Source organism: Haliotis rubra, unplaced genomic scaffold, assembly GCF_003918875.1.
Source record: "Haliotis rubra isolate DU_JTF1 unplaced genomic scaffold, ASM391887v1 Scf1144, whole genome shotgun sequence".
NCBI classification, from domain to species: domain Eukaryota; kingdom Metazoa; phylum Mollusca; class Gastropoda; order Lepetellida; family Haliotidae; genus Haliotis; species Haliotis rubra.
The window spans coordinates 1-61,742 of NW_025765053.1; the positions used below are offsets into that span (position 1 = coordinate 1).

General features: G+C 39.0%; 1 protein-coding gene and 2 long non-coding RNA genes across 3 annotated transcripts; 1 reads left to right on the forward strand and 2 right to left on the reverse strand.

Moving 5' to 3' along the window:
* Positions 1-844: 844 nt before the first annotated feature.
* Positions 845-16,258, forward strand: LOC124253735. Its single transcript, XR_006892273.1, has 3 exons — positions 845-857; positions 11,956-11,962; positions 16,169-16,258. It is a non-coding gene; the product is annotated as an uncharacterized LOC124253735 (long non-coding RNA).
* LOC124253741 lies at positions 4,798-17,329 on the reverse strand. Its single transcript, XR_006892274.1, has 3 exons — positions 17,246-17,329; positions 5,105-5,107; positions 4,798-4,811 (listed from the first exon to the last, which is right to left on the reverse strand). It is a non-coding gene; the product is annotated as an uncharacterized LOC124253741 (long non-coding RNA).
* Positions 17,330-46,527: 29,198 nt separating this feature from the next.
* LOC124253722 lies at positions 46,528-48,827 on the reverse strand. The gene is made up of 2 exons (XM_046687539.1): positions 47,791-48,827; positions 46,528-46,780 (listed from the first exon to the last, which is right to left on the reverse strand). The coding sequence occupies exons 1-2, from the start codon at positions 48,825-48,827 to the stop codon at positions 46,528-46,530; spliced, it is 1,290 nt and encodes a 429-aa protein (XP_046543495.1).
* Positions 48,828-61,742: the final 12,915 nt, after the last annotated feature.

Sequence of the window (61,742 nt, forward strand, 5' to 3'; positions counted from 1 at the left end):
AACTAAAATCATATCTACAGTCCCGTGGATACCCAGTTCTTCTTGTGGAAGATGGAATAAAGAAAGCAATAAACATAGACAGAAGGACACTGTTGAAAGTTCGTGATAAACAAATAAATAACACTGTCAATCTGGCCTATGTTTCAACGCACAACCCCAAGAATCCGGAACTTTTTCATATCATAAGACAAAATGTTCCAATTTTAAATGCTGATATGAAAATGAATCGAATTATGGCTCATGTAACAATGATAAAGAGTAAACGCCAAAGCCGTAACTTAAAACACATATTGACACGTGCCACATTCGACTCATGTATTAAACCTACAGAATTCAGTGTCTCAAAATGTAAACGGGGAAATTGTGGAACTTGTGAATATATACTTGAAACTTCATGTATAAAGTTCAAAAACAGGAAACAATTATTTCATGTACGCTCTAACATGGACTGCTCCGCAAAACATATTATTTATGTTATTATATGCCAAGGGTGTCATGAAGAATACATTGGACAAACGGAGTGCTTGAGGCACAGAATGCGCGTCCATAAACAACAGATTAAGGACCCCAAAACAAGGTGCATCCCCTTAAGCGCTCACATTGACAATTGCGCAGCAGGAAAGGAAATAAAATTTAAAATATTCCCTTTCTATAAAATGAATACTGCTGACGCCATGCAGCGTAAAGCTAAAGAAAACTTTTTCATCAAAGAATTGTGTCCATCGTTAAATAGGTAACGCAATGTGTCTGAATTATACTTGTTTTCATTGTGCTACTAGTACTGTCAATATAAAGCCGCCAATGTGACGTCATGGCAACGCCGCGTCACAACATTTAATATACAGTTGCATTGTGACGTCATGACAAATTGACGTCATAACATAATCCGTTTAACTGTAATCACTTCTCCCTGAAGATAAAAGTGAAACATGTTGGAGAAGATCCGTGTTGTGTAATTATTTCAGAAACTTCTTCTTAGAAAGAAAGTGATGAGAATACCGAGCGTACAGTAGTACATATATAAGAAGAAGTTTCTGAAATAATTACACAACACGGATCTTCTCCAACATGTTTCACTTTTATCTTCAGGGAGAAGTGATTACAGTTAAACGGATTATGTTATGACGTCAATTTGTCATGACGTCACAATGCAACTGTATACAAATGTTATGATTACCCTACTGCCCTACAACTGGCTTACAATCTTAGTGCGTGTTATTGTTTGTCTAGAGCAGCTTGTACTTATGCGTCAGCACTACCCTTATCATTTATTCCAATGTGGTTTGGAAGCCAACAGGTAATATCCTTATCAGCTACTGACATTTTATAGGCGCCGATCTGAAATCTCGCCTAAAATATAAAAAAAATAATCAAAAAAAAAAATAAAATCAGTCGTTCAGACTTTCGATCACTTATTGCTACACGAATGGCAAACTGTCATAAAATATACTAAATGGGTTGTTCTCGGAATATTTAATACACTGCAAAGCTAAACAAAATGGCTATAGTGAAAATGGAACTTCAATCGTTAAGACTAAGTAGCTGGTGCGTCCCTCCTTCATTATCGTATCGAACATGACAATGGTGCATTGAAATATATTCTGATAAATGCAAAGTGGGATAATAGCTACACGAGTTTTGAACAGAGTAATGAAGGAAGAACAAGCAATCTGTCAGGGGGCATAATATAATGTATGTAATACGTGGCTTACCCCCGCGCTTGCTGAATGCTCTGGCACCGTGGTTTGCGACTCCAGATGACGAAACAGATGACGAGTAGGTGTAACACTGACCGCCATGGAGCACGATAGCGACACACAGCTCGTCCTGTGAACAAACTGATCCACATTTCAGGAAACTTTGAGTCTGTCTGAAACTGGATGGGGTCTCTGCAGTTTGGAAGTTATCCAGAAAGGTTATTCTGTCATACAGATGGTACCGAACCTTTGTCGTCTTTACAATCAGAACCGGAGTAAATGACAGGAAAATAAGAGCTAATTTCATCATGCTATGTGGTGGAAAATAGGTTTCAGCAAATGTGCATGGATATGAGTACACAAGAGCAGTTACTGACTGCGCAGTTTGACATCGATCAATAAAGACACATCAATTATACAAGCTTTCTGCCAACAACTTTATAAAAATACCAATGCATACGTTTGTGAACCTTGTAGTTAGCATGGATTCTGTTAAGTTGGGGCAGCATTGTAGCCTAATACGTTTGTTCGTCACGCTGGGTACAATGCATGGAGCCAATATGATTATTTGTAATTATTTGTATGTGTATATGAGTGTATATTGTGCACACGTATATCTACATGGATTTTATAAATTATGTTTGCTATAATAGGTTTTATCTTCTTGTTTCTTTGAAGGTGAACAGGTCTAGATGACAGGTTCAGATGAAGGTTTATCAACATCATATTATGGGTATTTCTAAAACAATACTTCTGTAAATATTGAAGCTGGGTTTACACGATCCCTTCAGATGTTAGCATTTTTGACAATCTAGCCATAAATTAAAATAGCATATTTGCTGCAGTTAAAAACAAGTAGTACGTTTAAATGTATTATAACTGTACAGTACTTTAACCCCTTCGAGGGTACAGCCACTAGCTACATCAGCTGTTAATTTAAACTACTAATCATGAAACATTTATCTATTTACAAAGCATTTATCAAAATGTATTTAATAATTCTATTTCCTTTAAAAATTCAATGTTTAAATGAAAATTAACAGTACTAAAACGATTTGTAACAGTTGTTACATTGAAATACTTATCCCTTGTGATGGAAAAATCAATACAGTCAAGCAGGACTTGCTTAAACCGTGATTCTCTCATCACAAGGGTTGCAAAACGGAGGATCCTAACCTTTTAATAAGCATTCATGTGTATATCGCGTATAACCAATGCACATCGTCGCATAACGACCTCCTCAAAATTGGACTGATAATCCAAGTAGGTGTAACCGATAGTTGGTTTAATTTGATGTAATTTACTTATACCTACTTGGGTGTCCCACTTCTTTTGCATCACATCATGGATGTAAGATGTAATCAGAGCTTTATAATCAGAGAATGGCATAAGAACTTGTGTCACAAATTTGATGAGTGCTGCCTTAGCGGGTTTTATTTCATGTAATTTATTTATACCTACTTGGGTGTTCCACTTCTTCTGCATCAGATCACGGATGTAGGTTCTAATGCTAGCTTTGTAATCAGAGTATGGGATAAGAAGTGGTGTCACAGATTTGTGTAGTGCTGCCTTGGCAGCAAGATCGGCCATTGTGTTACCAGAGATTCCAACATGACTGGGTAACCAACAAAAAACGATGTCCCATTGGCCAGTAGCAAGCTCATTATACAATTTATTTATTTCTATTAAAAGTGGATCTTTACAAGATAAGATGTTCATAGCCTGAAGGCACGAAAGAGAGTCAGAAAAGATTATGTATTGTTTATATTTACGGTGTTTATTGATATATTTAAGAGCTGCATATGGCGAGAGCTTCTGTTGTAAAAAATGAGCTGTGATCTGGTAATCGAGAATAATTGTTCTGGATCCAATGACAGTGGCAGAAGCCATTGCGCCACGATCCTTGAATCCATCTGAAAATAAGGATTTGTATGTAATATAATTTACTTTTGATTGATTACATTCTTCTTTATATTGTTTCTGATTTTTTACATGTTGTCAGTTTTAGGTCAACCTCTGGCCTTACGAATTGCCAAGGAGAAGAAAGCAAACGGGAAGGTGATATATTTTCTAGCTCAATGCCAGCAGCAGAAAGGAAAGGTTTGACTCTTAGTCCCAGAGGCGGAACAAGAGAAGACTTTTTGTTATACAGACCCTCATAAAGAGGATTGAAAACACAGTTAAATGCAGGGTTGGACAGGGTTGGACTCGTTAGAATATAGTTTTGTTACATACTATAAGGATAATTTAATACGACGTTGGTTAAGAGATGGTTCATCTGCCTCAATGTAAAGACTGTCAACAGTAGAAGTTCTGAAAGATCCAAGACAAAGTATGTGATGTTTGCTTTAGTTGGGAGTAATCTCTTGGCGTCAAGGTATGAGATATTTTGTTCACACTTTGGTTTCATTATTTGTGACTACTTTTGCCACACTGGGCAGGATTTAGAGGAAGCACCATGAGGGCAATGACACTTTGCACACTTAAATTCTTTGTCGCAGTCGTAATCGTGTGATTTCGTGACTATCACCACATCGATAACAGGTCACAGATCCGCGACAGGAATTCATGCCAAATTTCTGGCATTTGTAGCATCGGAGTAGACTGGGAACATATGCTTTCACTCCGATATTGGAATAACCTGCTTTGACTGATTGCTGAAGTGATGTTCACGCAAAAGTAAAGAGATAGGTGTTAGTTTTTGTGATTACGCCATCTTTTGTAATTGTGAAACGTTTAATAGCTGTCATACTCTGATCTTGTAGCTCTGCTGCAATTTCCTCCTCTGACATGTCGGACAGACAACGGGTCCTGTGATGTATGATGCGTCGACACGTGTTTAATGTTCTGTGCACGGACACAGTAACGTCAATATTTGCAAATGTTCGGATTGACAAAAGATTGAGTGATTGCTGTCTCCATGCACATTCCACTAGAAGCGAGCCACAACGGAGACGGGTTAAGTTTTTTACATCCTCACAAATCCCAGATACAGCTTTGGAAATAGCAAAAGGATTGAGTTTTATCGGGAGATAATCCAATGATTCTATCACCAGGAAACGAGCCGAGGAATCATCATTTGTGGACATATTTCTTTGATCAACAGTTTCACGTCTTCGTTTCTTTTCATTTTGATTTGCACCAGGCATTTGTAGTGTGATGATGAAAGCAAAAAAGTTTCAGCACCTCTGCTCCCACCCACCACGGAGTGTCAACAAGGACAATGTCATGTAGCACCGGATCTCCGAGATGCTGACACCAGGGACACAGGGGTGTAATACTCCAATCTGACACAAAAGGCAGTATTTGTAGACCTGATTAAATGTCAGGGCGGTTCTGCCCATGGCACGAAATAGGATACATACTGAATTTGGAGGTCAACATCACTAGATTGGCCCATGAGACACCGCCTTCTGGCATAGGAGTCTAGGCAATTTAATATATCAATAGTTTGTATATTACAAATAGAAATGACCAAGACCCAATAATAGGTTAAATATGCAAAAATAGTCACCATGCACAAGACCTGGCGAGACCAGCCGATTGATAGAATCGGGCCAAATTCTAGCACCCGTCCAGGCGCAGTTAGGGCCAAAGTGGTGTGTTGAGCAAGGGGAACGCGGTTCCAGGCTCCTATTGTATTCAACCACCAGACTCTCTTCTTCCACCGACACAGGGGCGCAACCCACGGCAAACAGGTTGCCTAATTCGGTCTTACGACCAGCAATGGGGTGCTGGCATGTGGACCACTATGTCCCCGGGTCCACACGGGGGATGAAGAGCTCTTAGCGTTACACAGCACCCACCACGGGGAGGTGGAGATCTTTGAGTGAGATGAAATGTGTAGTCACATCGGGGTGTTGTGGGTGCTCTTCAAGGGTGCCATTCAGATCTAAGATAAAGGAATAGAATATTAAATAATATTGTTCATAAATAACAGGACTTGACGTTTTTAACATTTCACTTATGGTGTCATCAATGCCCTGGGCTTTATTTGTTTTAAGGCTGCTAGTTACACCTCTACTGATTAAAGCATTGAATAGATCATCTGCAGCATACTGAGAAGAACTTTCATCAAATTGTCCATAATCAGATTCCCAATCTGGAATATCAAGCTGATAAAGGATAGCTTCATCACTTCATTTGGCAAAAAGAGTTTAAAATAGTCAAACGAAGTTTGATTTGAATTTATTGTTTCTGCAGAATATAGTTGTGACAAAGCTTTAAATTTACGCCAAAATAGCCTGGAGTCATTCAATGCCTCATTCAAACCTCGTATTCGCTTTTGTTCCAAATTGCTCTTGACCTCTGTACAAGCTGAGTTATACACCTTCCTGACTGCCAAATAAGCCCTAAGTGATGCTTTGTCTTTGTGCTTGCATAGCCTATTCTAGAAATTGGGTCTTGCTCTTTGAACGAGTGACACGTATTATCAAACCAATCATGCTTCATACATTCAGCTGACCTCAACGAGATTTCTCATTTGTCAATATCAGATACATCGACCATTACAACTTCATTAAATTCATCTTCAGCCCAAAAGGTTACCATCAATATCTTCATCTTCATTGCTCCTTGAATATTTCACAAAGCTGTTCTTTCCAGTGGTATACTGTGTTATATACATTTCATCTTTTAGTAATCGTACTGAAAAGGTAAAGGGTAAGTCGTGAGATTCTGTCTGCGTAGTGATAACGATGAGGATGTATGATTCAAAACAGTTGTCTAACCAATAATATCGTCTTCTACACTGCACCCACAAGGATTTAAAATGAGAGTGTTAAACGTTCTATTTCTTATTGCTTAAACATTTAATCCATGCAATCATGTCGCTACCCATTGAAAACAGATACATAACCTTGACCCAAATGCTAGAAAAACTAGAAATATAAAAAAATGGACTACTCTGTTAATATTCACACTTCATACAGGAGGATTTGCTTCTGCATGGATAAACAAGGGGTAGGAAACAAAGTCATATTCCTATTACCTAAGAGTGTTTCCAATAGAACAGGAGCGCCAACTTAAAATAGTTGAACGCCTGTTGAATGTATATATGTGAACGGTAGGCGTAATGGTGGTGAAAATGAATATTATGTTCTTTTTGCTATGTGATTTTGATTTGAGTTGACAGCGCTACATTCCACTAAATTTTACTAATTGTTCATCCAAACAAAACTTCGTTCTTCTTGTATCAACGTTAAACAGGACCTGTTGTGTAACATTACTTTTTCGTTCACCATGCCCTTTTAAAAAGAAAGCTCGCCACTCACATATATTGACATTTCATGTTCACGGCAGAAACATGAACACTTTTGAAAGGCAGCAGCAGATTTGCTTAAATATACTCCATAAATGGTCTTTCAAAAATGGATTCAAATTTTCAAAGTTAAGCAAACTGTACCATTTTTGTAGAAAATATTAACATTCTAAAGATTGATATTAAGTTTAGAATGGCACTATATATTATTAAAGTTGTTACTGGAGCCAAATTCTTAGGTATAATCTTTTATCAACATCTAACCTTTTAACTTCACATTAAATATTTAAACAACAAATGTTTGAACGCCCTAGTTTTGTTAAAGGTTGTTTCAAATTCGAAGTGTGTGTGTGTGTGTGTGTGTGTGTGTGTGTGTGTGTGTGTGTGTGTGTGTGTGTGTGTGTGTGTGTGTGTGTGTGTGTGTGTGTGTGTGTGTGTGTGTGTGTGTGTGTGTGTGTGTGTGTGTGTGTGTGTGTGTGTGTGTGTCAGAAAACCCTCCCCCAACTATACCGATCACTGATTCGCTGTAAACTGGATTATGGCTCCATCATCCCTAGTAGAGCCTGTAAAAATAATTGATAATTATTGGATTACAGGTCATTGGCTCCCTCCCTCTGCACGCATTCTGCGTCCTGCTGTTGATTTTGTTGAGAGTTACATAGACAGATTCTTTAATACAAATGCATAAAATCGGTGATTTACAATGTGATTAGGTTGTCTGACAAAACATCCACTTGCACAGTTTGAGATCGATTGGGTCATTGGAGATATTTACAAAAAACCGGGTCCACATGCATTTCATGCCAAACTATAAGGGTGGACAACGTGTATGTCCACCATGAGCATTGATGCATGCTTGACACCTGCGTCTCATAGAGCCAATCAAACGTCGCAAGAAGTCTTGTGGAATGGCATTTGATATCTCAGGAAGCACATGGCGGAGTTCCTGAAGCATAACTGGGGGATTTGGCCAACGCCTCAGTCTCCTCTTCTCTCCGTTGAAGATTTAGGCAGATTTCTTCCTCAGTTAACATAGAGGCATCTTTGATCAAACAAATTATGTAATGATGTTTGCATATGATGCATATGGCTATGTTATTTGAGGCCTAGTCAGTGAAAAATATCTCATGCGGGGCAGCCGGCCAGATGGCAGCTGGCTGGGACTGAATGAATTTATTCCAATTCTGTTTCGTCTTTTTCAGTTTGTGTGTTCTGCCAATGACAACATCACTCATTGATTTAACCCACTCTGAAAGACATTCCACAGGTTCTTCTTTTTTGGGGGCCATTTTTTGTGTGTGTGGGGTTCGGGTGGGGAAGGGGTGACAACCATTATTGGCATGAGTATATTTGATCCCTTGTTTGCAGGGGCATACGGAAAGTTATTCAAAAGATATATTTGAGTTATGTTGTAATGTGATAATATGCAGCAAGTAATGTCAATAAAATGACATCGTCCCTATGTTTTTCTTCCTTCCTGTAATCTGTCAACGTCCGGCGAAACCTGACGGTTGTGCGTTACAGAGACACTATCCTGCAGCCACACACCCCTATCAGCCATTGACGTCCAACATGAGTTGTTGCAGCAGGACAACGCCAGGCAGCATACTGCACGTGTCACAATGGACTTTCTTGTCGCTAAACATGTAAACATGCTCATGAGGCCGTCTCGTTGCCCGGATCTTTAATCCAATAGTGAACCTTTGGGATTAACTTGATCGCCATCTCCATCAGCGTCAGCCCCAAACTCTCAAGCAGTTAGCCGCACGTGTGCAGGAGGAATGGCAATTGTACAACGTCTAATCGAGTCTACATAAATCTTTGAATGTATGCACGTGGTGGGCACAACAGGTACTGGCACTTCTTTGAAGGTTGCCAAAACTTGTGAATGGTTTATCTAAATTATCCACTTGGTTGTGTAGACATTTCCTTTTCCTAAACTGATGTAATAATGCAAGTGCTAAAGTGTATTTCTTGACGGGTTACACATGTTTCTGGATTATGCGTTTCGTTTCTGAATAGTATAGGTAGGAAAAAACGCTTTCTAAAGGGATATGAGTGTTCTCTCTTATTCATAAAAATAATTATACTGAGATCATTGAGAAAAGTGGCGACGCAAGCTCTCCTCCATCACACATATAGCTGTATAATATACCCAGAGATTAGGGATAGCATTAAAACAACCAATTAAAGAATAGATTTACGGTCGGCAGTGTCATCTGTAATGGTATTGCCATAACTAATGTCGTTCATTTATTACACTCCTTGACACTCCTAAGCAAAAGGTGAAACAGCCATGGTAACGATAATTTGACATACGATTCATTGTTTAAATATTTATACTACGATTAGAATATAAGTTCGTTTTCATTTTAGCATGTTTTGAGATAGGAAGACGTTTGAACACCTAAAGAGCAAGATATCAAGAGAGGTTGACTGGTCATGTTTTTGTTGACATTTAACTTAAGCTTTCATTACTTTATAAGTTTGATTTGATAATTTTCGGCGGGGAATTATGTCACCTTAGTGACAATGCTTGTTTACAGTTTATTTGATGCTGGTAAACCAGTAACAGTCATACATTATTGCCTTTGTAAACTATGGAAACATTTTTGCACAATGTACAGGCATAATACCATATACCCTTCTAAAGATAACATGTGGATCTTATGTAAGCTTTTATCAGAAAACTTAGCACTACTTATCAAAACATCATCCTTAGATGACACAAGTCTACCAAAACTATCCTTCCACGGCTTACCAATATATATGTATGGTGGAACACATTCAATCTTATGCATCTTTCAAACACTGACAATTAAATGGTATTCATCTTCAACTTCTGATATGCCTTTGCTATAGCAATATAAACAGAGTCTATTACAGTACAGTGTATTAGGCCTCCTTGTTACAGTTGGAGGTTGGAAGTTATTATATCTGACTGGCTTATTTAGATATATATTTTCTATAAACATGTGTATAATACTGTAGAATATATCTAAACAAAAATATCTTTCAATTTGCACAGGTGTCATAAAGTGACAGTATGTTGTAACAATCATACAATTTTGCTTTGTAAAGTGTCTGACATTTTTGCACAGTGTATAGTCATATTATAGCTAAGAAATAACCTATGGATCTTAATGTGTAGAATATTGGCTGAAATGTATGCATTTCTAATTTTACGAGCCTTCATCAGAAACTTAGCAATGACATGCCTCTGCTATGACAATATAAACAAAGTCTATTACAGTACAGTGTATTATTATACCTCCCTGTTTCAATTGCAAGTTTGAAGTTATTACAGCTGAACTGGCTTAAAACATGTTTGTAATACCATGGAATGTCTAAGGACAGATACCTTTCACCTTGCAACATTGTCTTAAATTGACAGTATGTCTGACATTTGATCAAAAGTGAAACAGTATGAGCCAATCTTGGTTTAAACAATCAGACACTCTCTGCTTAAAAAGCGAGATAAACATGTTACATTCCCTATGTCTTGACGTATCCATAAAATACCAAAACCAAATTGAAATAAAATATCTCTGATATGCGATGCCCATGTAATTCTTCCTACATCATCAAGTGTCTTAAGCATGCAATAGGCTTGATAAGGTATTTTATTGGTATCTATCATAATCAATTTACACCAATATTTAACCGGTTTTATCATCTAATTATACTGAAATCACCGGATCAAAGTTCATTGAATTGTTCTTTCGTGTGGTGATAGGAATTTCGGAAGCATAACTGCCGCCGTTAAAAGTCCCGTTGGAATGAGGGAGGGAGGGAGTAAATCTTGCATTATCAGTCCATCAGCACAGTAAACGGTTAAAATTGACATTCAAAATTGAAGTTTCCCCTACCATTTATGCGTCTTACCAAAAGGTATAAATTTCAGCAGAAAATTAAATGGAAAGAAACGGTTGTAAATGGTTGAAAGTGTAAAAATATTCAAACAGAAGGTGTTTGAAAGTTAGTGGGCTGCGACAAAGAATGCATTGAGAGACCATTGGTTTTTGGTCAGTGTATAAAAAGAACAATGGCTTCCGAAGAGTAGATTTCATTGTGCAGTCGGTCTTGCAGTTTGTGGCGTGCATCCAACAATACCATTTCGCAGTGATAAAGTATTATCAACAGCTGCAGCTGACATTCTTATTTTTTTATCCCATCTTTGTACATACGTCGTGTATATTGATGTTTCATTGATTTCATTGAAGGTCCGGGATAGAATATTGATCTTCAGTAACCCATGCTTGTCGTAAGAGGCGACTAACGGGATCGGGTGGTCAGGCTGGCTGACTTGGTAGACGCATAGCATCGGTTCCCAATTGTGCAGATCGATGTTCATGTTGTTGATCACTGGATTGTCTGGTTCAGACTTGAATATTTACAGACCGCCGCCATATAGCTGTATTTGTGCTGAATGCTGCGTAAAAGTAAACCCACTCACTCACTCATTGAGGCTTCTGGATATGACAAGAAGTTTGTATCAGCCCTTTTCAGTTTGGATATTTCCAAACAAAATTCAGGCTGTAGTGTCTGCCACGGTGGCACTTCAAGCAGCTTGGCCGCTATATAGCTTGAATATTGCTGAGCGCGGCGTAAACCAAAACTCACTCACTCAAGCAGTTTGAAATCAGCACTTGCAGAAAATTTCCATGCTGAATGCGGACTCGAAGTGGAGCAAGTAGGTTAGATTTCTTATCATACAAGGTGTGATAAGGAGGGTTAAATTGCTTTAGAGGCAGGGTTGGAGGGATTGTAACATATAGCATTGTCGGGTTTATCCAACTGATCTCTTTAGAAGTAGAAGCGACAAACCCTTTCCACATCCATATTTGGCTCAATGGTTTTATAGCTGTAAATTATATTATGATGCGAAGTTTCGGTAGATATTCTTACTCAGTTGTCAAGTGTAAGAGGGTAGCTTGACCCCTTCCCACTTTGAATTAGAAACTACTTTCAATAGGTCGAGTGCATTTAGCCATTTAGCTTTAAGGTATTTAATTTGCCACAGAAAGGTTAAATGAGAACCGAAAATATGATCCAAGAACATGGTGTCCTTTACAACGTTGATGGGAGTGTCAATTAAAATAGTTCAGGGTCTTTATGCGGTTACTATTTACGGCGGAAATGTATAAAAAATATTTAGAATAATTGAACCCGTTTTCAAGTGACCATTTGTTGTGACTGGCTCTCTATTGCGTGAGACTAAACAGTAACCATAATCTTCTATTGAGAAAAAAACATTAACCGACAAAACCCTTTCCACATTCATAAGAAATCTATTTTAAACAGAAATAGAACGATGTATTTGTCCTGAGACTAGGTATACACATATGTGTGTAACTCTATCTTGTGTACCAAATGTCTCATTGCCAGAATTGCATTTCATCTCTTTCCTATTTCCATTATCCCAGAGATGGCCCCCATCAAGGATGGATCACATTAGACGTATTCATTGCGTCAAAACGTTATTCACACCAGTAATGGTTCCCTGAAAAATACAGTTTGATTATTTACAAGGAACAAAGAATGATGACATTTTTTGAGAGATCTTCATGGACCAGACCAGCGACAGTGTCAAGATACATAAATCAATATTTCAGATGTTGGCAATCTACAGCCTGTTTTAATATTGTATTCTTTTTTAGTTGAACTGTTTTAGATTTAATTGTTAGTTTTAAATGTATTTCTGTCATAATCTAGTTGTTTTATTGTCCGTCGTCGACTCCTTCGTCGACAGGTTTTCTTTTCCAAATTTACTTGCGATTCTTATTTCTTATGTATAACTTTGAAAGTAACGTAATGACCTTTTCACGAAGGGGCAAGGAAAAGCCCACAAACGTTGTGTATTGAATAAAGAAGAAGTTGACATCCATAGTATTTTGTCTTATACTTGAATACCAACTGCTATATGACGACATCACCATTCTCGCCAACAACCAAACGGACTTCACTAAACGCAAGCTCACCGAAGCCATTCACATCAAACGCCATAAGCCCACCATCAACCGTGACCAAGATAATTAATTCCATCAGCTTATGATCCACTCCTCCACCAAGCCCAATCTATTGTATAAACATCTCATTCATTGTAACTACTCCTGTATTTATACATCTCTGGCTTCTATTCACTATCCTTTTTGTACTCACTGGCTTCATCAGCTTACTGCTTAGCAAATTATGGCAATTATGTTGTTTCCTTTGTCAATTATGTTGTTTCATTGTTATATACAGTATATATATGCAGCTCCTACACTTCATGTATCACTCGTGCTTGACAACGGTACAAGAATCTGTATCGAAACGTCGCACTCACGAAATAAAGAAGTTGTTACCCATAAAAACTTGTTCTTTATTGCTATATGCCTCTCAAGAACCTCACCTTTGAAAGTCACGATATGGCTGAAATATTGCCAGCGTGACTGTAAATATTAACTCATGTCGATCTGAAATGACAGTCGAAAAGGAGAATCTTATTGCCTAACAGTATCAATTGTTATGAGCCCACCCAGTTCATCTGCCATTCTTGCTGCTACATGGTCCTGCCGTGACTTTTCAGCATAGCAACGCTATGTCACATGAATGCAGTTTTGACGCGCAATTAAAACGGACTTTAGACCACACGCATTAGAAGTTAGGCCACCATACCAGGAACCAATAGTATATACCCCAATTCTTAAGTTGATGATGAAATATATATCATATAACAGTATTTATAAACTTTGTAAAGAATATGTTTCCCAGATCTGCTCACCACGTTGTGATCACTATTTGATTGTAATTCGTGAATGGAACTCCGCATATTTGTATGAACCTTTCCACTTACACATATACTTCGAAATGCTCTTGGAATAGAATATTATATAATATATATATTTTTTAAATAAGGCAATAACATGACATTTTAAACATTTCACTTTTGGTGTCATTAATGCCCTGGGCATTATTTGGTTTAAGGTTGTTACTTCCAGCAAAAATTACACCTCTACTGATTTGAGCATTGAGTAGATTTGCTTTGCTCTTTGAACGACTTTCAGGTATCATCATGTGACTGATTATGTGTTGTAACAATATGATTCATTCATACAGCTAACGCTTAAAATGTTGAATTAAATATATTGTACGTGAAAAATTATTAAATATGAGGTTGGAGTGCACAACTCTATGAGGAAATGGATGTCTACCTTTTGATGATGGCGATAGTTTATTTTGATATTAAAAATATTTATCTCTTGATGGCTAGTAAGTCCCTTGATAGGTGCACCGTACATCAGTATAGGTTGAACTGTAGACTCGTATAGTCTATGTCCATGCATCATACCCCATGTCGTCACATTGATTTAAGCATAGCCATGTCTCGGCGCGCACTCTTAATGACCCGTGAAGATCCGGGTTAGCATGACTCTTCAGTGACCCATTCTTGTCGTAAGAGGCAACAAACGGGATCGGGTGGTCGGGCTGGCTGGCTTGTTGACACATTTCATCGGTTCCCAATTGCGCAGATCGATGCTCGTGCTGTTGATCACACGATATATGTTGACATCAGTATAGTCCAGTGCTTCGTTATCACATGAAGAGCATTATTTCTGAAGTGAACTGTCTTGGTTTCTTCTAGTTGATAGACCCCCACTTAAAGCACCAGTTAGTAACGACATCCAACATTTGTTGCAGGCTTTCATCCAACTAGGCGTCTGCAAAGAGCGGGATAGAGATAATCATGTCATCAATTAAAACACCATTGTATATCTTCTGCACAAGGCAAATACTGAGGGAGACATTAAACATCCTTGCTTCACACTTTTCGGTGTAGGAAAGAAAGGGGTCAACATGTTATTAACACGAACTGCACACATGGGGTCCTCATAAAGTGATTGAATCGTTTCGAACATCTTCCCATCAACCCACAATTTCTAAGTGTTAACCAGACACAGGATCTGTCCACATTGTCAAAAGTTTTTAAAAGTCAATACAACAAGCGTAGTTTTGTTGTTCGGAGTCAAGTCTATTTTGATTATCGAGTAGAGACTAAACATATGATCAAAGCAGCTTCTTTTCTTTCGAAACCCATGTTGCTTTTCAACATCAGATGTCTCCAGCCATGACGTTAGACGTTGATTCAGGATATCTCAGTACTTTGAGGGTATATAGAGCAGTGATATGGGTCTGTATGAACATGGGATTCGAACGTTTGTGTCACCTTTTGCTGTAGCTTTGATACATGTTATACTGGTCCTCCATGTATCAGGAATAACACCTTCCTCAAAATATACTTTATATAGGCTGAACAAAATACATACACACTGGTGATTCTTTAGAACCTCAACCGAGATCTTGTCTAACCCAGGGGCTTTCCTCAACTTGGCTCTGCGCACCGCACTGACAAGTTCCTCTCGTGATATAGGTTCGTTCAGCGCACAATCTTCACCCAGTGAGTCTTCCAGGTCCTCTATGACTTGCTTTCTGTAGTCTGCATCTAGATGTGACTTGTTATCAGAGTAGTTGCTTTCAAAGTCAGTCTTCCACTGTATGAGAACAAAATGGGGAGCTGTACGAATACAGCCGTCCTCCTGAATAACTTCCATTGGCGTGACTATTTTCCAAAGGTCACTGTCAGCATTCTGTAACTTTTCCAACAGATTGAGCTGTTTGCTCTACTGATATTGTCCGTTCTTCCTTCTCCGAAGTTTGCCGAACGTCATTTTCCAATAACAGCAAATCTCCTTCAAACGTCTCTACTCTGAGCACTACCACTACAACGTAGCCATTCACGTTCACTGCTAGATACTTGCATTCATTTCTGTTGAATGAGTTTATTCCTTGTAATGGGGCCACCGGCCCATTTTACATTTTCAAGACTTACAAGTAAATATGTACATGCGAGCACCAGAATGTACCAAAATGATGAAGTATTGGAGATATTGTCGTACGCAATATCATCACTGTCAATTCATTATCAAAATAAAAGGAAGTTCTGTCTCTTCTTTTGGGCTAGGAAGATAAATTCGGCCCAGCTTTTTGTAGTTAATGGATTAGTTGAAGAAAATAACTGGACACACTTTCAAGCTGAAGGGTAACTGAAGGGTAAAGCTATCTGCCTAAGTTCGTTGTAAAATGGACATATAAAACAAAATTGAAATTCAGTTTCTACTTCTGGTATAATACAAAATGGACACAATCTCTCCTTTCTTGGGATGTTAAGCTTTCTACCATCTGATATCATAAGATAATGACCCGAGCAACGAAATTGTGATAATGAAATCCTATCAACTTGAATATCTAACTCTGTCAAATATTTTTAACAGTATAATCAGTAGAATATTCATCCATTGCTGTTGTAGCTCTTCATTCCAGTAGGGTTTACAAAATCTTTGTTTGGTTTTGTCATGGGTTTTCCGTACCTGCAATGTATCGTCCATGTCACTATATAGCAAGTTCACTAATTCACCATAAGCACTATTCACATCATATTATCCAAACAACCGTTTTTTAATTCGTTCAAAGTAGTGTTCAAAACCCCATATGCTTCAGCATCATTTATGAAATCACTGGGACGCTGGTATACGTTGTACATCCTTGGAGCTTTCATCCACAGACTGGGGCTCTTGGGTGGGGGCTTTGGGGAAGAGACCTAACAGGTCTAGAGTGTAGACTATTTAAGAAATACAGTTCGCTGTACCACCATGTATAGTGTAATAAAACCCACTTTCGCCCTGAACTATTATAGTTAAAGTACGAGGTTGCTTGGGTCCGAGTGCTTTAACGTTGTAATAGTTCAGGGCAAAAGTGTGCTTTATTACACTATACATGGTGGTAGAGCAAACTGTATTTCTTTTCTAAGATGCCAAATATATTACTTTCTAAGGATAATTACGATTAATTTAAGGCAGAAAACAAACGACGGTGTCGGTGACCTAAATTAAGAATCTTCGCACAGGGCTAATTTACGCGCTGTTCTATTGATTTGTCATTAACGTAAACCATATGGGGCAATATGAAGGTCACATTTCTACTACCAACGTAAGTTTAGATCAGTACATCCAGATGAAGCTGAGTAGTAAAGCGACATTCCACGATTGCATTGTGGGAATATAAACATTGCGAACGTTACCGTGTCGCTGAAAACTTGTGAGTCGAATTGACACATGTTAACTGTCGTAAAACATAAACGTAATGTTTCCACAAGTGATGTTAGTTGCGTGAAGCAACTACAAACCAAGAAACGGGATGCAACAGAGTACTTTACTGTAGGAGGCCGTACGAGGCGATGACACCTGACATGCATCGTGACGTAATGTAAAATGGTTCGATTACGAGGGGGCACACTAGAACGGCGCAGTAACGGGATAACGTCATTTAATTGATAATGTTTTTCTTCCCGATTCTTCTAACCGCTAGGCATCTTAGAAGATAGAATGATTGGACAGTCTTTCGGTACTTAAACATAATTAACGACACAACGCCCATTTAAACTTGCATCTGTAAAGCATTATTATCACAGCTTTTACCATTCAAAATGCAGAAGTTCACATCCACCAAAACGTCAATCAGACAGGTACAAGGTCGACAATCTGTATATAGTCTACACTGTCACCTACGTGAGCGTTAAAGTCTCCACAGATCTGGAAGGTGTAGACCTGCTGGAGTAGGATGTGGCAGATGTCCTCGGGTCACGCACATGGAAGGGCTGAGGTAACCCATAACCAGAAACACGTTAAAGTCATTAGATCTATGGGAGAACATATCATTTGTAGATTCACCACCATAGTACAGTTAAAATGTTGTAAAATCGAATTACGGATAAAAACACCAACACCACCAGGTTTCTGTTCGTCATTTTAAGATTGCCACTCATCCATGCATATCCCTCAAGTTTGAGAGAATCATCTCCTTTAAGAAACGTCTCACCTACCACAATAATTTCAAAGTCGCCTTGGGATACAGTAAATTTTCGAAAGAATTATATTTGTCGAGTTTGGACCTTCCTCGACAGTTCCAGCAGCATTCCCTCCATAGATCCTAGCGTCTAATGGGGGTTATTTTAGTTCCTCAAAGATGGAAGTCACCTTGAACACCTTCTTCACATGCTCCGTGCTTGCCAGTTGTACTGTTACTAGCCTGATTTCCCCTCGGTCGTCCGGTCTTCCTACACAGCACACAGCGTGGATATCATGCAGTGTTAGTTCATCACAGAACAAAGAGACCCTGTACACAGTCACGTTGTTGTTATTTTCTACGTCATCTGATTTTTGAAGATTTAAGATGACAATTAAAGTATTTATGTGGTCACGTTTTAGCGCTTGGCTGAAGATTTTCTTAAGATCGGCACATTCTATAGATAACCTCATCATTGTGTGTTCATGGCCTCACACTTTTGATCTAGGTCTACACGGACAACATTCGTTTCTTCTTCAACAGAAACGTTCTGTGATTTTGAGAATGAGAATGCTCAGTGCCATTCATCCGTTTTGTAAGTTGCGATTTCATTCCACGCAATTCTGTTATCAAAGTCGTAACTGCATCTGACATTTTGTGCATACTTGTAGCAACATCTGTTTGATCGTCTTCAGATGTGCAGTTACTAATGTCCGCTGTGGACTTACTCAGTGCACTTAAAGAGGCTTCATTGTTGTTGGTGAGTTGAACGACGGGGTCGGACGCCATTACTGTTGACGCAGTCACTCGCCTCTTCCAAATCTTCTCTCGGCTTCTTGCAAGATATTTCAGCATTTCCCCCACTTTTCCCATTCAAAGACTGTTTGACTAATCTTTAACAACTTTCAAGTAGTTTGAATAAGTTTCTTCCATAATACTTGCAAAAATATCAACCTTCAGTGGAGAGGGAATTTCATCAGTTGTTGCCTGTGCAATATCAATGTATGTCTGTCTGTCCACACTAAACTAAACATTTTTTTCAAATCATTCCAATCCTGCTTTTGACTATGTTTTAACCCTCTATCTAAGGATTTTTAAAACATCGTTAATACTACTTCTACGATTAAGAACACAATCTGACAGTTCTGCTGTTAAAATTGACCTGTAGAGCTTGTGCTCAGATGTAATCCAAGTCAACATCAGCAGCAACCAAGGAAACACAATGTTGCCAGAATATCAAGACATGGATGCTCAAAAACAGACTCAAGCACAACGACGACAAGCACAACGACTCTGTTCCTTTCAACTGAGAAATGTAGGAGCAATAAGAAATTGTCTGACCAAAAAATCAACGTTAATCCTTGTTTTGTCTCTTGTACAGTCTAGATTAGACTATTGTAACAGCCTACTTGCCAGGGCTCCGCAAGTGCTAGTTTCAAAACTACAACGGACCCAGATTACTTGTGCAAGAGTAGTTCCTCCATGTCGAAAGCCATATCATACCTGTGCTTCAGGACTTGCACTGGCTACCGTTCCGTTTCTCTAAATTATCCATACTGAGGATCACTGAAAATGCCGTCTGCTAGCAAGTGAGAGAATTGCTATGAGTCCTGTACACCACATGTAAGTGTGTAACTGGTGCTGCTCTTGACTATCTCTGTGAACGCCTTCAGCTGCACACACCAGCAAGATCTCTCAGATCCGCTTCACATAATCCCTTATGTGTACCCGGAGTCAGGACCTTAAGGTATGGACAAACATCCATGTGTTCTATGCAGCCACGGAATGGAACAGCCTTCCTCACAATCCTAGAACTGCACAATCATATTCATCATTCCGATTATATCTAAAATCTATCTGTCCCAAAACGCCTACCCTACATATTGAATGGTATCAAACGAATGTAGTTAAATCCTGTGATGTGTGGCTTTAAATTTGATCCGCTTCGAGTATGCATTATGAGTGCAGAAATGCCCAGCAAATGGACTATTTATTATTCATCCATCCGTCCGTCTGTCCGTTCATTTGGTCGTCCATCCGTTTGTTCATGTTACATCTGTGATCTGCTGGAAAAGCAGTGAGACACCCAGACAAGTGTAAATACAGTACAACCAGAAATTATTGAGAATTTAAAGATTGTAATTTTTTTTCACTCATTACTCACGTATTATATGTCAATATTAGCAGAACATTACTCCAGATTCAAAGACAGGTGAACAGTTAGTATTTTGTCAAGTCACCATGGGCAGCAATGCAGGTTTCAATGCGGCGGGGCATACTACTGATCGAAAAAGTTAGAAAGTCGTGGTCCATGCTGTTCCAATATCGGGCCACCTCTTCTTTCATTTGAGCAATATTTGTCAGATTTTTCTTATTGACACTTTCCTTCATAAGTCCCCAAACATTTTCTGTTGGATTTAGGTCAGGGCTATAGCTTGGCCAATCTAATAATGTCATAATTTGGGTCCGAAACCAGGCCTGTGAATGCTTTGAACGATGTTTTGGGTCCTTGTCCTGCTGGAAAATCCAAAAATGTCCATAGAACACGTGAGCAGATGGAAGTAAATGTCCCTCGAGAATATCTGTGTACTGCTCACAGTTCGTATTCCCTTCAAATACACAGAGAGGCGTTGCCTCTAACACAGATATGCCACCCCACACGTTAAATTTCGGACTGTACTTTGAGCGCAGATACAAAGGTTTTTCAGTTTGTTTGGTCCAGACTTTCCGTGCATTAGGAAACAGCCACACAGAACTTTCATCTGAGAAAATCACATTGTCCCAGTTAAAATTTCTATGCTGTAAGCACCAGTTCAACCTTCGCTCCTTTTGTTCAGGTTTCATGATCGGTGATGGAATTCCTGGACGTTTCTGCCAACCCATTGCATGCAGCTCAGTTCTAATTGTCTCCTTACAGACAGCCACAGTTCCTCTATCAATCATATCCAGCCTTAGGTTTTCTAAATTCCTTCGTTTGTTTTTAGAAACAAGAATACCAAGCCGCCTGCTGTCACCGACAGTCAATTTTCTTGGCCTACCTGCGCCTCCCTGGTGCTCAATGCCATATTTATTTGCAATATTTTTCAAAACACGATAAACGGTGGACACAGGGATGCCTGTTCTACTTGAAATCACTTTAGCTGATCTGATGTCCTTGTTATAATACGCTAAAATCAACTTCCGTTTCTCTAAATTATCCATACTGAGGATCACTGAAAATGTCGTCTGCTAGCAAGTAAACAAAGGGGGATAACTCTTCACAAACTAATGAAAAGGAATACCGGAGTTGTCTCTCTTTAATGAAACCAAGCACTTGGTAGCTGGTCGAGGTTGTTTACACTAGAAATCCAGTTAATCATATTCCTAAAATTCTCAATAATGTCTGGTCATACTATAAGTAATGAATAGAAACAACTGAGGGTTACACCTAGGTCTTCGTTTTGGCTACTGGAGATACCCACTTGAGTATTTACGGAAGGTGAAAATCTTTCGTTTTGAATCCCTTGTCATGAAAAGGTTATAGTCAAGCATGTCCTGAATTATTGCAAAAATACAACATGTATATTTGCTTGACTGTAATCGGTAAATACATGGCTCACTTTTCCGATTGATGTCTCAGCCTTGTCATACATGAAACATGTGTATGAATCCATTGACAACTGACATATCGATGCATAGAAAACCCTTCTTCTCGAAAGAAGTATGTGTAACAACGTATGACACTTTTCAATTGAAATACATGCAGTTAAAGTCTGTTCAAGGTTTACATGTCCTCCCCCCAGTTGGTATTGTGTAAGATCATCACCGAGAAAAGTATACGATCGTACAGCAGACGTATGCGCTTTTAATGGGAACAACATGAAAAACATGCACACAGTATACAAATTAATTCGTAACATTAAGCTAAAATTACAACGGAGAATACTGATATATAGGCAAATCATTACAGGCTTCATAAACATATACACTCAGTTCAATCCTTGGATGATGACTGTGTGATATGTAAAACATAATCACTATTCCAGTGGTTTCTAGTATATGTACTAGTGTATGTAACTCACCATCTCTCCCCTTACATACACCTGATTCAATGAAACTAACTGATTTCATTCTCGTAACACGCAAGAACAAATGTACAGAGTGATTCTAACGCTATTGATTCAAAGGTACTTCACACAGTATTGCCTCTGCATCACGGCAAGATGTATCATCAAGACAAAATCCTTTCTTTTCCCCCAGCTGAACACAACTCTTTTTAGCGGGCTGGTCCGGACACCACGAGTTGTTTTTGATATCACTGCCATCCAACCACATATAACCTTTGGGGCTTTTTTCGCCACCAACGTAAACGTTTGACTTGCTTCCTGAAATAAATTTAAATCAGTTTAAATTCCCCGTTACGGATAAATCAAATCAAGAAAAATAAAATGAATAACAAATCTTACAACTTTAGGGACAACTGTACAGACAAATGTTTGGGTATAGATTCTTACAAGCTAATATGTTTATAACCAAGTGATCAGAAGTATCTGTACATAGTTTGTTATGACAAACATCAGATTAATGTAATTCCAGGTGAGGCGTAAGAACGGCAACTAGCGTAGGCCATGAAGTAAATGAAGGAAACACTGGCATAAAATGTGAAAACAGCCGACTGGAGATTTGGGTTGGGGTGCTGGTGGTGGTGGTGGTGTTTCCTGTGCAATACATACACCAAAAAGCATACAAAGTAAAGGAGAGTGATATTATACTTGTTCTAGATTAAGACAGAAGGATCTGTTGCCCTATGCGATAAAGACGTGTCTATACCCGAAGGTCATATTCTTCGTCGTTGACTCACCATCCTCTAGAGTTCTAATCAAACAGTTGAGAGTTTAGTCATCTAAATTCGCAAGATTACTTTTCTATCAGTTGATTAATGGTTGTCGTTCACATTATACATTTGATATTTTTTATAGAGGCCATCGACAGTAAATGCAGTCTGAGGTAACTCCAATAAAAATAAATATATATCCAAGAGAGGTGCATCAATCGAATTAAAACATGCAATTGATATATAATCCATAACCTTTTTGATTCAGATAGATCACCGCTGCTTGATGTTTCTGCGTTGTTTCAAGTTGGGCAGGGCGGGCATCCATGAACAGTTCGGAGCATCTGTTGGCGCTGAAGGCACCATAAGGATTCGCAACTAGCTTCATACACAGGTTGGCTTCTTTGTTATGATGAAAGTCAGGTGGACACGATTTGGCTGAAAGGCACAATATCAAATGCAGTTTTGGTTCTTATCTATTATAATAGGAAAAGCTTTGACAACACACTGCTGCTGTTAAATACCATTAACGTATATCCTGTGCAAATATTTTGTTCAACTTTCTATTCTGTATAAGTTTGAAATTTTGGAGAGAAAATAATCTTAAATTGCTTTCGTTTTCGTAATTCAGCAACGATAGCGCGGCGGGCGAACTGGCTAAGGCACCAGGCTAGTGATCCAGCGAGCATGAGGTGCCGGATTCGAGACCACCTGTGACCGGGTGTAAAAACCTTGGATTCAACTTTGTGTGCAGACTCTTTTAGTGTTGTCACAACCCATGGTGTACAGTACACAACCCTGTGCACTTAAAAAAACCCACGAATCCGTTGGTATATGACCAGATGGTGGCCACATGAATACTGCAAACACCTTGTTGTGGGTACAGCAACGTGCAGTGAACTTGGACAAAGTCCTGTGACTACGTGTCCCAGTCCATCCAGCTGTGAATGGGTACCTCGTTAGAATGAGAAAGCCACAATAACTCGGTGCGCCTAGTGGCTGCAAGATTTGTATACTCCCCAGGGAGTTGAGATTGATAATACAATTTGCCGTTGAGATTGACATCCAATGATCGAGGGGAAAATACCAGCGCCTTGAGCATGCACTAGTTTCCTGGATATGTGCGCTATATAAATATGCTATAATAATAAAATAATACACATGTTTGAATACACAATACAAAATATTCACAGGGTGTTTGACAAACCTCGTGTCATCTTACTGCTCTTCCAATGATATAATTTACAGAGAGCAGAAAGGGGCAAGAAAGGGATGTTGGGGGTGCAAGGATCAACTTCTTGTGCAGAAAATGATTTTGGAAGAGGCAAAAACATATCACCGCAACCTCTCCATGTGCTGGATTGACTACAAAAAGACATAGGACTCTGTCCCTCACGAATGGATTCTGAAGTCTCTTCATTGTATTGACCTCCCTGAGCAACTACTTGATTTACTCAAGTCTTTAATGAGTTGCTTGAGATGTACTCGCAAGGGCAGGTGCAGACTTCGGAATCTATACCAATCAGAAGGGGAATATTTCAGGGGGATTCCTTTAGTCCTTTGCTTTTTTGTTTGTCTTTAAATCCTTTGAGCTTTCTGCTCAATAAAGAGGAGGGTTACCATCCCGGACCTCCTCAGCACAGATCCCCAACACTTCTTACTCATCTCCTTTACATGGATGATATCGAGCTCCTTGCCAAAGGAGATACCAATTTGAAAGAGCAGGTTCTCCTTGTCGAGTCCTTTTCGAATGATATTGGCATGACATTTGGACTCGACAAATGTAATACTCTTCATTTGAAACGTGGCAAGGTAACTAATGATGGATCGGTCAAGTTACAAGGGGGAGGAGTTATTGAGCATCTTGTGGAAGATCAGGCCTACACCTATCTTGGAATGCAAGTTCGAGACAAGCTCCAGGATGCCCAGATTCAAGACAAACTTCGGGCCGAGTATAAATCTCGTTTAAAGAAAATCTGGAGCTCAGAGCTAAATGCTCGAAACAAGGTCAAAGCCACCAATACATTTGCTGTGCCAGTCCTTTCCTATTCCTTTTGAGTAGTTGATTGGACAAAACAAGACATCCAGAGTCTTGACCGTCTGACCAGAAGGATCATGTCTGATAACAGAGCCCACCACCCTCGTTCCTCTCTTAACCGTTTATACATGCCAATCAATTCTTGAGGTCGGGGTTTGATTAATGTGGAGGCTCTTCATGATAGAATTTTATTGTGTACTTTTGCACATATTTATTTATCAGATGATCCTCTGGTGATGCATGTGAAGACTCATGATGAAAGCAAGGAATTCCACAGCTAATTTAAGCGTGCCAAGGTTGTTGGACAGAATCTGAAATTTGAGGTAGATTTTGTTGATGGCGATGTACTGCTTGACGGTACAGTGATGGGAGTAAACCAGGTGAAGTTCTTCACCAAGTCTGCCCAGAGTCGGTCTTTTGTGGAGAAGCTTTCTGAGAAGCCATTGCATCGTGTGTACATGCAGTGTGTTGAACAGAATAGCAATCCCACCGACTCCTTCGCCTGGATGAAGTCGGCTGGTCTAAAATGTGAAACTGAGGGCTTCCTTTTTGCTGCTCAGGACGAGTCACTTCCCACTCGCAATCGCCTAAATGTGATTCTTAAAGAAAACCTCAATATGAAATGTCGACTTTGCAATGAATTCACAGAGACTGTCCAACACCTTGTCAGTGGATGCCCTTCTTTGGCACAAACAGCATATCTTAAACGACATGATGGCATGGCCCGTTGCTTTTATTACCGTCTCCGACATGCCTGTGGCTTTGACTCCGAGGTCCATCCATGGTACGACCCTGAACATGTCCAATGCGACATGGAAAATGATGCTTTCAAACTTCTCTGGAATAGGCCCATATACAGCCTCAGAAGAATTCCTGCCAACAAACCTGATCTTGTCCTTTTTGATAAAGCCAATGAATTTATTTATGTCATTGAATTTTCTGTCCCTTTTGACAGGAATGTGATTGACAAAATTAAGGAAAAGCATGATAAATATGCGGACCTCGCCTTTGAAATGTCTCGCTTGCATCCTAAGTACACTGTCGTCAGGCTCCCCATTGTTCTTGGTGCCCTTGGTTTGGTACCTCCTGATCTCTTGGTGCAGATCAGGAGAGTGCCCGGGTTCTCCAGCGGGAGTACAGCCCTTCTGACACTCTGGGTAATGCAGAAGGCTGCAGTGTTGGGGAGCCTTCATATTCTCCGGAAAGTTCTTGGTGGGTTCGACTAGGCAGCGTTTCCTTGGAGAAGTCCCATTCGCCGTCTGGGCTGCGTGTAGAGGGGGCAAGGGCCCTGAGCTGATGATGAGCCTTACCAGCCTGACTGTGCCAGGGTCACCCGAACCCTCTTTGCTGCATATAATCTTTAATCTGTAACATATAATTAACGATACAGCATATGTTATATTTGGGATTACACTTTCTCAGGAAAGTACAGATTCTTGTACGATTTGGGTTGAGTCTCACCCGGGATATGAACCCACACTCTTCGTAGTCGCCAACACGCAACGCATGCTATCTAACCCACTCTTCTAAGTGCAAATTGGCTGTGAATACACGATGCCATTCAGAAAGTGGTCAAATGTAACATGTGGGATGATTTGGGATAGCACTGATCTTGACTACATGATCTATAACTTATAATGATATTATCATTTGCTGTCATTTTGCCAGTGTAAACAACTTTTGAGGAAAACCCAGGGTGCAAATACGAACACACATTTAGCTAAAACACATCGACATTTATTGTGTTTGATTTTATATACGTATACAATATCCCTTCATCTTGAAGGTTTAGATCTGTGAGAGCAATACGTTGATGCCTATCAAGATTGATTAGCATGAAGCTTATCACATATTTCCATGCTCCATTTTTGCTGCCACGTGATTTTGATGTATTGACAAATATCAGGTTTTAGGTCATTGTGTGAAAAATACCACGTGACAATGACTTCTCAGGTATAGATTTAATTGCGCAATCGGCCTTGCAAGTTTGTCACGTGTAGCCAAGCAATACTATTTCAAAATTCCATCTAAAACCGGATGTTCAATTGTATAGTTGTTGATCAACTGTAGGCAGGATAAAAATTATTTGAAAATATGTTAAGTCTGCTTCTCTTGGAAAGTTGGATATATTGCAAAGTGAATAGTATACTCCTTGCCTTTGCTGTAAAAAAAAAACATCCACATGTTAATCATAGTGATAAGTATCATCATGAGTAATAGCTGGTGCTGACATTCTCCATTCTTTGATCCATCTTTGTATATACTTCTGTGATAAACATAATAATGTTCAATTTCCAGGAGGCTTTTTTGATATGACAAGGGGTTTGTATCAGCCATTTATAATTTGGTTATTTCCAAATCAACTTCAGGTTGTAGTGCCTGCCTCGGTGACACTTCAGGCAGTTTGAAATCAACAACTGCAGAAGACATCTATGCTGAATGCGGAGCAATTGAGGTAGGTTTCTTATCACACAGGGTCTGATAAGATGGCAATTAATCTTAGTAAAAAAACAGTTATTCTTTTTAGAAATGGTGGGCCATTATGGGAATATGAACAGTGGTTCAATAATGGTAATCCTAATGAACTGTATCCTTTTATAAATATCTAGGACTTGTACTTACGCCAAAGCTTGTATGGAGTAAAGCACAAAGCTGTCTGGTATCTCAAGCTATCAAGGCAATATTTTCTGTAAATAGCTTTCAAAAAAAGATGGGAAGAGTAAATTGTAAAGACTTGTTTAAGGTTTTTTACTGTATGGTTTCACCTATTTTGTGTTATGGGTCTGAGATTTGGGGTACTAACTTTTGTAGCATCATTGAGTCTGTTCAGGTAAAATTTGTAAATTTTTCTTGAAAGTTGGTACATCTACCTGTAATAACATGGCTCTTGGTGATCGTGGCAGACTTCCACTACAAATTACTGATGTGACTAAAGTAATTAAATACTGGTGTCACCTATTGTATATGCCTTATCATAGACTGCCAAAACATTGTTATATTATGCTCAAGTCCTTAGATGATGTTGGCCGCACTACTTGGGCAACTTGTGTCAGAAACATTTAATTTAAGTATGGTTTTGGCTATGCATGGATCAGTCATATCCTTGTTTAAGCAGAGACTTTCGGATAATCTTAGACAATGTTGGTTCACTTCAAATCAAAATTCTAATAAATGTTTTTATTACTCCCAGTTTAAGACATTTATAAATGTGGACAGATATTTAACTTCTGATATTCCTTTACATCTCAGATCTGCACTCTCTAAATTTAGATGTGGTAATTTTAATTTAGCTGTTGAAACTGGAAGATACAATAAAATTAATTACAATTAGAGATTATATTTATTTTGTACATTGATGACAAAAATGTTATTGAAGATGAATTTCATGTACTCCTTAAGTGTTAACGTTTTTTTTGATTTAAGCTTTAGATATATTCAGAAATATTTGACTGATTTTGATCCAAATGCTAATTTTATTAACATTATGAAAACTCATAATGACTGTATCATAAGAGATGTAAGTATTTTTCTGTATCATGTACTATGAGCGCATTAGAAATCTTTCTCTTATACAGCATGTGCACTAAACTATATATATCATATGCAAATGACTGTATGATTGGCCTGTGACCTTTTACTGAATAAACTTGACTGTCTGTCAAGGTCTGATAAGGATGGTTAAAATTGCCTGAAAGGCAGGGTTAGAGATGATTTAAATTGACTTTAGTAACACATATCCGTCTGATCACAAGACAAGGTTAATTAACTTCAATATAAAGGGGTTCAACTTCTAAGTCTAAGACATAATCTACGACCTTGACTTGGTATGAACAGTGTCAAGCTCGTGAATGCCTCATTTGCGAGCTGAGCCTTATATGAAACAGCCTTAATCAAGTTCAGGCCCAAGTTGATGTTCTGTAGAGATAAAGCAGAGTTTGTTAAACAACGTTGAGCTCGGAGAGTCGTCATCATCATCATAATCATCACCATCATCATCGTCGTCATCATCAAAATCTTTATTACGTATGAAGGCCACAGACCCATATATATATATTAATATACATATTCTATACAGGTATGAAAAGAGGAAACACTTTCTACCTGCGTAGATTATCTTACACCCCCAGTGAAAAATATCAGGAACATATATGTAACATATGTATAGCTGTACTGGATTTTATTTTTAATCCCTTTTCTCTTATTTTGTAAGCATAATAGATAAAACGAGCTACATTGTTTATGTCTTCAGTTTTGTTTTGTTCAATGATTATCATATTAACTTGCACATTCTTAGGCAAAAATCTACCCTGAGGTTCTGTATGAGCTGGACATTTCAACAAAAAGTGATATTCAGCTTCTAAATCTACGTTACATAAAGGACAATTTCTTTGAGATACATGAATATTTTGCATCTTCCTACGTTATTCTTTAAACGTAAGACACCAGCTCTGAATTTGACCAATACTTTTCGGAATTCATATTCCAAGTTTGAAGACCGATACCCCTCAGACTCAAGAAGACTCTTATATTTTGCATATAACGTATAACGGGAACTGTTTCCAAGAGTAGATGTCCAATTGTGGCAAAACAAGCGTTGATCAAACGTTCTTTGAAAATGTGCATAAAAGCGCACGGATCACCGACAGCTGGTGAAAACCAGACAAATCCAAAACGGTGTGAACAAAGTACATAACGGATCTCAGACGCCCATGCGTGCTACCCAGCAGTATGTAGGTAATATAACATATTATATGCCTTTTTCGGAATTCGTCCATCATGCATTGTCGTTAACTTAGGCCAATATTTCATCGTACGAACGTAGGAATTAAGATAAACTGGAAACCGTCCACATTCTCCATATACTATTGCATTTGGTGTCTGTGGACCAACATTTAGAAATATTTTACATGCTTGTAAGTAATCTTTTAACCCCCAAACGTCTGACCCGAACAAATGTATTGACTGAATTTGGCTGTCAAATATTTAAAAATATACTTCCATAGGTATTGGTCCTTATTTCCTAATTTTATAGTTAATTCCATTAGAGCCTTCTTGCTACGAATTGCAAGTTCTGAGACCGCTTGTCTAAGACTACAATTACACGTGAATGCAAAACCTAGATATTTGTAGCTGTTTACCGTTTCAATGTTTCTTCCATTATACAGCCAGTTTTTCTTAACCGCTAATTCCCCACCTCTCCTAAAAACAAGAACTTACATTTATCTAAATTCATAGTTAATCCCCACTTACCTGCATACGATTTTAAAGTGTCTAGCTGGCACTGAAAACCACCAAGAGTATCTTACACAAGAATTACATCATCCGCAAATAACAACATTAGAATTTCAAGTACATCTGGAAACAATTGGACTCCATGTTTACCATATTTTCTTTATTTCTACCGAAAGTTCATTTATAAACAATGAGAATAACATTGGACTCAACATACAACCCTGCCGTAAACCAAATGGACATTTACAATGTTCCGTAAACTGGGATTGTACTCTGACACACGATTTCACTGTTTTATATATGCTCATAAGAGCTTGTAACATTCTACCGTTGAGTGAGAGTAGTTTCCAGAGTTTATCTCTATTTACAAAATCAAAAGCTTTTTGTACAATCAATAAACCAACTTTTATCTTTTTCCTTCTTCTACATATAGTTTTCTCGATAATAGATAGCATACAATGTGAAAGTATTGTCAACAACTGAATAGCCCTTCCGAAAACCAGCTTGAGTTTCAGAAACTTTATCCATAAAATTTGGCCATTTTGTTTGACTTTCATTGAAAACAAAAGTTATATTTTCCCGAGTGAGCTGAGTAAAGATATCCCTCGGAAATTATCGGGAACATTTACATCACCCTTTTGTGCAAAGGAACTATAATTGCTTTACTCCACACTTGTGGAAAACAACCATTTAAATATATTTTATTGAACATTATTTTAGATTCGCTTGTTTTAATCATTTCTATAAGAACGTTATAAAAAACCTGGAGATGCTGTATACCCTTGTCAATTTCTTCTTCCGTTATAATGGATTCAAGGATATCCTTATCAACTTCACTCATTTCGACAGATATAGCTCTCCTATTGAAAACTTCATAAAAATGATTGTACCATCTTTCTTTAGTTATACCATTCGTATATGATCTTAGCTTAGAAATCTTTCTCTGCTCCCACCAAAATACAGAGGAATTGTTCCTTGCTAGATATAAGTTATTTGTTTTGTGGTATTGGTATTTACGTTTCGACTGTCTACATAAACCTGTATGTTATTTCTAAGCCTACAACATTGAGTTTTACACACTGAAGTTCTGTTTCGTCTAAATATACGTACAATGCGTTTAGCTTTATTTGCCTTATGACACTCTGATCCATAAAAGGTGAATACTTTCGGAATAACAGGCACTCTCTTTTGCATACAGTTTGCAGCATCAAGTAAAAAATCTACATCCTTCTCTGATACCTATATCTGATATATTTTCATTAAAAATGCTCGTGTGATCATCATTCCATCTATACTTGAATGTACTTGCACTCGCGTCTTTAGTTACCAGTTTGTCACCTGGACCAGGGAATCTAAGGATCAAAGACATGTGTTTACTCTCTATTCTATCTCCTACATCGAAGTTCGAGAAATATTTAAATAGTCCAGGTGATGATATAACGTAATCAATTAGACTACAACCCTGTTCGGATTTATAAGTAAACATTCCTCCAGTATCTCCTTCCATTTAAGATATACAAGTTAAAAAGGGAACTCAAATTTTACAGAAATTTCACCAATCTATTTACACACGTATCATTTGTAAATCTAGCATTTACAGGAACCGATTCATCCTCAAGACAAAAGTCATTCAAGTTTTCACTATGCATATCTGGAGGCTGATTTCAAGACCCTAAACGAGCATTTAAATCTCCACACAGAAGTATATAACACTCTGTAAGATAATTTGAATTATCTGATAACCACAGTTCTAACAGAGTAGCTCTTCCTGTGACTTTAGAGTCAGAAGATCTCTCTAGGGGAGCGTATGCTACTAGAAATAAAACATCACGATCTGTGTCTATAAGTTGCTTATCTAATCGGTTGCAAACTGTGTTATCAATATCAATAGGAACCCTCGGACAGAATGTTAGAAATGTTTTTCTTATAAATACTTAAATACCTCCCGAAAGCCTGCCATATTTAGTTAGTTTTATGGCAGTACAGAAATAAACTTCAAAGTTACACTGTTCAGGTATGTCAATACACTTATCAACAAATGTCCTTGAATGGATGACAGTGTTTGGCAGCTTGACTCCTGAGGAGGGAGTTTCTAGGACTTCAGTCCTGTCCCACATCGAAACAGATGCCTCTGTTCACCCAGCAGAAAATGGGTACCTGGTGGGTACTATTAACCTTCTATTATTATTACTATTAAACTTCCAGCGCCTAAAAGACAGTTTGGGTTATCCGGGTAAAAATGCTGCGCTGTTTGTGCGCATAGATCATGCCCCTTTGTGGTGTTGAGTTAAGTACCCTCATTATATGGTTTACAGAGTAAAGAAAATATGCAGCAGAGACAGTTCGGGTAATCCTGGCACAGTCAGGCTGGTAAGGCTCATCATCAGCTCAGGGCCCTCTCTACACGCTGCTCAGACAGCGAATGGGACAGGAAACGCTGCCTAGTCGAGCCCACCAAGATCTTTTTGGAGAATATGTAGACTCTCCAACACTGCAGCCCTCTGTATTACCCAGAGTGTCAGAAGGGTTGTGCTCACGGTTGAGAACCCGGGCACTCTCCTGATCTGCGCCAGGAGATCAGGGGGTACTAAACCAAGGGCACCGAGAACAATGAGGAGCCTGACGACAGTGTACTTGGGATGCAAACAAGACCTTTTCAAAGGCGAGGTCCGCATATTTAGCATGCTTTTCCTGAATCTTGCCAATCACAATGCTGTCAAAAGGGAAAGAGAATTCAATGATATATGATGAATTGAAAAGGACAAGATCTGGTTTGTTGGCAGGAATTCTTCTGAGGTTGTATCTTTCTCTATTCCATACAAGTTTGAAAGCATCATTTTCCATGACGCGCTGGACATGTTCAGGGTCGTACCATGGATGGACCTCGGAGTCAAAGACACAGGCGGAGACTGCAGTAAAAGCAACGAGCCATGCCATCATGTCTTTTAAGATTTGCTGTCTGTGTCAAAGAAGGGCATCCACTGACAAGGTGTTGGCCTGGACATTTCATATTGATATTTTGTTTAAAGAACAAATAAACTTTGTTTTTTTTGTACTCTTTTAACTATTACATATGAAAGATTTGTGATTAGTCTTATGCGGAACACAAAATTCATTCTTAAATAAACTCTGTCGCTAGAGCACTGCAGTGACGTCACATGAGGAAGGATTTGTAGTTAGTTGTATATAAAGTGTGTAGCAAGCTCGTCATTTTGATGATTTCTCGACATCAACGAAGACATGCCGAATCGTTGCGTTGTCGTCAATTGCTCCTAGGGGTCGGGCGATGGTGTCACCATGCACAGATTTCCACAGAACCCTGCAGTTCGTGCTACGTTTGTGAGTATGAAGCAAACGTTGTGGAAGCCTGAAACGATATCTTACTTGTGTTCAGATCGCTTCACGGACGTAAAAGAATAAAATACTTACTAGTTGTAGTCAAATATGTATATGGAGCCACACATTAATAACATCTGTAGAAGGGCGTACTACCACATTCGCAACATCGGCATGATCCGACGATACCTGGACGTCAAGGCTACAGCATCTTTTATTCAGGCATATGTAACATCTCCAATGCGCTTCTTGTGGGTCTCCCAAATTATCTTATACACAAGCTCCAGAAGGTGCAGAATACTGCAGCCAGAGTGGTCTCTCAGTCAAAGAAATCAGATCACATTACTCACGTTCTTCACTCACTTCATTGGCTTCCCGTCCACTACTGCATAAAATATAAAACTCTACTCCTTGTTTTCAAAAGTATACATGGCCTAGCTCCTCAGTACCTCTGTGATCTGTTCCACCGTTATACTCATGTACGTTCCCTCCGATAAAATGACCAGTGTCTTTTTACAATTCCTGTGACTAGGACAAAAACATATGGTGACAGGTCACTCGAGACGACTGGCCCTCATCTCTGGAACAATCTCACTAATATTCGTCAACGAAGTGGATTGCACAGGTGGTGAAAGTTGTATTGTGCTGAATTTGGTTGATTGTATTGTGCTGAATTTGGTTGATTGTATTGTGTTGAATTTGGTATGCGCGAATGAGAAATGTATTTGAGCTTTTGTAAATCTGAGATCTATTTGGAAGATAGCAATGTACTAAAGCAAAACTAAACCCAACGTCGAAAGATTGGTCATTCACAAACTGAACCTACACAAGCAGATCTCACTTATACTGCAATAAACAGTATGGGGATATATACTCGGCGTCATTAATGAAGGGTCAAGCAATTGGTAACACTGCTATTTCTTTACTTGTAAAATCTTCGTTTTGGTTTGAGATATATACAGCTGTACAGTTCTTGAACGTGCGATACATTCTGCTACAAATGGCACATTTTTTATTTCAAATTGTCAATATGGAAATTCACCTGCCACTTAATGTCAATGATTTGCACGTGCAAGTCGCTCTATCAATGGAAAGTGGAGCACAAAATACACATGCATTGATGCTTTTTCATTGTTGTACACTGTTCAGGTACCTGTTTGAAATCGCAGCTTAAAATGAGACATTTTTTTACACTTGCGGAGGGCAGATGATAGGCCTTGTGGAATCTGGCCAATTTCAGCGTCAGTGTTGCTGTCCACTTTAATGTGAGTCAGAGTGCCTTTGGTAGACTGTGGCAGAGATTTTAAGCCAATTGGCCCGTGGAATAAGCACGACGACCAGGTTGCCCCAGACTCACAACTGTCCGAGATGATAGGCACATGACTAACTCTGCGTTACGTAACAGATTCCTTAATGCAGCAGATCTTCAGACTGAACACATCAATGTTAACAATGTAAGGATATCCACGATCACCGTTCGTCCACGTTTAAGAGCAACCGGACACCGATGTAGGCGACCTGCAGTTTGTCCACCAAGTCACAGGCAGGAGTGAGATGGAGTAGACGTCATGACCGCTGGAATCAACGTCAATGGTCTTGTGTGCTCTTCACAGATGAAAGCAGATTCAATTTGTCCTTCCATGATGGCCGGCAGAGGATTTATCGTCGCAATAGAGAACGAATCACAGATGCAACTGTGGTCACGCATAACCGATTTGGCAGGGGTTGGTCATGGTTTGGGCAGCGATAACTTCTACTGGACGTACTCCACTCCACTGCACAGCGTTATCGGGACGAGTGTCTGGCTCCTACATCAGTACCATTCCTGCAAGCTATACATGGCTTTTATGGTCGACCCTCTTTACTGCAAGGCGACAATGCTAGGCATCATGCGGCCAGGATTGACACGGAATTCCTTAGGCAGCAGGGTGTAGAGTGGTCGGAGTGGACAACATGCTCGCCAGACCTCAACCATCGAGCATGCCTGTGGAGAATTCGATGGACGTGTGTACACACGTCACCCAGCACCAGTGGATCTCCCAGGGCTCGGCAGAGCTCTAGTAGAGGAATGGAATGCGATTCAGCTAGCGTTCTTTATGAACTTGATAAGGAGCATGAGAACAAGGTTCACCTGTGTTTTGGACGAGCGAGGAGGGTACACACGATATTAAATGACCGAATGCTTCATGTTATTTTCATTTTGGGGGGTCGGTCTATTCAACTGATGTTTGCTAGTGGTGTTTGAACTTTTTGTCTGTATGTCACGATGTGTCACGTTTGTCAACACATTAAACATGATGATGACACTCTTAGTTCTAATATTTCTGAGAAACCTTTCTTTACATCTATAAGACACAGTTTGGATTTGAAAATTATTTAAGCATTTTACCACAAAACAGCTGTATTAAATTGTTTCTTTTTCGAACATGTAATCGCCGTCTACCAGTTGAGGTCGGCCGTTGGAATGGTGTACTTCCACACGGGCGTATATGTACTCTCTGTAATACCTCTATCGGTGATGAATACCATGCAATTTTAGAATGTCCCTATTTTGTTGATTCGAGAAACCAATTTATTAACCTTACTTTTACAAAAGACCAAACTCTGTTACATTCTGCCAATTGTTCAAAACTGAAAAAGTTGGTCAATTACGAAAACTTTGTACTCTTTGTAGCACTGTCATGTCCAGGTACAAGTCACTGGGAAAATGATTTTTTCTGTAAAATGTATGTGAAAATCTAGATGTAAGTCCTCTGTGTAAAAGGAAGTATTATGCACTACTATTTATTATTTGTAGCTTATATGCCTTATACGCAGACTACCAGCCCTGTCACCAAAATGTATACATTTGTATAATCACTGTGATCTTCATATGCCGCTGTCTTACGACCTGAAAAGCAATAGAGTTCTGTTCTGTCCTGCCATACATCATTCGACCATTTATTAATGACGCCTGTTATATAACAAGGAAATACCACTTAGTGACAGCAACTTCCTGTTTATTGCATAGAGCGGTGTTTCGATGTACATCGTTCAGGATAAACAGGCTGATTGGATGATGATTGAATAGTTGCTTGAGTCCATCACTTGGACAATGATAGATAGATAGACATCCTTTATTTCCTCCATATCACATGAAGATAAATGCAAGGTTCACAGGTACATTCTAACAAGTAATTCGATATGGAATTATATGGATATACAGTAATAGGTATGGTATTTACACGTGTCAGAAATTATACACATTCATATAAATATCGTTTCCACAACTTAATAGTTCTACATATTCGACATATTCAAATTCAGATGTGACAGGGGCTGAAAATATCATTCCGACATGAATGCAATATCTCAGTGTTTTCCTAAGTAAGTGGAGGGCTTTCTACAACATTGGAAATAACTGTATCGTTGTCCTTCTGATATTCCCCCGAACGGAAGCTCTACCCATTTAGGGTACAATGTGTAAGTTACAGAATTGTATGGAATAGTCTTAAGACTTTTCTACTTTGACCAGGATACTTTGAACTTGTAACAGTCTTTTGAAAAGATCCAAAGAGAAAAGAGTAGTGCGCGATGTATCTGACTGACGTATATGGAGAACGTTCGAAGAACTTTATAAATACAATAATAGAAATACCGGTTATGTTGAAAACGTACTTCAATCTGATAGCCAGAGGGATTATTGTGAAAGATCGCAGTATGTATCATCATAAACTTTTACGGGCCAAGATAAAAGTACATGTCATTCATCCCCACATTATAACCCTTTTATAGACACGGGACATCGTTGTTACAGGTAGGGCAAACACTTCTTCTAAGGGTATCTGCCGGTTTCACGCTACATACAAGTGTTCAGTTTATCGAGAAAACTAGCGAGGCAAGTTCTCCTCCATCACAACGGAGACCATATAATCTATCATATGGCCTTTGATCACAATTTATCAAAATTTCCGTCCGACAGTATCATCTGCATTACTCTCTTACATAAGGTGCAATATCACAGGGTTGTCATGGTAACGATAATTTGGCATACTGTTTATTGTGTTATTTTTAAATCTGCGATTAGAATTTAAATCATTTTTGACGTGAGCATGTTAAGAAAAGAGAAGCTGTAAAAAGAAATGTATTGTGATCGAACCTATAGGACACCTGTAAAAGCGAGTTTCAGCCACCTACATAAAAACCTGTTTTCATGATAAATATCTGCTAATCCTTCTTTGAGTGGCATTTTAGAAGTTGGGAAGTACAATATAGAACAAACTTTATGGATAACAACTTCTTTTTTTATTCGTGAGTGCGACGTTTCGATACAGATTCTTGTACCGGTGTCAAGCATAATGGGACATGAAGAGGGGGGAAGTGTATATATACTGGATGTGACAATGTGACAAAGAAAACAACATAATTAACATAATTGGCTAGGCAGAAGGCTGATGAAGCCAGAGAGTAGACAAAGGACAGGCGTAGAAGCCAATGATGTACGCTTATGATGCACTCATCCACCAAGCCCAATCCACTGTATAAACTCACTGCTGTATAAACATGTCATTATCATTTGTACATCATTGGCTTCTACGCCTGTCCTTTGTCTACTCTCTGGCTTCATCAGCCTTCTGCCTAGCCAATTATGTTAATTATGTTGTTTTCTTTGTCACATTGTCACATCCAGTATATATACACTTCCCCCCTCTTCATGGGCGAAAGTCTTTCCACAATATTTTGAAGCTATTGAAATCATCAAACGTCAAACGTTAACTCTTCGGGTCTCATAAAAAATGAAAGTTTGGCAAGCCCTCAATACCACCTAAATGTAAAGCTTTGCAGCCCATAGGGAGCTTCAGGAGAAAGGTTCAGGGCTCCTTTTCATTATATTATTATTTTTTTTTGCTATAAATGTTTTTTTCTGTAAAATATGTTCATATCAGAGACTAGTTGTTAATCTAGTTCTGACGGGTAGAAGACAAAAGACAAAATGGATACTAGTGCTGTTACATTTGTAAATTATATATAAACATTCGTCCTTGTCTCGGGATAAATGTATATTTTCCACCAAATGTACATTCGGAGGATATCGAAATCTAGGTTAAGCTATTTGAATCATATTTACGATTAAAAGACCCGAACAATGGTTTGTTGTCCAAATTTTTGGTTTTCCATATCTTGTCCCAGTCTGTATCACAGTCACAGAACGATATTTTTTCCCCTTCTGTCTCTAGTAAAACTCACTGCAGGGTTCGGGTTATAGAGTGCCATACCAAACACCCACAGCTGGCGGGACCAACATCTCCAGTACAATATACATCTGCCAACGCTTAATTCGCAAGTGGTGAGGCAATAAGCTAATGAGGCTAAGGGTCCTGTACCATGTTTGTGAAATATCTATGATGCCGTATATGAAGTCTATCATCTAAGTAAGTCTAGCTATGTATGGCGTTAAGTCACTGCTTGAAGAAAGGCTCCTTTTAGAATTTTATTTGGTAAATACATGTATTAGTATTTCCATCATATTGGAAAATACATAGACTAACGCTTAGTGTCTGAATATATAAAATTTTGATAGTAACAAACAAACCCATTTAAAATGAAAAGGAGCCCCAGGGAGACACGAGATTCAGTCCGGCCAGCCATGGCAGTTGTTTATTTTGTAACCCGACCCCAAAAGTGAGTTAGGTTTCTTGCAGATGTTAACAGACCCTGGACCTGAGGAGATCTAGACTTGCTTTATTTAAGGCTTTAGCATTGCAGAGAGAGCTTGGCAGGAGGGAAAATATTGTGGTTCAGGGACTGTGAGACAGACTAGAAAATGCATGGCAAACCTACACTTCATTGTGACTATGATTAAGGCATTTTTTTAAAACACAAGGGTTATTTCCTTTGAGCTAACTGACATGCTTTCGGTGTCAAATTATTTGGAACTCCGGCCAAAGGTGATGTTATGCTGTCTGGAAATATGGCCTTTTTGTAATGCTTTGGTTGCACATAATGATAAGATATTGTTGTACATATGATGTTTTTGAAGGATAATCTCAGCTGACTAATACTTTGCACGTGTTTCCCCCAACTCTATACATACCCATTTTCCATATATATGTCTGTAAAAAAATACTGTAAAGTACTGGGATGTCTGAATTTGGCCACCTGTGGTAGTGACCACAGCACTCTGGATATACTGCATTGAGGGAGGACAGAGCTTGGCAAGATACCAATACATATGCTTGTCATTTAAACCTTTATCTGATGGTTGTGGAATGTGATTTTATAATTGAAGATGCTTCCTGCACCTGTAGCCCCAATATAGACGTTGTTAGTCGGTGAATCTTCCAAATTACTTTGTCTCTTTTTTTCACATGAAATTAAGATCTTTGCCTTTTATCAAAATAATTTATTTTCAGTCTTTATGTGCCTATGTCGGGAATCAAACACCGGTTTTTGACCTGACAGGCGAACGCTTTAACCACGAGCGCACCCCATCATTCCTTGATTCTGTTAAAGAATATACATTGGTACATTTATTATACATTCAAGATTGGACCTAATTTTGTCACCATATATCCTTCAGTTTTTATGTTAGTACTTGATAATTTGATGCACACTGATAATTTAAAAGAGGAATACAAATAATGATTGTTTGCGATCTTTATCCAATTTAGTTTTCCATTTATCTAGTAATTTTTCAGTTTCTATTTCCTGGAAATTCTGTACGAAGGTACTTTTAACAGTGTCACCCAATAACAGTAAAGCATACATATAATACGTTTCGGTACTTTGATAGATTAATAAGTACACATTATATTCCAATATATACCATAATGATTAACATAATTATATAATGTAAAACAAATTAGACAGCAAAAAGCAAAAGCAAAAAGGAAAACGCATGAGCAACATAAATGCTGTCAGGTAGTAAGCTTTCAATAATTATCGAAACTGTTTAGTTATGAGCTAATTGCAATCACTACAATTTTCTATAGTCTTCCCAAGAGATGGAAACAAAATAGGTCTACAGTATATTCCGTCGGGTAGCTGAAATTTGAGAAAACGTCCGTATGGGATAATACCTGTATTCCGAATCAAAAAGAGGTCATACCAAGTATGTGCATGTTCACACATTTACAACAGTAATTTACACCGGGAATCGTTAATACATTTTAATAATATTTTATGAAAGTATAGATAATGAAATCTGTTCAGTTATGATCAGTCGGATAACTCATACAAGTGAACACTAAAATTAGGGACCTAGAGGTTCATGTCTGTGTGAACACATCTGTCTGTGTTTTATTGTAATTAGCCGTGTCTCCTTGTATAGCATATATAAGAAGTGTACCTAAGGTCAGTTATTTAAACTTACAAAAAGTATAAACGATGTTACCTCCTGGTCAGAAAGACTTATCAGTACCCCAACACCGACCCACCGCCACCACCCCACCCTAGGCCTACCCCATGCCACACACACACACACCACACCACACCCCCACACACACACACACACACACACACACACACACACACACACACACACACACACACACACACACACACACACACACACACACACACACACACACACACACACACACACTAACATACATATCGATCAGGCCCATAGACCCGATATTTGAACCTTTTAAACAGACATCATGTGTATGTCAAGAAAGACACGCACGGTATTAGTGGTGCTCAGTCATGGGTATCACTTCACCATGTGTTTCTAATTATCTCAGTACATTATAGCGTGGTCGGATGCGCTAACGAACCCGATGTGACAGTTATATTACAGAACCATTGAAATACATGTTAAAGTAGTGTCAATCTTGTAACACTCTATTTAGCCATTACCAACCATTTACGCATGTACTAAATATATGACAAACCTAACCCTGGTCATACGAGATTTCAAGGGTATTGAAATGCATGTCCTACAATCACAGGATTTACATATGTTACAGATGTTAGGAAACACATGAAAACAATGGCCAGATTTACACACCTGTGAAATACATGTAAATGCAGAGTTGAATGTTCGTTTATTTTAACACCCCTTTAAACGTGTGTAAATCTGACAGCCTGATGATCCGTAGATTTCAAACGTTGTTCATATGGCCGCCGGATGAAAGGAGTATTTCTTGACGTTAGTAAATTTGGGTAATACAGTCATTTTGTGTGGTGTAACGTAAGGTACCATAACCTGCTCGGACAGTTTTCATAAGTAGGATGATACCGTGCTAAAGCTGCTCCTGTACAAAGTTCTGAGATAATATATTTGTTGTCTGCTTCATGAATCACCGTTTTAACCTGATGAGCCCATAGTTGTTTACTTGGAAATACAGAAGTTTCCAAATACATATTTAAGTCATATATTCCATATTTTCTTACCAAAGCCAGCATATGAAAGATGGGTGAGGTCTTACACTTTAGACATATTGAAGGAGCGTCATCGCACATGAACTGTGTAAATCTATGACAGAACATTTTCTTAAAAACAAAACTAATATCAGCACGTATTAACCTCCCGAGGAATATGAGGGTTTGCTGCTCTACGTATGGCTGTATGGAAATGAGCCCCAAACAGCTTCTGGCAATAAATGAACTGGATCGTTTAGATAGACCTTGAACATTTTTGCAGAAATATTTTTGCACTAATTCCAGCATATCATATTCCTTGGGAGATAACTAACACCAGACATTACAACCATACAAAGCACATGGTAGAATTACATTTTGCCAAATACGTACAGCATGTAAGAGGTTAGGACCACCAAAATATAAGCCATGATTATGATTAACATTTACAATGAGTCGCAGTTTTTCACATGCCTGGAGAGTGCGAGCAGAGGATGATCTTGATGTACAGACGTTCACACCGGCATAATCAACACTTGTTTTCACAGAGATGTTGTTTCTGCCAATGTAGACGTCTGGGAAAGCCCTGTTGAAAATGCTGTTAAAAACAATAATTGCACTTTTGCTTGCATTAAACTTAAGATGCCACCTGTTTGCATAATCATATAGAATATTCAAGAGAGACTGAGTCCCGTTGGTAGTACAGCTAAGCAGTGTGGTGTCATCAGCTAGAAGAATACCTGGTGTTTTACCCCAAGGGAGACAGTGTCCATAATTTGACTTATTGTTAATTTGAGTTCATGCAACAAATCATTAATATAAAGCGTAAACAACCATGCTGATAAAACACGACCTTGGCCAACACCCTGTCTTACAATATAGGACAAAGCCCAACCTACTGTATAAACTCTGCTGTATAAACATACCATTATTATTTGTACATCATTGGCTTCCCCGCCTGTCCTTTGTCTACTCTCTGGCTTCATCAGCTTTCTGCCTAGCCAATTATGTTAAATATATTGTTTTCTTTGTTACATTGTTACATCCAGTATATATACACTTCCCCCTTCTTCATGTTCCATTATGCTTGACAACGGTACAAGAATCTGTATCGAAACGTCGCACTCACGAATAAAAAGAAGTTGTTATCCATAAAGTTTGTCCTATATTGTACTTCCCAAACTTCTAAAATGCCACTCAAAGAAGTTACACTGTCTTACATCGAAGATGTGGCATGAGTGGCCATTACACTTAACATAAGATTGCATGGATGAACACATAATATAGGTAAGACGCCATAGTTTTCCGGTTATTCCAAAATGATGTGAGTGAGTTAAACAATCTATCAAAAGCCTTTTCGTTGTCCATAAACGTACAATACACTGTAGAGTCTCTTTCTGTATAGTAAGAAATACTTTCACGTAACACAAGCGCAGCAATCTCTGCACCAGCTCCCTTTTGAAATCCAAAATGAAAGGGATGTGGAACGTCTGTGTATTCCTTTGCCCACTTTTCAATTCTACAGAGCAGAAGCCTTTCAAATAATTTACCAATGACAGAAGTAAGCGTAATCCCTCTATAACTAGTACATAAAGGCCATGGTAAAATTAAGGGTAATCCCTCTATAATTAGAGGGATTATCCTTAATTTTACCATGGCCTTTATGTACTAGTTATTCTACCAATACTAAACATATGAGGAACATATTCATATGAAACAATAGCGATATACAACGTAAGGATATGAGGAAATAGCGTTCTACCCGCACGGTTAACATGTTCATTAAAGATGCCATCTGGTCCAGAGGATTTATCACATTTTGAACGTTTAGCGGATACAAACAGTTCATCATTGTTGAAGGGGCAAAATAGTGGATTTACATCTTTGTGAAAATAACGATGGTCTTCCTTGGATGACAAGATATCACCAACAAACTTATTTACATGCTCAGTAAAAGATACATCAAATGATTCATCATGATATGGTTGCGATAGGTCGTTAAAGTACTGACCAAACATATTACATATATCTTCCTGTGTGTCGCAGGAGTCACCATTGTAATGTAAATCTCGTATATGATCTTTACTGCGTTTGTTACGCTTTGCAACTCTGAGATATTCTTGTATGTCAACTTCGGCAGCTTCAAATATATCTTGAAATTATCACTTTGGAGTTTGCTTTTGGAGTGGAGATGTTGTTTTCTAAAGATACGCTTCGCTTGTTATATTGTACATAATATACATCGTCGCTATTACGTGAATTTCCATGTGAGACCCATTCTTTACGAGCAGCTCGCATTGAATTATGTAAATGTTTTAGATTATCGTTTTTCCAGTAAGGTTTCAAATGGGATTGGAATTGCTGTAGGGATAGAAATTTCAGCTTGAAGCGCGAAGTGATTTGACTATGTAATCAAGATAATGATCGATTTATGCTTTAGGGGAGGAAAAATCATGTACATTGAATGAGACGTTTCTGAAATAGTTCTCAGTCTCGTACCTATATAACATAAAGTCAACGTCACTGGCTTTCCTCCAGTTAACACGAGCGTTACCATAGGACCGGTGACGAGTGTCTGGAGCTAAGTATACCTGTATGGGATAGTGGTCAGATATACTGTAAGGTTGACGGTTATCTATGGCGTAACCAATAACTTTGCATCTATGCTATGTGTTGACAAAAACATAATCATTCATAGTTTGGATATCCCTACAGTTGTATGATAAGTATATACTGTTGGGTCATCAAGTGGAATGACAGATATCAACTTCCGTTCATTCTCGATCTAGATTTCATGTATTTACAGTCACGTAGATCTCTGTTAAAGTCACCGATCAGGCTAGTTGTATAAAGGTGAACGTGTCTTAACAGTTAATTCATATAGATATCTATGTATTCCTTTTTCATCTTCTTGAAAATTCAATAAATGTATATTAGTTATATGATCTCGGGGTAAAAGGGCACTTCTAGGAAACTACATCACTTGTATAAATTAGATAATGTTGACTATTCTCTATTTGTCAAAATATATGATGCCCAAAATCAACCAGTCCTTTTGTATGGTACCGAAGTATTGGGTATTAATAAATTTTATAGGTTTGAAAATGTACATTAATAAAAATGCATTTATAACGCGCCTTCTTTCCTGCTAACAGCTGTTCAACGGCATGTAAGAAGTTCTTAAATGTTGGTGCCCAAACACCAAATGTAATTGTTTATGGTGAATGCGGACGTTAACCAATGCTTATAAATACACAACGGCGTTTCATAAAAAAAACCTGGCTTAAACTTTTAAATATGCATCAACAAAGAATTCAAAAAAAGCGTATGATATGCTAATGTATTACGATAATTGTGGTTATGATAACTATGTTACATCTGTATCCCAGTTTCTTCAACTGTTTAAACAAGTTGCAGTTGACATGTATATACAGTCATGGAATAGTACAATTGAAGAAAGTTCAACGTATAAGCTGTACAGACAATTTAAAAAAATTTGGGCCAGAATTTTTTTTAACTATGTTAACAATTAGAAACACAGAAATATTCTTACTAGGACCAGAGCGGGTATTTTAAAACTAAAGGTTAATGAGGGACAGTGGTTAGGAGTTGATTTTAATCAACGTATTTGACCCATATGTAATAGAGAAGATGAATTTCACTTTATACTTATATGTGAATACAATAATAATTTAAGAAATTGCTATTTACCACAAATGTACAACGACAATCCGTGAACCTATAAATGTAATCAATTATTATCTTCTACATCAACTGAGTTATTAAATAATCTTTGTAAATACTTATGTTTGAGCTACGACAGCGGTTGGTTAATAGATAATATATTTGTATTTCATCAAGCAACTTATGTTAAATTAAGTTGTTCATAGTGTACCTATGCAACACTCGTCATTGTAATAACTATTTGCATATTTGCATATGGGCCGATGGGCTTCATACGAAATAAAAGACTTGACTTGACTTGACATTACCCTATCGATAATGACAATAGCTCATTAAAAGATAATTGAATAATTTCAAAGTAGTGGAATGTTAGTAATACGAAATTTAAATAGGATAATAAAAGAAAAATATATTATATAATGTGTAGCAGCAAGAACACAAATGCGAAACTCGCGCCACAGAATTTATTCATACCACACATGTGACGAGGTTCAAAAACTACAATAAAAACAAACAAAAAGAACCTCAGTTATACAAACACAAACTCATATCAATACAGATATGAAAAAGCCTTTTTTACATAATTTTACTCATTTTAGGCCTTATACACTGTTACAGAACCATATTCGTTATTTCATCTAGGCTCAGTCATGAAAACAATGCAAATAACAGAAATAGACAGTTCACATGAAATTTCCCTTCAAATTACACATTTCCTACCAAAAAAACATAATAAACACCAAAAAATAGCAGATATTCATTACATTACACTTTCTCTAAAACATTATGGTAGGATACAGCAAAAATTGTTGCTTACACCTTGTGTTCCCACTTGGACCAGGTGCATGACCAATATGGAGAGTCAGTGACTTCAGCCAGGTAACAAATTTGAAACAGCCACCAGGTGGTGATGATATGCAAATTAGGTCAGCTGACCCCATGTTTGTAAACAATGACATGTGCTTTTGTTTTGATTACAATAAGGAGTAGAATCAATGTTTTGATTTACTCATCTAAAGAAGTGAATTAACTTATTGGAGATGTAATTGATTGTAGATGATGATTTTGAAACATAAATATGCTTATAGATGATTGTAATAAGCATTTTGTACAAAAGTGAAAAAATATGGTTTTAGCCTTTACATACTCGGCCTCTTAAACATATATAACATGTTTAACACAAAAAATAAAGGCTAAATACTACATTAAAGCTGGAAATTCAAGCAGAAAACACACAAATTCACTGGTTGCCTGCAAGCAACAACACAAGCTTGTGGATAGGCCTGCGTAACGTAGACCCCTGCGTCTTCACAGTTACAGTTCGGACATAACCTTGCTGATCAGGCTCCGTTTCTACGATGCGTCCCATAGACCAGTAGGTTCGGGGTAAAGACTCATCTTTCAGCAGTACAATGTCTCCTACTTCAAAGTTACGTTTCGGAGCATTCCACTTTTGACGTTTTTGTAAGGTAAGGAGATACTCATTTTTCCACCTTGTCCAGAAAAGGTTGGTCAAATGTTGAACACATCTCCAACGTTGATGCATATAGACATCATTCCTCTGAAATGTTCCAGGCGGAGGAATAAAGACTTGTGTTTTCACCATGAGGAGGTGATTTGGCGTTAGAGGCTGGAGATCAAGCGGATCATCAGACGACGTTGTCAAGGGTCGGGAATTTACAATACCTTCAACTTCAGTCAGCAGTGTTCTGTAGGACTCATCATCTATTCGCTCTCCAAACTCTCGCAGTAGGGGATTAAGAACAGTACGCACGGAACGTATAAGTCGCTCCCACACGCCGCCCATGTGACTAGCTGTTGGTGGGTTAAACTTCCAGGAAATGTTGCTTTTCAGCAAGTACTCATGTAATCTAGACTGATCCATTTCTTGTACAGATTGTTCAAGTTCTTTGCTGCCCCGGTGAAGTTTGTACCATTATCACAATGGATTTCCTGTACAGGTCCTCTTCTTGCGATGAAACGACGCAAGGCCTGTATGAAAGAATCTGTGCTCAAGGAATTTGCTACTTCGATATGGATAGCTCGACTGGTGAAACAAGTGAAGAGAGCCCCGTAACGTTTCACGCTTTTTCTTCCTTCTTTCACTGTATGTGGGCCGACGAAATCCACACCACAATATGCAAATGGAGGAGCTGGATTAACTCTTTTCTCTGGTAAGTCCGACATAAGCTGAGTACTTGTCTGCCTCTTATATCTTCGACATGTTGTACATTTGTTGATGACGCTGCGGACTGTGCTATTTGCCTTCGTTATCCAATAGCGCTGTCTCAAAGTAGACAGTACCTGTGAACGTCCAATATGTCCAGAATTCTCATGAATCTCTCTGATGATCAAGATACTGATAGGACTGGTACAAGGGATCAGAATAGGATGCTTCATATCTTCAGATATGCGCGCTCGTGATAGACGACCTCCAACATGCAGTAGTCCGTCATGAAGAAATGGGCTCAATCTGCGAATTCCACTATTCCTATTCACTGACCCAGATTTCCTGGAGTCGTTTATCTCTGACCTGTAATGTTCTGATTGTATGAATCTCACAATAGATGTTTCAGTATCTTCCAGTTCTGTAACAGTGAACTTCTGATCAGTTAGTAGGGATTTGATATCACGTTTCATATTTCTCTGATACAAGATTTTGGCTAATCGTTGGTAGACTGCAACAGCTCGTTTCAGGCGATACCAAGAGGAGTAGTAGTTTATCAGCTTCATCAAACCACCACAACTTGAACTTTGAGACTGTTTTACACTCACAATAGCGACACACTCCTCGGCCTCAGTGTGGTCTTTGTCATACAAAGTGTCAGCAGGCTGGGATGGCCATTCTGAATAAGGTAGTCTCATGAATCGTGGACCTTCAAACCATGTTGCTGACTTCACTAGGCCTTCACAACTGCTTCCTCTTGAAGCGATATCTGCTGGATTGCTGTTTGAATCCACGTAGAACCATTGCTGAGGAGTAGAAAAGTCTCGTATCAGTCTAACCCTGTTTGCTACGAAGACAGGAAATCTTCTGTGCTCACTCTTGATGTAGTGAAGGACTGTGGTTGAGTCTGTGAAGTAGGTGATATTCTCATCGTCAATGTCCAGTTCACATAGCAGTTGTCGTCCGATCTTAACCGCCACTGTAGCCGCCGTCAATTCGAGTCGGGGAATACTCTGGGTTTTCATAGGTGCTAAACGTGACTTGCCCATGAGAAGTACTGTATGGATGTTGTTGCAGTTGTCAGAAAGCCTAATGTAGGCTGAACATCCATATCCGTTTGTGCTGGCATCGGAAAATACACAGAGCTGCTTTGAGACAATGTTGCCGAAATAATCAGGCTTCATGCAACGATCAATTTTCAACGACCTGAGAGATTGAAGGTTTGCAAGCCACTGTTTCCAGAGTTGCTGATTCTCTTCACTGACAATGTCGTCCCAGTCAAGTGATTTGTCTTTACACAAGTCCTGTAATATCTTCTTGGCTGGCAGGAGCACAGGTGATACTAGTCCAAGAGGATCGTACAGTGAAGACATTGTCGACAATATACCTCGCCTTGTCAAGGCTTTGTCTGGTAATACAACTGCATATTCAAATGTGTCCGATTCGGTATGCCACTGTAATCCAAGTGCTCGTTCTACAGGCAACTTGTCATAGTCCATATCTATTGCTTGAATATCTTTAGATCTGTCTCCAGGAGGGATAGACAAAACCACTGCTTTGCTGTTACTGACAAACTTTGCCAGTTTGAATCCGCCTTCCATGCTTGCTGACTGTAAGTCTTTGATAAGTTTGATGGCGTTTTCCCTCAGTACCCACAGACTTAAGACAATCGTCTACATAAAAGTTTCTTCTCAGAGTTTCTGTCACACTTTCATCATATTTCTTTTCAACCTTGTCAGCGGTTGCCTTGAGTGCGAAGTTAGCGATAGATGGAGATGACACGCTTCCAAAGACCTGGACCGTCATGCAGTATTCCTCCAGTTCTGCGTCTAGATCTCCATTTGGCCACCAAACAAAGCGAAAGAAGTCCTGATGCTCAGCTGGCAACCTGACCTGGTGAAACATAGCATCTATATCACCCATGAAAGCTATGCTGTTTTCTCTGAAGCGAAGAAGAACGCCCAACAATGAATTCGTGAGGTCGGGACCCTGAAGCAGTACATCATTTAAACCCAGACCTTTACATTTCGCACTACAATCGAAGACCACCCTGATCTTTGTTGGTTTCTTCGGATGGTAAATGCCATGGTGAGGTAAGTACCATATACGTCCAGGTTGTGTGTTCAGTTCAGCAGGAGGGATCTTGCGTGCATATTCTTTCTGGAGAAGAGATTCTACAAACATTACATAATCTCTGTGATACTTGTCATCACGGAGCATCTTTTTTCTTTTGACCCAAAGCTCTCTTGACAGCAAGCTCACGATTGTACGGCATAGTCTGATCCAACTTCTTAAAAGGTAGTGGAACTTGGAAATGTCCATCAATGAAACAGTGTTGACCTTTAACAATTTCCATAAATCTCTCATCCTCCACTGAGAGTCCCAATTCACCAGGTCGTTTACCTTGACCATGTTCACTAAAGTCCTGTTCAAACATCTTGAGAACTGTTTCTGACAAGCACTCATTAGCTGTTGTGACTGGACGCAGAAGAATTCTATTGCACACCACTGTATTGTCTTTCTCTGTTGTGCTTCACCTGTATAGGGCCGTTGATTGTCCAACCATGTCGATAGCGAACAGCAAACAGATCTGACAACTTGTCTGACCTTACTTCAAGTGGCTGGTGTGCAGAAGAACAGTTGATGCCTATCAGGAGTCCAATGTCAGTGTTTGGCTGGTATGGAGGCAATGTATCAGCTATACCTTGAGAATGCTTCCATTTTTGTAGAAGTTGACGCTGAGGGATATGACTGTGGTCTACAGGCATGACGTCTCGACAGAATGTCTTGGGAAGAAGAGAAAGATTGTCATCAGACAGGTCAGTGATGATGAGATCATGTATAACATCAGTATCAATCACTTCCGTTCCGTTCATGGTAGTAAGCTTCAGTGTGGACTTCATAGCTTTAGCACCCAGTCTCTGCTTCAAGTCATTGGTGATAAAGCATCCTGTGCTTCCATTATCTAGAAAGGCATACGTCGTGATTACCTTGTCTTGACCCTTCTGTTTTACTTTGACAAGAATGATAGGCTGCAGAACTGTTTCTATGACACCTGTCCCAGTGACATTACAGGCTGTCTCCACACTTGTCTCTTGATTACTGGATCCAGACAGTACTTTACTACTTGTCTTTGGAGAATCTTCAGGCTTGTAGTTGTAATCATGTAAGGCTGTGGGATGGCGCAATTCACAGACTGCACAAACACGATGTTTCAGACATCCCCTGGAAGTATGGTTAGCACCATAGCAGCTGAAGCACCTGTTGTTGTCACGAAGGTAAGCTCTTCTCTCTGCTAGTGACTTCTGTTTAAAAGATTCACAATTGTCAATATCATGCTGTTTCTTGCAGAAATAACAGAACCATTTCTCATTGTCCTTGGAACGCTTACCATTTTTCTGTTCATTGCTGTTTACTCCTGCTACAAAACTGCTGAATTCTTGCCTTCGTGAAGACTGGTTGCTCCTTTTGTTTTCCTCTCTTCGACGTTTTGTCGATTCTTGGCCAGCTGTCAGGGCTTCCTTACCAAAAATGGGCTCATTCGCTGACTTGGCTGCAAAATCAACAAAATCCACTAATGCCTTGAAATCAACAGCCCTTTGTCCACCCATTCTAAGTTTTGTGACCTTGTCTCTCCATTTGTTCTGCAAGGTGAAAGGCAGCTTCTGTACAATGGCCTGTAGGTTTGGAGCATGATTCAACACCGACATGTGAGAGATGCTATGCATAACATGGTAGCATTTAAACAACAAGACAGATAACTGTTTGAGTCCAATGTTGTCATCATTCTTGATTGTCGGCCAAGAAAGTACTTTGCTCAGATAGCTTCTGGAAACACTATATGGGTCACCATATTCATTATGCAAGAGCTGACGTGCAGTCCTGTATCCCTCTGTAGGCTCTATATATAGACAGCCTGATATCAAGTCCTTAGCTCTCACCCTCAAGCTGCTGGCCAAGATAGTACAATCTGTCAGCATCATTATTTGTGTGTGGTACAATGCGAGCATCAAAAGACATGATAAATTGTCCAAATTCCATAGGATCCCCTTTGAATGTAGGAACTTTTGTCTGTGGCAATAACATTGCACTTGTCATCTGCCTATAAACTTCTGTCATGATATTACTTGCACTTTGCCCCTGATTCATATTAACAGACTCTAGTGTACTGGTAGGGAGGTGCCTGGGGTAGTTACTGGAAGTAGCTGGATAGCTTACATACTCACTGGGATGTGGCTCTGATTTAAAGGTAGTACTGCGCAGTGGATATGTATGCTTTCTGGGCTCTGTGTCTTGCAAGGTAAGTCTGTTCATCTGGTCACTTGCCTTGAATACATCTTTCACCGCTGTCTGTTCAATGTCATCATTTTCTGCAGTGGCGAAAACTTTCTCACGTGCCTGTACCTTGGCTATCTCAATGTCCAGCTGTAACTCCTTGACCTTCTGTGCAGCATCCATCATAGAACGCTCTGCAATCAATTCTGCAAGTTTTGCTTTCTCAAAGGTACGAGCAGATTTGGTAGAACTTGCATAAGACAAAGTAGACTTCCCACCTTTAGATCTATGGCTGTGCTGTGAACCCCTGTAGGACACTGAATCATATTCAATTTCCGCTAATAACTCACGTTCCTGTGTCTTGATTGAATCCAACACCTGCTCCCGGAATTCTTCATTGCCTGTAACCTCTCTTTAGCCTGAACAGTATAGATATTTACTTCCTCTGGAGACTCCATCTCCCTAGTGTAAGATTCAACACATTTCTCATAGCGGAAACACAAATCATGATATCTACTAAAACATGATTTAATCAAGTGTAAATTGTCAGCATTAGAATCATTCAACAGTCTAGTGAGTTCATTTTTTACACTTGGTCACAGCAGCGAGTGCACTAGTAGCACCCCTTCTCAAACCACACAAACGTTCAGCCCTTCCTCTCTCCGTTAGGACCCGTTGACGAGTAGGACGTTGACTAAATTCAGTCTTATAATGTCCTACAAAACTGACAAAACACAAATTCAACAGAACTGTCACAATTCACAAGTCACCATTCACTTTCAACTGTTATCTTCTGACTTGTCCTGGCATTCTGTTACGTTGTCACTTCAGTCCTGGCCCGGCTGTCCACAACAGTCCATCTTCTCGTTCAGAAGGTTTTTTTGAACTTTGTAGCAGCAAGAACACAAATGCGAAACTCGCGCCACAGAATTTATTCATACCACACATGTGACGAGGTTCAAAAACTACAATAAAAACAAACAAAAAGAACCTCAGTTATACAAACACAAACTCATATCAATACAGATATGAAAAAGCCTTTTTTACATAATTTTACTCATTTTAGGCCTTATACACTGTTACAGAACCATATTCGTTATTTCATCTAGGCTCAGTCATGAAAACAATGCAAATAACAGAAATAGACAGTTCACATGAAATTTCCCTTCAAATTACACATTTCCTACCAAACAACATAATAAACACCAAAAAATAGCAGATATTCATTACATTACACTTTCTCTAAAACATTATGGTAGGATACAGCAAAAAATTGTTACTTACACCTTGTGTTCCCACTTGGACCAGGTGCATGACCAATATGGAGAGTCAGTGACTTCAGCCAGGTAACAAATTTGAAACAGCCACCAGGTGGTGATGATATGCAAATTAGGTCAGCTGACCCCATGTTTGTAAACAATGACATGTGCTTTTGTTTTGATTACAATAAGGAGTAGAATCAATGTTTTGATTTACTCATCTAAAGAAGTGAATTAACTTATTGGAGATGTAATTGATTGTAGATGATGATTTTGAAACATATAGAGAATCTCACCCAAGTGTCTTCTGATATCAATTATATCAACACGAGTTGATAAAGTTACAAATATCCGAGGCTTGCCGAGGATATTTTTACTTTATCAACGAGTGTTGATATATTTGATATCAGAAGACACGAGGGTGAGATTCTATTTATCATCCAAAATCACTTTTCATTAATTTTCAATGAAAAATGTACATCTCTGGACATGGTACTGCCATTAGACTTGCAGTGCAGCGATGTCATAGCATTGTGACGTCATCAAGTACATGACGTCATAGCATTGTCAGGGCATTGTACAAAGTCTACTGTCAAAACGATATCTCCTAGGAGATATCGTTTGATCTCACACAAGCGATATCTCCTGTGGAACACAGTTTTGGATGATAAAAATATGCTTATAGATGATTGTAATAAGCATTTTGTACAAAAGTGAAAAAATATGGTTTTAGCCTTTACATAATGTATGTAATACGTGGCTCTGGCACCGTGGTTTGTGACTCCAGATGACGAAACAGATGACGAGTAGGTGTAGCACTGACCACCATGGAGCACGATAGCGACACAGCTCGTCCTGTAAACAAACTGATCCACATTCCAGGACACTTTGAGTCTGTCTGAAACTGGATGGGGCCTCTGCAGTTTGGAAGTTATCCAGAGAAGTTATTCTGTCATATAGATGGTACCGAACCTTTGTCGTCTTTACAATCAGAACTGAAGTAAATGACAGGAAAATAAAAAATACTTTCATCATGCCATGGTTGAAAATAGACATCTGCAGCTGTGGATGGATATTGCACACGGGTAGTTTCTGACTGCGCAGTTGGTACATGAAACAACTGACATTGATCAATAAAGACACACCAATACAAGCTTTGACGTCAATCAGGTACACCTTTATGGATCGTTATTCATGTGTAGTTTGCATGGCGTCGACTCGGATCCAGTAACGTTAAAACTAATGACAAAGTGACTGGATGATTATATTTCTCATACGATGACTGCTCAACCGACCCTTAATTATTGGTTTTAAACAATATATGAACCGAAGCGCAAAGTTTAATTTTGTAAGTGAAGTTTAAAAAGAACATCCCTTCTGTTTTGTTCGCCTATATTCTGTGCATTGATTTCTTTTAGAAGCCCAATGGAACATTTGACACGTCTGCCCATGGCCATGGTGCCTTTGATACCACATATAAAAAACAACATCGTGTAAGGTCAAAACTACACATTTTCTTTGCCTCTGATGCGTTCTTTTTAGCATTTGTGACAGCACATGATCTCTTTCATTCCCGCCAATTGTATTAACAAGATTACCATGACGATATACTTTGACAGTCTACCATGACGATGCATACTTCACGTCTCAATCAGCTTGTGTCCTTCCAGAATTACCTTTATACATTATTAAATGTTTTTACCAGTTCAGCTGTCCGTTTGATTTAAACATATTTATTCAAGAGAATGGATTGGGTACAAGTTATTCCAACCTAGTGAAACCCTCACCTATTTACAGTGCTTACATGCAAAAATGAAACAAACTATATGTACAGGGATAGAAAGATATGTACAAAAGGAGAATAAGAAATTTAAAATAGAGTAATTCATTATATACATGAATTATTTAGCTGTCCGTTAAATTAAGAAGGGGAATCTTTTCCCGTGTCCTTTAGAGAGGTTTTCACGAACTGTTGGAGAACTTATATAAATTCCTTCTTTCATATTTTATAGTAAGCTTAAAATGGGAAATGTTAATTTAATAGATAATGCTCAAATCGACAACCTTTTATTTAACCTACAATGCCTTGGTAGCCACATATATGTGACTGAACCAAATGAGTAAGTGAATGAGTTAAGATTTTAAGTCACATCGCCAATATTTCAGCCATATCGTGACTAAATCAAGTTATAAATATATTAACTATTAAAGGTACATTTTAAAATTCTGTCAACGAAGGACAGTTAAACAACTCGATTATCACAAATATAAATATATATATTTATATATATAACTAGTACTTGAATCTAAAATAGTTCAACTATACATGGCAATACAATATAAAAGCAGGCAATAGATTATCAACGACTGAAGGTAGATCACCATACTAGGGACCATGGGGACTTACAGTACATTTGCTTCCTGCATGGGCCCTAGCTGGATTTACACCATCCCCTCAGCCGTTAGCAATGTATGACACATCTAGCCATACATTTAAAAAGACAGATATACTACGATTTAAAATAGTGGAGAGCTTCAAATCTGGACTGACAACCCAAGTAGGTATCACCAATATAAGGTTTTATTTCATGTATTTATTGATACCAAGCTGGGTGTCCCAACTCTTTTGCATCAAATCATGGATGTAAGTCCTAATGCTAGCTTTGTAATCAGAGTATGGACTAAGAAGTGGTGTCACAGATTTGTTGAGCGCTGCCTTGGCAGCAAGATCGGCCATTGTGCTCCCAGAAATGCCAACGTGGCTGGGTAACCAACAAAAGACGATGTCACATTGGCCAGCTGCAGTAGCAAGATCAGAGGAGGGGAAGAAGGAAGACGGGAAGGAGCTATATGTTCTAGCTTAATGCCAGCAGCAAAAAGGAAAGGTTTCACTCTTATACCAAGAGGCGGAACAAGAGAAGACTACTTGTTATACATATCTTCATATAAGCGATTAAAGACACAGTTATGTGTAGGGTTTGACTCGTTGGAATATAGTTATATACTGTAAAGATAATTTTATACGGCGTTGGTTAAGATATGGCTCATCAGCCTCGACGTAGAGGCTGTCAACAGGTGAAGTTTTAAAGGAGCCAAGACATAGGTCTAAGACCTTGGTGGTGGACTGAATCTAAAAGTTTTAGGTTGCCTTTGCAGGCTCAACCATATACGATGGAGCCATAATCAAGTTTGGAACGTACCAATGATCGATATAATTGTAGGAGGGTAGCTTGATCCCCTCCCTACTTAGAACAGGAAACACTTTCAACAAGTCAAGTGCCTTCAGGCATTTAGTTTTAAGGGATTTAATATGTGGCAGAAATTTGGCCTCCTTGACAACTTTGTCAGACAAAGTGAGTGTCAGTGACAGACAAAATACTGCCTTGTGAGACTCCCTGGTCCTGATTAATGTTCAGACAGGGTAGAACCCACTCGGACTTGAAACTGCCTGTCGTTGAAAAAGTTTGATATAAATTGAGGCAAACGGCCTCTCAATCCGAATCCATGTATTTTTAAATGCCGTATTTCCAGATAAAAAAAGCTAGACACTGCATGTTGTTTGTTAATTAGAGCGTTTCTGACAAAGGACTTCAAACGCACTAAGTGATCAACAGTACTTCTGTTTTTGCAGAAACCATATTGAACATCTGTAATTAGTTGATTGGTTTCCGATACCAAACAAGTCGATTATTAATCATGTGTTCCATTGTTTTGCAAACGCAGCTGGTAAGCGAAATAGATCGATAATTCGAAGGATCAGTATGATCACGTCCAGGCTTAGGGATAGGGACAATTATAGCATCACACCATGAAGAAGGAAAACTTTCTAGAAGTCCAAATATCATCAAAAGTTTTCAAAAGGGTCTCTAAACGTGATTCCCGTAAATGCTTCAGAAGTTGAGAATGGATGTTATCAGCTCCTGTAGCGGTATCATGGGCCTGGTCAAGAGCAGTATGGAGCTCATGAGTCGCAAAAAACTCGTTATAAACTTCCCCATCATCTGAAGTAGAATTAATAGATTTCTTTTCTTGCTGTTTTTTTAATACTTTTGGAATTGGGGTACATAATTTGAGGAAGAAGAATGTTGTGCCAGTGTTTCGCCAAGTTTATTAGCAATATCTGATTTATGAGTTAATAACTGGTCTCCGTTTTTGAGATGGTGAATAGTAAATTTAGAGCCCTTACCTTTGATTTTTTGTATCATATTCCATACGTGAATTGATTTGGATACATAGTTTCGCCAAGATTGACGTTTATTTTGTCTAAAAGTACGCCGTGCTTTAGCGTTGAAAATTTTAAACTGTTCAAGTTATGGACCATAGGATGGCGACAGAAAAACGCTCAGCCTTTTTCCGTGCCTTGCGAGCCTGTTTGCATTCAACATTAAACTATTATTTTCGTATGTGAGGAATTGCAGAGGACTTTGGGATACACTCGTCGGCTATGTTGTTGAGTTCATCAGAAAACAATTTTTTAGCATCAGGAACGTTAATAAGTTCAGGTTTAAGTTTGTCAGTACAGAGAGTTTCATATAAAGGCCAGTTGGCCTTTTTAGAATTCCATCTTGATGATGGAGGAACATCAGATGGGTTCACGGGTTTTAATATTGTTGGGAAATGGTCACTTCCACAGAGATCGTCGTGGACTGACCATTCAAATTCACTCACTAGGTTGGAGTCAGTAATTGACAAATCAAGAGCTGAATATGTTCCTGTGCCAGGATGTAAATATGTTTTTGAACTGTTATTATAAATGCATAGATTATTATTTGAGATGAAATCCTCCAGTAACCTATCTTTGGTGTTTGTATTAGTACCACCCCAGAGTGGGTTATAGCCATTTAAATCAATCATAATTAAACCGGGTTTAGGTAGTTGATCATAAAGAACTTGTAGATCCGTCAACTGGACAGCATATGAAAGTGGGACATACAATGAACAGAGAGTAAATGCAACTTGTAACGTTAGTCGCACTGCCAAGGCTTGGATATTTGTTTTAAGTGTGACTGGGCTATGTATAACATTTTGGCTTACCAGGATTGATGATCCACCAGTAGCCCTATCACATGCAGGAGAAAAATAGTGATATGCCTTAAAATGACGGAGGCCAAAATTATCCGTCTGCTTAAGATAGGTTTCTTGAATGCAGATTGCTGACGGTTTAAAATCTTGGACTAATAATTGCAAATCGTTGAAATTAGTCCTCAGTCCTCTACAATTCGACTGAATTATAGGTGTAGACCTTATTTCGTCGGTGGAGTATGTACAGGAGATCTACCCCTTACCTGCCTTGAGGGCGACAAGCTATGTGTCCTACCATGGCTGGGGTCGGACACGTCATTGTCCTCAAGGGATCCAAACTTAATTGGGGCGGTGGGGTAGCCTAGTGGTTAAAGCGTTGGCTCGGGTTCGAATCCCCACATGGGTACATTGTGTGAAGCCCATTTCTGGTGTCCCCCGCCGTGATATTGCTGGAATGTAGCTAAAAACTAAAAACTCATTCAGTCAGTCCAAACTTATTGAAGATTTGGATCGGATTTTTTGCCCCTTTGGAGGCTCTGCCACTTTGATTCTTTTTTGACGAATGTTTCTGAGATGTGGATGGATCCATTTCAGAAGATGTCTTAGGTTGGATAACACTTATAGATACAGTGATAGTTTGTTTGTAAACTGGAGCTCACTTCAGCAGCCAGCAGGGTAGGAGCAGAAGTCCGTGCCCACGTGTAATCTGTTTAGCAACCTACAGTAGTACATGAAACATTTTTCGGTTTTGAGGCTTGAATTGAAACAGAAACAGTGGTAGAATATGTACGACCACATTGTTCTTGGGCAAGTACAATTGTCTTTGCTTCAAAGATGGAAATGTAACGTTGATGTTTTACTAGAGATACTTTTGACTGTAGTTTCAAAGTGGGACATTCTTTGGAAGAAGATGGATGGCTACCGGAACAGTTCACACAAGCAGGAGGTCTTTCACAAACAGTAGTGTTATCACATGTTCCAGCACACCTATGGCAAGCAGATGCATTATTGCATGATTTCGATCCGTGGCCATATTTCTGGCAGGTATAGCACCTTAAGGGATTAGGGATAAATGTATCCACCCTTAAGTTGCAATAGCCAGCTTTCAGTGACTGTGGATGTGTTGGAAGACTAAATGAAAACAGATATGCATTTGATTTTGTGATTTCATCATTCCATTTAACGGTAAAACGTCGGACATCAGTGACTCCTTTTGAGTCAGTCTCAGTCATGTCTGAAAGGCAACGACCGATATCACAGACGATGCCCTTACTGCAATTCAATGTCATGTGAGGGGAAACCTCAACAGGAACATTTGCTAACATTTTAGTTGAGAGGAGAACCTGAAACTGGATCTGTTTCCTGCATTCGATCAACAGAGAACCAGATCCTTGGTTTTTTCACTTCTTTAACCTCACCTGCCAAACCTGCAATACTCTTTGCAATAGCAAAGGCATTCAGTTTAAGTGGACCACCGTCAGGTGAAGACATGACAACGTAACGTGGCCAATTATCAGAATTAATGAGAGCTACAGGAGCCTCATCCTCCGATGAGAACGAATCATTAGATTCGTGCGATCGATTTTTAAGTGGTAGTGCCATGGTAGAAATATATATGATTCACCCTCCTAGCTCCCCACCCACCATGGAGTGTCAACAAGGACGATGCCTCATGTATGTGGGTCTCCTGCAGGCGGCACCAAGGATACTAGGAGGGTATACTCAAGCAGGATAATATCTTAAAGATAGATCCTACTAGATTGGCCCATGAGCCATCGCCTTCTGGACATTTAGACTCTAGGCAATATAAATAAGAGACGTCAAATCAAGTTATGTTTGATAAACAAAAGAAGCCGAGACCTAAAGTCAACAATAGAGTTCAAAATACAATTTGTGCAAATGCAAGTAATGCACAGGACTCGACATGACCAGCAGATTGATAGAATCGGGCCCATTCTACCACCCGTCTAGGTGAAGTTAGGGCCAAAGTGTGTGTTGGGCAGTAGGAACGCTGTTCCTGGCCCCTATGCCCTCAACCACTAAAATCCCTTCCTCCGACACAGGAGCGCAACCCACGGCAAACGGGTTGGTGGACCAAATATGGGGGATTGAAGAGCGCTTAGCGTTACCCAGCACCCACCACGAGGAGGTTGCTCTTCACGGGTGCCCTGAACCCGATGTTGTACCGATCGCGAGCGTATGCGTTTCATCAAATGCTCTGTTTTTGACTACGTATCTGACTAAGTGAACCATCTGGAAAGAACGTTTTCTTTCTGTATCAGGACTAGAAAATGTAGCGATCATGTTTGCGGTACGATGCAGTGCAATGTAAACATAAATTTCAATTTTGTCACTTGTTTGTTACTTGCTAACAACATGTTGTCCTGAATGATTTTCAGTGAAAATAGGACGATACACTCATATGATGTTAACCCGATCGAGCACACAACTTTAACACATTGTAACAAAACATCAACATGTTTACATATGTTTACATATACAAAACTGCTCAAAAGTTCATTCCCCATACACGTGTGTGCAACTCGTGACACAACCCGTGTGAATCGCGTTGGTCACTCATGTGGAGCCCGTTGACCACGCGTGTGAGACCCATGTGACACGCTTTACTCACTCGTGTGCAACTTATGACACACGCATTTCGGAGGGAAAAAAACTTTTGACCAAAAGAGGACCCATGTTAACCTAACATTGGAGGTCGTAATAGAGAGATCAACTTAAAATTATATGATGAAGTTTTTTTCAGATGTGTTCTTGCAGGAAAATAACAGTGATGTGATCGGTAAGACCCATTTTATACTGAAAGCCATTAGAAACGCATCACCCATTCTGATGATATAAGTTTTACTGACATGAATTGTTCGAACCCAAACGGTTGTGTGAATCAACTAACCATGTCACCCGAAAAGCATGCAAAGTGAGAGCAGCTTGCATGCAGGTGCGGTCACGTGACACATTATGATCACATAATCACGAATTGTCATGTAGAGCATGGACAGATGGCCCAATTAATCCGCAATTTAAGCAGGGTTAAAGTTTGCCTATTTTCCTGTAAGAATCACATGGTTTTTAATTCCATTGCTGAATTTGTAACCATGCCTCAATTATTGGCTGTTGAGAGAGAGCGAGCAGTGGGTTTGCTTAATGCTGGATTATCCAGACCTGCAGTGGCCGGACAGTTCAGCTGTCACATGTCGACAATTGTTAGACTCTCCCAGCATCTTCAAGAAACAGGAAGCACACGTGACCGCCAACGTACGGGACAACCATGCGTCACAACCCCATATCAAGACCACTACATCCAGGTCACCCATTTGAGGAACCGGTTCCAGCAGCGAGGACAGCTTCAGCAATCCTTGGGAGAAGGGGGAGAATCATTCCTCAAACTGTGAGACGTCGTTTACGTGAGAGAGGGCTACGTGCACGTCGACCTCATGCAGGTCCAATTCTGACAGGTAGACATCGCCAGGCACGTCTCGCTTGGTGTATACACAAGCACCTCGTTCCTGTATGCCCTGACCGGATTGTCAAGGATTTCCAAACATGAATTGCAAAACAGATACCCCGGTAAATACATGATCAAACAGTATTTCCAATGCATTCCTTTGAATTTCAATGGGTGCTGAAATTTCCGATTTTGTTCTAAGTTTACTCTGGTTGGAAACATGTGAATTTACTTAGGTGGGGAAACACATGTAAATTTTCAAATTTTGA

Coding starts and splice junctions, on each gene's coding strand:
- LOC124253722 (XM_046687539.1), bottom strand. CDS start 48,827: ATGTCTTCACTGTACGATCCTCTTGGACTAGTATCACCTGTGCTCCTG. Junction 46,781..47,790: donor AACGACTCCAGGAAATCTGG/GTCAGTGAATAG, acceptor TTTCTGGACAAG/GTGGAAAAATGAGTATCTCC.